General features: G+C 36.8%; 2 protein-coding genes and 1 pseudogene across 3 annotated transcripts; 1 reads left to right on the forward strand and 2 right to left on the reverse strand.

Annotated features, from left to right (window-relative positions):
* Window positions 1–12889: 12889 nt before the first annotated feature.
* LOC113344794 lies at window positions 12890–18340 on the reverse strand (annotated as a pseudogene).
* Window positions 18341–23250: 4910 nt separating this feature from the next.
* On the forward strand, window positions 23251–27342 carry LOC113344822 (protein IQ-DOMAIN 14-like). The gene is made up of 6 exons (XM_026588727.1): window positions 23251–23738; window positions 24488–24588; window positions 24681–25235; window positions 25555–25797; window positions 26065–26187; window positions 26288–27342. Exons 2-6 carry the CDS (start codon window positions 24514–24516, stop codon window positions 27086–27088), a joined length of 1797 nt encoding a protein of 598 aa, XP_026444512.1. The 5' UTR covers window positions 23251–23738; window positions 24488–24513; the 3' UTR covers window positions 27089–27342.
* Window positions 27343–27413: 71 nt separating this feature from the next.
* Window positions 27414–30569, reverse strand: LOC113344823 (cytochrome b5 domain-containing protein RLF-like). Of its 2 annotated transcripts, XR_003357919.1 has the most exons (5): window positions 29949–30568; window positions 29240–29374; window positions 28703–28753; window positions 28166–28312; window positions 27414–27628 (listed from the first exon to the last, which is right to left on the reverse strand). XR_003357919.1 is itself a non-coding variant. In XM_026588728.1 (4 exons), exons 1-4 carry the CDS (start codon window positions 30331–30333, stop codon window positions 28233–28235), a joined length of 651 nt encoding a protein of 216 aa, XP_026444513.1. In that variant the 5' UTR covers window positions 30334–30569; the 3' UTR covers window positions 27969–28232. The 2 variants fall into 2 exon arrangements, 1 of the variants encoding a protein (XP_026444513.1); XM_026588728.1 differs by lacking the exon at window positions 27414–27628 and having other exon boundaries at window positions 27969–28312; window positions 29949–30569.
* Window positions 30570–72089: the final 41520 nt, after the last annotated feature.

Below are 72089 nucleotides of genomic sequence, written 5' to 3' on the forward strand. Positions count from 1 at the left end.
CCTCAGCAAACTCTTCGTTCACTGGACTAGTAACTTCTTCTTGGGCCTCAACCTCGCCCGTCACCGTAGTAGAAGACTGCTTCGGCCTAATCTTTTCTTCTTCAATACCTGAAACCGACACCACAAAAGGAATTATTCTTCCCGTGATGGAAGTTATAAAAACGAAGCGCAGCTAGAATCTGCGTACCTGAGCAGCTGAAATATTCTTCGGTGGGGGTATAGCACCGGAACCATCCTCCTCGTCTCCCTCTACGACATCCAGGGCATAAGGAAAATTCATGCCCGCAAAGTTCAGACGCCAGGGGCAGAAATCTCCATAGCGAACAGGAGGAGATTCGCGCGGCTTACTATTCTCGGTGGGCCGCCATCCGCGGGACCAGGAATCCAACCGTAAGCCCACGGACCAACTATCTCAATAACAGTGGCGTGCCACTCGTAGTCATGATCGCGCTTGATCCTTTCTCGCGCGGGAAGAGTTTCCGACGACTGGACGCCTCCGTGCCAGGAACATACTTCAGCTTGGCATCGCTGACCTCATTTAACAGACGAATCTCGCCTCGAGGAGCAGGGAGATTCCGAAGGCTGACACTCCACGGCTTGCGATTCCTACTATTGACGTAATCACCGAAGGAGTTATTGAAATTCTCAGGAGTACCATTCCTTCTCCAAGGGATTGGGGACGTAGCAAGTCATCGACGTCTCCCCCTTACTCCGCAGATAGCATTCCTTCAGGGCGCGAAGATAATTTCCCGATAGTTGGGATACGGAACGGCTATGAGTATTGGTGGAAGAACCCTCACGACTAGCGAGCACGTCGTAGTAAAAGGAATCACCCGATTTGTACAAAGGCAGCATCAGACCAGCCTCGAAGGCCCCAACCGTCGTTAACAAATGAAATTCATCGAATTCGTACTTGGAGATAAGCTCATACGTAATATCATCCTCGGGGGCATAGAAACGAACCCCGAAGGCTTGAAGCTCATGCTTTTCCTTGAATATTTCAAGATCGATATGCTTGAAGGTTACTTTTTCCTGCTAACAGAGACACTGCGTATCAAGGGAGCAGCCTCATCCTCCTCGCGGGGCCGGACGAACTAACAAACGCTTCAGACGCTTTTCTCTTCACGGGGGGATTCTTTGAAGATTCAACCCTAGGAGCTACGCCCTTTGTATTCTTCCCTTTAAAAGTTGGAGAAGACCGTAGATGATGCTCGGGCACTAACGAACGTAAAGGAGGAACGTCAAAAGCAACAGCGGGGCGGAGCCTGCGTACTCCTAGTATCTTCACGAGGACGCACCATTGAGTGATTAAAGACTCTTCGTGAACCAGACGGAATTATCGAAGGAATCTCTTCCCGAGAGGACGAGGCTTTCGCTCCAGAAGAAACTCGACTCCGACGAACATCATCTTGAGACTCTCGACGCTGAGGAGATCTCGACAACCTAGAATCAGGAGTCTCATAAGTAGGCCGCGGACGGTCAGACATGGCTGCGGAAAGAATAAAATCAAGAACAAGTTACACACGATAACCAAAAATCAAAAAACACATCCATAGCAATACAACCACGATAACATAGCAACCCTAAAATTAGGATACATGCTCAATATTTCACCCTCGAAGTAATGGCTTCCTTAATTTAAGATGAAGAACAGGGGAAAACTAGTATGCAAGCATCAGAAAAAGTTCTTCATCACAAACAAGGAACAACAGTAGCAGAAAATTCACAAATCAACACGGCATAAAACAGTGAAATAAAGAAAAGAAAAACTCACCGGCAAAAACAGCAAGTAGAAGAAACGAACAGGGGAAGATCACAGGTGCAATGAAGAGAGAATTTAAGATCACAGGTGCAATGAAGACTGACAGAATTTAAGATCACAGGTGCAATGAAGACTGACAGAATTTAAGATCACAGGTGCAATGAAGACTGACAAAGAATTTAAGGTCACAGGTTCAATGAAGGCAGGCAGGAAATTTAAAGGAAGAATGAACTGAGAGAGTGTTTAGGAAGAATGAAATTAAATTTCCTCTCTATCCTTAAAATACCCGAAAGAAAAGAGGAAATTAAGGGAGAAATAGGAAAACGTGCCCGTTACATAAGCAGTTAATGCACGAATAAAAGACGTGCCCAAGTATCTAGGAGAAGTTATTAGGAGTGAGAAGAATGTGCGACGATAGTTTTTCTTCAAGGCACCCATTAGCCATTTAAGCCCGAAGAAAAGGGGAAAATTGTGTACACATATATCTCACTATCGGACACGTGTATACAGAAAGGTACGTGGAAAGCATGCAAGCCAAAACATCAAAACATGATGCGTCACGAAGCACCAAATAAACCCCGAGGAGTTGCTTTATCTCATCCCCGGAAGAGGGGCTAAGATCAACGGTGGAGAGAAAGTTAGCTGACACGGACTGACAGGGGCAGAAGACACTTGTCTGACACGAGCAGACCCCTCAACTACCCGCATTAAACACTCTGAGCAGTGCACGTGTCGACCAACCTGTGGAACGAACGAAGATGCCTCCGCGGGATCGAGGGGGAAACGCAGACCTCCGCGTGATGGACGCAAGGACACGAGAAGATAAGGTTCCAACGGTCTTCAGAGATGGGTCCCACGTTCCAACCTTATAAATACCCAATCTCCACAAAGAGGAAGGGGGATGGAAAAAACATCAGGAGAGAAGGAGAGAGAGAGAGAGAGAATAGTAAGGGTAAGTTAATCCCTTAGTGGAGAGAAACATGTAAACCCAAAGTCATTCAACTATTCGTGTAACCGTGAATAATATAGTAGAACAACAAACCCCGTGGATGTAGGCCTTAGTGCTGAACCATGTAAACCTTGGTCTTATTTACATTTCAGCACTTTACATTCATTTAGCTCCGCACGTATTTGCTTATATGTTTTGTTTTCCTTTAATACTTGTATCCCATGCATGATCGCCACGCACGGGGAAGTTGGAGGAGGCCATGATAAACCCGAAGGTTTTGAGCCAATGAATCCACATCAGGGTATCATCATCGTAATCTCTTTAGACGTTAATGATTGATTGTGTGCATTCGGACGCCCACGTAGTTCGTGTGTCCACATGAGAAATATGTACGTGAGGCAATTTGAGATACTCTCTCACAAAGAAATATGATTCGCAGTAACTATTCTTTGGCACATGAGATTCAGTCCTATCTAGAACACTAAGAAAATCCATTACAAAGATACTACTGATGAAAGGCGGTACAATTTACTAACAACTGCCGAAGCGATTTTACTTCCAGGAGATGATTCTGACATACTAAGTGCGCCCGATATTTTGCTCCACCTGGAGGAGAAAAAAGGTTTTCCCGGATCTCCAAGTGCCACCCTTCTTACTTGCCTCTGCATTACATTTTCATTTTTCCATATGGAAAGTTGAGTTGGCATCCTCACATAAATCAACCGGATCCACGAACATGAAAACATAACATTACTTGACTAAAACTGAAAATTAGAAATCTTTAATCCATAAGCTAAAACTGAAAATCAGAGTGGCAATCATAATATTACTCGACATAAAAAGAGAAAAAAAACGAAAAAAAGTTGGTTTTTATAAATCGAAGAGGAGGGGATAAAATACTAACATGCATTAGACCCAAAAACTTATGGACATACAGAGAGTGACAGTGACTATGTATGACAGTGTGAAAGTAGAGATAATTGGTGTATAAACTTTCCCTCGATGATCTGCTTCGCAATGATGAAGAAAAATATCGAAGGTACTCAGAATCTCCACAACATCGAGATTTATGTGCACATTCATTATTTATGCACTGGAATATTTTTAACACATTGAATTCAAAGAGTAAAAGGTATAATTAAATTTAATAAAACAGAGGATCATACAATACAGTAGTAGAATGCATTGCCTTCCCATGACATAAGCAACAACATTAACTAGGTTTTTTAACATAACTTTGTGATTTTTTTTTCTTTTTCTTTTTGAAAAATAACTTTGCTTAACATTTTGACAGGTTTTAGCAGACCAGATCAATGCTTAACTTCATTTTATTTTATTATTACAATTTTTTAAACAATTTAACTAGATTATGTTGATGTTGCTTTCAGTTGTTGTTGAATGATTTATTTGTGACATTTTTATTTTATTTACAATGAGTTATTTGTGTATATACTAAGATACGGAAGTGATCAAATGGGATGCAAAGAAGTATCAACTCTTCTGTTTTAACTTTTCTAGATAAGGTAAAAAGCTTATCTATAATAATACAAAATAGAAGGGGTTTTTTAGCCTTGGACGGTCGGATAACATTTTGAGAGACAAACGCTGCATTCGACTATCCCAATCTCATGCCAGCGAAAGACATCCGACGATCATGGTATTTGCAACCTCTTTCATGATAAACCAAAAGTTACCTCCTTTAATTAATTGATCATATCATAACTCAAAATATTAATCGAATATTAAATACAAATAATAAAAGAGGTTAATGGTTTTATGTATAAAATATTATAATAACATATATATGCATTTGTTGGATTTAGTGGTGTCAAGGTAAGTACGATGAGAAGTGATATACATGTATACGCTATTACTTGAATAACTCGGTTGTTGGATTTTGGGTGATGTATATGGCTAATTTTATTATGTTTGCATGGAAATTATTTTGTCTTGAAACAAAATAGAAAACTTTCTCGGAATTGAACGATTAAAAGTCTAGAAAATTTTTTTACATCAATCTTAGATCAGACTAAAGCAGTGTCGTTACGGCACGAGTTATTTCTAAATTAGATTTGTAACCTCCTTCAACTATGGATATATGCATAGAATCCTTATAATTAGTTTCTCACCAATTAAAAAAAAATTAATGTGCAAATAAAAAATGCTTACCAACTAAATTCTACAGCTATATATATAAACTCATATTTTTTATTCAAAAAAGAAAACGACTAATATTCTTTTAGAACCTATTACCCACCTTTATCAACCTATAAATAAAGAACAAATAATATTACTATTAAAATATTTGCAGTTACAACATGTAAAACCCTTATATCTGCCTTGAAATAAATCAATTGTCCTTCCTCAACCTGCAAAAAATGAAGAACAAAGAACATTATGTTAAAAAACAAAAAATTCATTTTAATTTTACTCAATTTGTTTTTCCTGGAAATAACCAAAAAATAAAAATAATTATATACAATTAAGATCTACCCAAATAATGAATCACCAAAACTTTTCACTTCAGTCATAGCCTAATTTTAATTTTAGAGAAAAAAGAAATGTTATTTTAAAGCTTACAATTGGTCTAGCTAGGACATGTAGACTCACAAGTTTGCATTCTTTACTGCCTTGCAAGTGGGACAACAATCTAGCTCGGAATAACATTCATTTTCAAAGATGACACTGAAATCCAAATTTTTTCATAAACCTCCCTGGCTTTTATGGTGATTTCCTTTTTTCTCTGCATCTGCTAAGTTTATTTATTTTTATCTTCTTGGTCATGATTGTCTTTTCCTCCATAACAACACGATTGAGCATCGTTATCTAAACCTTTAATTATTGACCTATCACTGTCACCAAGTCTTTTTATTATCATGATTCACCTCTAGCTTCTAAACTCCTGATTTGGTGTTGGAAATATTGAATATGAAAAACGTGCATATTGGTGTTATATTTCATCCGGAAATGGCTGCAAATATCGATGAAGTTTCAACACAATATTCTGAGAAGTTTAAGCATAATATTTTGAATACAACACAACAATATCACAGACCACCAATCTTTAGGTATCGAATACAGATTGTAAGTGTAATATCTGAGGATCGAATAAAGGTATTTTAGGAAAATTATAACAATGTACCTGGCGTTTTCTTGCTACTACAATATCCCCTTGTTGAACAAGATTATGCTATTGGGGTAGTATGTGTGCATGAAGCAAGGAATCAGGTAACCGTTTTCTTGCTACTACAATATATGGTATTTTACTTTGGTTACTCATAAATTTCTTTGAATATAGTTTTAGTGTCTCCTTACAGCTACGAATAATATTAACTATGACATTTTTATGTGAAAAAAACAATTTTATGTTTTTAAATCAATTCTCTAATAACTATGCTAATCGTAAAATTCACCTAACCAAACAAAGGTGGAGCCCAGCTGCTGGCTCAACCTGCCCAAGGCTCCTACGGGAATTTAGATATAGTTTTTTAGTCGCTCCTTTTCCTTTTTCTTCTGTGCTTTGAGATGCCTTCAATGGGCATTTGAGTAACAAGACAAATATGAGATAAAAGATACATTTATTTTGTTGATTTACGAAATACGAACATTATAGCATTGAAATGTTGTGGAAAGTCTAATACCGGTAAGTGCAAGAGTAATGTAACCTTTGGTGCGACAAGTGTACATTCAAATTTAATGTGTATCCAATATGTGATCTCTTCAACGATTCAACAATAAAATCGTCAAGCCATTCAGGTGCTGAGTACTTTCGCTTCATTCATTCATTTGTTTTTGTTTTTTTGTTTTGATTTTTTGTTAGACATGATATTTCCGTCACTTATTTCTCTTTGTTCTTCTTTTTGCACCATTTTATTTTCCAAAGTTTCCCTTGCTCTGATTACCCTTCGGTTGATCTCAAAACATGAACCTCCAACTTAGTTTATGTCCATGTTATAGTTATGCTCTTTAAACTAAAAGTGTGTGTGAATGTGCCTCTATTGTGATTATTTATGAAAGTTTCCAATCTTTGATTAAGACTGATTTATTTTTTTAGTGTACTTCTCATATAAAATTTTATCTTTTAAACTAAATAGACTATATATAGGCTACACTATTTTTGAAAAAAATTATAAAAGTAAACGTAGCCATTATTAATTGTTGAATTAACAAGCTTTACGTTAAATAAGCATGAAAAAAAGACGATGAACCAAGACGACATCGGAGTCAAGCCATTAGTTAGCTCAGAATGATACTTACAATTTACTATACGAAATTAACTTGAATTTTTAAGTCCCTTCATGGGTACTCGCCTTTACATTATGCTTTCTTTTTGTATTTCTTTTTACTATATGGTAAATATGGTTGGAAACCTGAAACGAATCATCAAAATTCGTATGCAAGATAATTTACTTAAGTTTAATTAAATTAAATTATTTTATTTTTTATGGGTTTCCTTTTTTATGGATGCCTAAACGAGCATTTTTCTATATTGGGAATTGGAAAACTTTTCCAAGAAGTTTTCGTAGACATGCATTCGAGATCTATCAAGGTTTGATGACCGTCACATGTTTTAATCCTCACCCATATATATTTGTGATGTTGATTGGTAACTCGAATCAGCCAAAAATTTAAGACATCTACTATATCAAGATGCGTCAGATTATCCAGATTGAATACCCCCTGTTTTCAAGTTGAAAAGAGATTATTTTGATGAAATAAATCAAGGAAGAAATTCCTTGGGTTGCTCTATTTCATATGTCTACAAGATTGAATTTCAAAAATATTTATTACCCTATATGATCTTTTCCTTTTCTATTCTTGAATAAGTTTGAAAAATCTGAATTTTGGAACAAATTCAAAAATTTAGTTGTGCTAGTCTTTAGATGAAAAAACTGATTCAGTTCTTTTTCAAACACAAAGAAAATGTACAGTACATGGTTTATATGCTTGTAGGAAACAGATCTCTTGTATGAGAAATAAAAATATATTAAAAATTAACTGAAGGTACAGGTTCATCTTATATTTTTAGATGAAGGTGAATATCCAATTTATTGACAAATGTTGTTTCTTAAACCCAATCTGTTTTGAATGCTTAATTGTCATATCATTGTGGATGTTGTTCCTTTTATTGTCGCATGTTGATAAGTGTTGTGCATCCAATCATACTTATGATGTGTTAAGCAGTAAACCGATAGATTTACGATGTTTAAAAAAAATGGATAAGTGAAAACTAATCTTTGTGATATGTAAAGAGTCAAGAGTAAAAAATGGATAAGTAGAAACTAATCTTTGTGATATTTAAAGAATCAAGAACAAGATATACCAAGTATCGAGAATCGTATCATTTAACAATTAATTGTATTGTTTATAAATAGAAATGGGTCATAGTTTTTGTTTGGGAACCCAACATCGTTTTGAATTTCAGATGGCTAAATGCTACTTTGGCAATGCAAGGTTATAATTATTAGAGGTCTCTGAGGACAACTCAAATCACATTGTTTTTCTCTTCAAATAATTTTTTTTGGATTGATTTTTAAAATTTAAATTATTTTTTTTCGATTCTTAGAATTTTTTCTCTTCAGAATAAGCAAATACTGGAATTCTTAATTTATTCGTTTCAAACGACGCTTGCATGTTCTAATTTATTAGATAAAAAATCCCATTATTATCCACGCAAGTCACATTATACTTTTACTGTAATTAACTTTGAAAGGTGATTCTACATTTAATTAATGGTCACTATTTAGTTATCCTGGAACAACGAATAAAAAACACACCAAGGTAAACAATCTGGAAACAAGTAATAGTGATGCCTTGATAATATAAATCGAACCATATTAGTGAGATCCCTGAATAAGTATATTAACAGTATTTTAAAATATTTTCTGTGTACCAAGTTAGAAACCATGTTGAATACCAAAGATCACGTGAGGCATGACACTAACCATAGGTTGAGCCGGGGCAGTAAGACCAGGTGATACCTAATACAAAGATAAAATTATTGGATGATGATGATATAATATTATATCACCTTCCGCGTTAGTCACTCGATAGCCAAGTCAGTGGCTAGCCGACACTAAAAAAAGTTAATTGATTAAAATAATGTTATAGGGGAACCAAGATTTCGGGGTGCAAAAATTTAGTTTGGGGTTGTAAAAAATTTTAGGGGGTTGTAAATAAGTAAAACTAGACTTGTAAATAGTAATTTTTTTTCTATTACGCATAAATTAGGCTTTGGGCCAGCTGCACAGGAAATACAAGTGCACACCAATGTCCTGCAATGAGATGGCTCCGCCCCGAGTTTATGCTGGAAGGTAATATCGTACTCTATCGCACCTTCAGAATTAGTCACCCGAAATAGTTAGAGGACAACAGGGTATTCGACCTAATGGTATGTTTGTATCACCCTAGGAAAAAAAAAGAAAAGAAAAAAAAGTCCTCCCCGATTTTTCTTATTAGTTAGTAATATGTTATAGTTCTCGAGACGGATCATCCAATACCGAAATAAAAATAAGACAAAAAATTAATGTGGTTCCGCCAACTTGACCTTCCTTCAAAGACAAACCCCAAAGAATGAAGATATATAGGTCATGTAATCAATGCCATATCTTTAGATTAATTCATTGCTGATACCACAATCACATGATCAAGTTTTTGTGAGTGCGAAGTGCCAAGTGGTGAAGTGAGCCACATGGGTTATTGGAAATCAAGATTTTGTCATTTTTATTTTTGTTTGGTTTTTTAACATGTTTTCGGTGATGAACGTTGGTAGGCCTGTCAATGGTTAACCGGTATCCGTTAGCCGAATCCGATTACTCGGTTTCCTTTAGGTTTAGTTCTGTTATATCGGTAACCGGTTATCCATTATTTATAATGTAGCGGATAATTTTATCCTACCGTAACGGTACCGGTTGGGCTATTTCCGTTAGCCTAAGTTCCGATAACCGCTAACGTGCTACTAGTACGTGTAAATTACGCTATACCTAGGTTACTATACTCGACAGAATCACTTCTTCTGTTCTTCAGCTGGTTCAGTAACACAAACGAGAGAAGAAAAAATCACCCCTCACCCTCATATCCTTCCTTTCAAATCGAGCAAAATCATCACCTTCTCTATACAAATCATCTGTAATTACTGATGCTTGGAATGATTTTGAAAGGTTAATTGAAAAGAAGATGGTAAAAGGTAAGGAGATTGGGATACTTATAGCTGAAAGCAAACATTGTAAGAGGAGAATGCCTGCACCCAGTAGCCAAGGAACCAGCAAATTGCATTACCATGCTAAAACCTGCAAAGCAGAAAAGCCTGCAAACAAGAAAGAACAAAGAATGATTACTACAATCAAAACAGGTAATGCACAAACTAAGCTTGCTAATTGGAAATATGATGGTGATCCTAATAGGATTCTTGTTGCCAAGATGATTGTTAAACATGGTTATCCAATCACTATAGTTGAGCATCCATATTTTGTTGAGTTTGTGAAGTCTTTAAATCCTACTGCTAAGCTTTGCACTAGGAATACAGTTAGGGAAGATATCATGAAACTAAGAACTGAGTTCAAACTGCAATTACAAGATCAATTTGAGACAATTACATCTAAGTGTAGTTTAACAACAAATATGTGGTCATGTAAGCATACAAAGAATGGTTATTGCTGTGTGACAATGCATTACATAGATGATGAGTGGAAACTGATTAAGAAAACACTAGCATATACTTTAGTACCATCATCACATTCTGGAGAAGTTCTAGCATCTGTAGTGAAATCAGTATGTCTAGATAGGAAATTAGACACTAAGCTTTTTGCTGTAGCTGCTGACAATGCTAGATCCAACAATGTTATGATGGACCATCTGAGGAAATGGATTGATAGCAAAGATTGTTTAGTTCTTAATGAGGATATGTTCCAAATGAGGTGTAGTAATCATGTATTGCACTTGATTGTAGGGTGTGGAATGAGGGTGGCTGCTCCATTTATAGATGCAGTTAGAGAGTGTGTAAAATATGCAAAACAAGTCAGGCTAGAAAAGAGATATTTAAATGTGCTATTGCCCAAGTTAAGGTTCCTGCTTCAAGGTCTGTGGGTTTAGATGTGGATACCAGGTGTAACTCCACCTTTAAGATGCTAAAGGATGCAATTTTTCTGAGACAAGCTTTTGTTAGGCTAGGTGATTTGGATAATGACTTCAAGATACTACCAACTTCTAAGGAGTGGCAACAAAGAATACATGTATGTGAATGTTTGGAATTGTTTGATGTCATTTCAACCAAATTTGCTGGGATTAAGTATCCCACAACAAATTTGTATTATAATGGGGTGCAAGAAGTTAATAGATGCATTAAGATCTTGGAATCAAGTGAGCATGAGTTAATAGATGCATTATGAAGAGAGTATATGGTGTGGAAAACTATAAAAGTCACTATAACAAATTTGAGCTTGAACTCAATGCTCTTTTCTGTGCTTATGAAACCAACACTACAGCTCCAGATTATTTTGATACTGGAATGCATTCAGCTGGATTTGAGATCTCTTCAGGTACAAGTACAACAACATCATATGAATTTGGTTATGATGATTTTATTATGGAAAACAATATTTTTGAGGTTGAGAAGTCAGAATTGGAGACATACTTAGCAGAACCAGTTCTTCCTAAAGGCACCGCCACTGAAGAAATGAGGTTTGATATCTTAAGATGGTGGAAGAATCATGCTCTTAAGTACCCAATTCTCTCAAGGATTGCAAAAGATGTATTGGCATTTCCAGTGACAAGTGTAGCATCAGAATCTATGTTTAGTATTGGTGGCAGAGTTCTCACATCTCACAGGAGTTCATTAGCTCCAGATCTTGTTGAAGCTTTGCTTTGTTTGGGTGATTGCCTGTCAGATCTTACTCTCAGTGACAGTGATAGTTGTGTTACTGGTAAGTTTCCTTACATCTTAATCTTGTACTTGCTTTTATATTTATTGCCATTGCCTTATTGCACTGACACTGCCATCTTAAATTGCTTCACTGTCTAACACTTTTGATTTTCCTTTCAAAATGCAGAAGTTGAGGACTAAGGAGTAAGGAGGAATGCATTTGCAGATGCAGTTGGCACTTGGCAGTGGAGAACCTGGAGATGGAGGAATGCATTTGCAGATGCAGTTGGCAGTTCCTTTAATCCTTTGTCTTTTCTTTTGCAAAAACATGATTTTTCTTTTGCTAGAACATCTGAACATGTAATTTGGTTTAGAACATGAAAATCTGTATGTTTTTTTGTGTGGCATGGATTTAGAACTTATTTTGTGTAATTGATCTGTGTTTTAAACATGTTTTGTATTGTCCTGTGACATACCAGATGGTACAGGAAATTAATCGTTATCCGATAAGTCTGACGTAACGGTAATGGTTTTGAATTTCATAATTCCGTCGGCACTTAACAGATATCGGTTAACCGCTAATTTTAACGGTAATGGTAGCGGCAGAGCCATTATTTGTTACGTTAAGTGTCGTTGGCAGCCCCGAAGGATAGTTATTTGCTGCTTCCAGTAGTCAAATGGATATAATTATGACTTTCCCGAACTTGTTTGAGATAAATTATGAAGATGCTTTCAGTTTTGCGTACGCATCAGGCGATGGAAAGCAGCGCACCCTGTGTACATATTACAAATATTGTTCCCACCAACTTTGTTTGCAATATCTGTAGAATTAGGTAAATTTTTTTTGGCGAAATCCGCGGTAGTATCGGTTGATCCGCCGATGATTGGACCCAACACAATTAAATTTTTTAAATCGGCAATTTTGACCACACTGTAATTTTGACCACACCCTAGTCGCGCGTGGTACGTACTTGGATTGAACACCAGTTTATGCTTAGCTTGATTCATGTTTTTACATCGACCATATCCAGAGAAAGAAAATAAGAAAAACAAAAATCGAATTTCCAACATGCATGTTAAACAAAAAAACAAAAATCGAATTCCCAACATGCATGTTATGCAAAAAAAAAAAAAAAAAAAAAAAAAAAAAAAAAAAAAAACTCGATATCAACACTAAATATCCATTAATCAGATTAAATTGTCTCAGCTATATATCAAGAAAAATGAATTGTACTCAAACAATTAAAAAGAAACCCTAGATGTATATATAAAAGAAAGCCTAAAAGAACACCCCAGATATATGGCTTCAGCTTTCAAATCATTCGAAAGCCCACTGGTTCTCCGCTCTAACCGCCGCCTCTTCCTCCGGGGTGAAATCATTCTCGATGTTGAACATCTTGCGAATCTCCTCTGGTGTCTTTCCCTTGATCATATCATCAACTGTCTGGCAAGTCAAATCCAACAACTCTTTGATATTCAGATAATTTGCAGCAACAGATCAGATTGTTCGACCTTAACAAACTCAGCATCCCAGGCCTTAAGGTCATCCTTAGCTTTATCATCGGCCTGATCATCACTTTCAGCATGTTTCCTGCATTATTCAATAACTTTAGCCAAAGTCTTGCCTGTTACTATTGGACGTGTACACATTGTGTGCCACGGCAGTGGCAACACAACCACCAGAATGGGTCTTCTCATCACAGTCCGAGTCTTGTGTAGTTGTTCACAACTTCCCTGTATTCTAGTTAGAATCTGTTTTAGCTTAGGAAACATATCTTTGAGAATATCTGTATTCATATATATATATATATATCTCATGTAAAGAAACAAATATTATTAATGCAGAATATACATATCTTCACCAGAGATCTTTGAAATCTAAGATGGTATCCTTGTAGATCCTAGGTTCTTCCCTTCCGCTTCATCTCTGCAGTCTCCAGTGCATCAATATTTTTTTTTTCATCATGTATGCATCTACTCCATCTTCTCCCAACTCTCCAGTGCATGACAACATTTCTTCCCAAAACACTGAACCTCTGCCCAATCCTTCAGCTCTTCCTAGAACTCTAGACCCTTATATCATTCATCCTAGTGATAATCCCGCAACTGTGCTATCCTCTCCTCTTTTACAAGGAGATAACTACGGTTCATGGGTTAGAGGAATCACCAAGTCTCTGAATGCCAAAGGCAAGCTTGGTTTCGTTGATGGCTCCCTTCCTCCTCCAACAGATCCATTGCAGTTTCAATGCTGGAAGAGATGTGATGATCTCGTGGGCAGTTGGCTTCTAAACTCTTGTCAACCAGATATCAGGGCTAGCTGCCTGTATGCTGCCAACTCTCATGCTATCTGGAAAGATCTGCAAATCAGGTTTTGTGTCTCCAATGCCCCTATTCTGTTTCGTTTAAAATCTTCCATTGCTTCAATAAAACAGGAATCAATGCATGTATCTCTTTACTATACCAAAATAAAAACTCTTTGGGATCAATATGACTCCCTGGTTGCTTCTACGGAAGCATGTATCTGTGGTGTTGGCAAGCATATGCTTGAAAGACTCGAAAGAGAACGTGCCATGGAGTTTCTGCAGGGATTACACGACAGGTTTTCCAACCTTCGTAGTCAGATCCTCACTATGGATACCTTCCCAAGTGCACTTCGTATCTTCAATCTTGTTCAGCAGGAGGAGGAACAGCAGCATATCACTCATACTCCTCTGCCAACTGTTGATGCCGCTGCTCTTGCTTCGGCTCGAAATTTTCAGTCCAGCTCTCGTCCGCCATCCAATCAGAACAAGCGTCAGCGTCCCTTTTGCGACTATTGCAACAGGCTAGGCCATGTTCGAGACAAGTGCTACAGGCTCCATGGTTTTCCCCCTTCCAACAGTTCTTCACAACAACCTTTGGCTAATGCAAGTATGCATCTGACTGCTGCTGCTGCAGCTCTGTCACCTGACACATCTGCTGCACCACACGCTCTTCCCTCTCTGTCTGTTGATCAGTATGCTCGCCTTTTGGCCTTAATCAACCCTGCACCAGACTCTGCACAACCTGATGTCCGTGCCAATTTCGCAGGTAACATTCTATCCACCTCTATTGTTGACCCCTGGTTTGTAGACAGTGGTGCAACGCACCACATCTGCAACTCCCTCCATTATTTTACATCTTATGTACCTGTTCAGTCTTCCATTCTCATGCAACTCCCGGATGGCTCATTCTCCGTGGTTACGCATATTGGCGAGGTTGTTTTTTCGCCTACGCTAAAACTGTCGAATGTACATCACATTCCTAATTTCAAGTTCAATCTCATCTCTGTGAGTCAATTAACTCGCCAAACTAATTGCATTGCTTATTTTTTCGAACATGTTTGTTTCTTTCAGGACCGTGTAACGAAAGCAGTGATTGGTCGGGCTGATTTTATCTCTGGCTTATATCATCTCCAAGCCCATCCGCCCAAGTCATTTAATAGAGTCCTATGTAATAAAACAACTGCCGATGTTTGGCACTGCAGACTAGGTCATCCTAGTTTTGATCGTTTTAAATTACTTTGTCGTACTTTTGATTACATTAAATCTAGTTCTACTTCCTTTTGTGATGTCTGTCCATTGGCTAAACAAAGCCGTTTGTCTTTTAATAAAAATTCAGTGTCTTCAAAACGCTGTTTTGAACTCATTCATTGTGATATCTGGGGTCCTTTTATGACACCTTCACTCACTGGTGCAAAGTATTTCTTAACCATAGTCGATGACTATTCCCGTTGTACGCGGGTTTATCTCATGCACCTCAAGAGTGAAACTTTTAAATTTCTCAAATATTTTCTTAATTTTGTTATCACCCAATATTCTCACAAAATAGATACAATATCAACTGGTAAATCCATTCCTTTTCTTTCCATATTGCAAAGAGTACAATCTGATAATGGTTCTGAGTTTTTATCTCAAGACATGCAATCCTGGTTCAAAGCCCATGGCATCCATCACCAACGAAGTTGTGTTTCCACCCCTCAACAAAATGGTGTTGTGGAACGCAAACATCGTCATCTTCTCAGCGTAGCTCGTGCTCTTCGTTTTCAATCTTTTTTACCACTTACTTATTGGGGCGAATGTTTACTCACGGCATGTTACCTTATTAATAAAATGCCAACTCCTATTTTGAAACATAAAACTCCACATGAAGTTCTTCTTGGTACTATTCCTAATTATCGTCATTTACGTGTTTTTGGTTGTCTCTGTTATGCTAGAAACACAAAGATTCATTCTAAATTTGACCCGAGGGCTAAGCCTGGTGTTTTTTTAGGATATCCTCATAACCACAAGGGTTACATCATTTTGGACATTTCCACAAAAACAACTTTTGTATCTAGAGATGTTGTCTTTCATGAGCATTTGTTCCCCTTCAAAGATGCTAAATTCACTTCTGACACTGCGCTTCCACTCTCTACAGATACTGATTTTTTTAATGAAGACTCCACGTCTGTTTCTCCTTCAAATTCTGTCATCGATATTCATTACTCTAATTTACCTTCCTTGCAAGTGGCTGACTCGACTCCTCCCACGCACATTCTGGATAATCATACTCCTCATACGACTGGACCTCCTCTTGAATCTACCTCTCCGGCCGTCTCTTCTCCTGAAGTGATTTCTACTATCGATACTACTTTACGCAGGTCAACTAGAACACATACTCGTTCATCTCACCTGAAAGATTATGTTTGTTCTGTTTCTCAAGGTATGTCTAATTCTCTGTATCCTCTCACAAATTACATTTCTTTTGATAAATTTACTCCGCCACATCGTGCCTTTCTATCTTCGGTTATTTCTAATAATGAACCACGCTCTTTTACGGAAGCCATTAAACATCCAGAATGGCGTGATGCCATCGTCAAAGAGCACACTGCTTTACTTAATAATGATACTTTTACTATGACTGCTCTTCCACCTGGAAAATCTGCTATTGGTTGTAAATGGGTATTCAAAATTAAATATAAGTCGAATGGTGATATTGATCGTCGTAAGGCACGTCTCGTTGCCAAAGGATACACACAACAGGAAGGTATTGACTATCATGACACTTTTGCTCCTGTTGCTAAATTAGTTAATGTTCGTGTTTTATTATCCATTGCTGCCATTTTCAATTGGACTCTCCATCAACTCGATGTCAATAATGCTTTTTTACAAGGGGATCTCCATGAGGAAATATATATGAAACTTTCCCCTGGTTTTCAAACCAAGGGTGAAACTCGTGTTTATAAACTCAATAAATCTCTATACGGTCTTAAGCAAGCGTCTCGTCAATGGTTTGCTAAATTTTCTAATGCTTTACTGGAGGAAGGTTTTATCCAGTCTCGTGCTGATTATTCACTTTTTCTTTTTCATTCTGACGCCATCTCTATTTATCTTTTGGTTTATGTCGACGATATCATTATTAAAGGAAATAATCATTTGGCTATCCAGCAGCTCATACAAAAACTCGAAGCCAAATTTTCACTCAAAAATCTAGGGCGTTTACAATATTTTCTGGGCATTGAAGTTTCTCGTTCTCCAAATGGCATTTTTCTTGGACAACGTAAATATATTCTAGACATTATTCAGGACTCCGGTCTTTTAGGTGCTAAACCTGCGGCCTCTCCCATGGAGCAACATCTAAAATTATTACCAACCTCAGGTAATCCTCTCTCTGATCCAAGTATTTATCGACGCTTAATTGGTCGACTTCTATATCTTCAGGTAACTCGTCCTGATATCACTTATTCTGTGAATTATTTAAGTCAATTCTTGCAACATCCTTGTTCTGGTCACCTGGATGCTGCTTATCGTGTTGTTCGTTACCTAAAAGGCACGGTTGCTCACGGCATTTTTCTTTCTGCTACTAGTTCACTTTCTCTTGCTGGTTACACTGATTCAGATTGGGCAGGTTGTCCAATCACTCGTCGCTCTACTGCAGGTTATTTCATTATGTTGGGTATAGTCCTCTTTCTTGGAAATCCAAGAAGCAACCCACTATTTCGCTTTCTTCTGCTGAGGCAGAATATAGAGCTCTAGCTAGGGTCACTTCTGAGCTACAATGGTTACATTATTTATTTTCTGATCTTCGTGTCAGTATTCCGCAACCCATTCCAGTCTATTGTGACAATCAGGCTGCTATTCACATCTCTGAAAATCCGGTATTTCATGAACGGACTAAACATATTGAAATCGATTGTTATTTTGTTCGCGAAAAAGTCATCTCTGGACTTATCAAACCAACTCACATTCCTTCTGCAGCCCAGTTAGCCGATCTCTTTACTAAACCGCTTGGTGTGGATCATTTTAAACATCTTGTCAGCAAGTTGGGCGTTCGGCCTCATGATCCTCCCGCTCCAACTTGAGGGGGGGTATTGGACGTGTACACATTGTGTGCCACGGCAGTGGCAACACAACCACCAGAATGGGTCTTCTCATCACAGTCCGAGTCTTGTGTAGTTGTTCACAACTTCCCTGTATTCTAGTTAGAATCTGTTTTAGCTTAGGAAACATATCTTTGAGAATATCTGTATTCATATATATATATATCTCATGTAAAGAAACAAATATTATTAATGCAGAATATACATATCTTCACCAGAGATCTTTGAAATCTAAGAGTTACATTGGGTAAAGGTATTCCGTTATCACTTATCAGCACAATCATCATCAATCATATGCTTGCTGGTTTGAGATTGAACAGCAACAGCTTCTTCAACCACAAATTCTTCTCCATCAGAAGCCTTTAGTGTGAACATCTTTGAAGTCGACATGGTAAAAAAAAATACTACGGTGTGGTGAAAGCAAAAGTAAAAAATGTAGGCAGGAAAAACTTAACTGAATAAACCTTTTTTATTACGTATATATAGGCCTAAGTAAACCCCAAACTTGAATCGCAAGAAACCCAAAACCCTAGTAAATGTCGAGATAATCCAACTTAAACGGCGGAATGTATACCTTGCTCCGGAAGGTAACGGCAGAATGTACCTTGCTCCGGACCGGAAACCGACACGCCTTCTTTGGTCCGTGGGCTTTTTGTAGTCTATGGTGTTTGATCAAACACTGTCTTACGGCATGAAGGCCCAACTTTCAAAAGTTTTTTTCCACAGTAGCACAATCTCACGGGCATAAGGGCATTACATTTTTAACCAGACCTGATATATCCTGACAGTAATGAACTGATAACGATATATTCTATTCAGGTAGATCATTCCAATTCATAACCATCGGATAAACGGCCTTACTATTCTAAACAGCCTATTGTATATGCGACAGGAGAGAATCAGATACCGGTGGTAGCAATCCCTACGTCGGAGATTCAAGGCTTCTATATTTTGGTAAAAAGAAGAACTACCAGGGTAACTAGGTTTTGTTTTGGCAAAATTTCACCTAGTCATGCATTAAGTGTTCACAGATTACAGACGATCTTTGTTTGTTTTTTCCAGACATCTGCATCTCAAGCCCATCACTGTTCTTCTTTTTTCTTCCTCTGTAGAGGATATTTTCATTTCTACGAACTGAAAATATGAGTCTTCATAAGGGGAAGATTCTCTAACCGATCTTTGGATGACCTCATGACCAAGTACTGTATTTTCTCTGGGTATTCACTGGAGGAGAAAAGTTAAAAGAACAGGAGACTCGCTATAGTTTGATGTATTTTTCCATTTAAAGGCATCAACCATATAGCAATTCCCCAATGCGCAGTGTCCTCTCTTTTAAGTACACTTGACGCAACTCCACTATATAGCCTGCCTAGTTGACAAAGATTCCCTTAGCCTACTGGTTAACCCGAAGATAAATACAGTCAACAGGATCCTTCAAAACAACAATCTTGTAATCACTACCTTTTTTTAACCAAATTCTAATCAATGACTGTACAGGTAATACCGTTCTAAGTTTAATTTAATTTTATATGCTTCAAAAAGAGAGAAAAAAATGTTATACATGGTGTATTTCTTTTCCTAAAGGATCAATAGCTTCTAACAATTAAAATCCAACTGATGCCCTACTGAGGATGTATGTTTTCCGAATAACATTAAAAATGTACCTTTTGTTTTTGTCCAGAGAATTATTAGACTACAAAATTTTGGATTTATTAAGAATCCATTGGCTTTTGCTTATAAGCTACTCAAAAAATGTTTAAAACATGTCACATGAGACGCAACTAATTTGAGGGATAGTTTTTACTTACTAATCAAGAATGGTGGTTAATCTTATGTTTTCATTCTTCTTTGGTGTCATCATCTGATTCATCTTCTTTGTTACTTATAGTACTTCAGTTGTTTAATACCTACTTAATTATGTTCTCAATATAGGACTCCATGTGTCGTGTTCGTATTTGATTATCAATCACTAACATTATTGGCTACCATATGCTAATTAAGTGGTCATTATCAGGATGTATTTTTAATTTAGGTTATGAATAGTACCCTTAAACTGACATGACAAAATTATATGAATGACATTGGGGAAAATAGCTTTCTACAAATGATTTAGTTTGCTTATATTGGGAGTGAAGTTTTGTTTAGTATTGAGCGAGTGAGGGTTAGTGTAATATAGCTGTTTTAGACTTCTAGATCCTAATACAATTTTAAAAATCTTTTCTGTTTAAAATAGAAAACAATCATTTTAAAAAACTGGAAGGGATTCTAGTGGGCACCAGCACCTTTCTGAACGATGATGCCTAGCCAATAAAGAGTACAATTTGTTATTTCGGAAAATGGGTCATTTGTCCAAATATTTTTAAATCACGGTTCAAATGGACGGGTAAAAAATAATTTGGGTGAAATGGCCAAAAAAAAAAATAACATGATGAAACTGGATTCATCCTAACTTAAATTTAAAAAATAGCAAGGATGAAACTGGATACATCCTGTGTAAATTAAAAATAAGAAAAAATATTTGAAAAAAGGCACGATGAAACTGGTTACATCCTGCCTATTTTTACGTTTTTGTCCATTTAAAAAGTATCAAAATCTAATTATCCATTTCACCCAAAAATTATTGATTTTGATCATTTTAACAAATTTTGTGTTTTTATTTTTATTTTAAAAGGCTTAAAGCCTAAGGTTTTTACAAGAAGAAGTGTACTACCCACCGGCATAGGTAGCTAGGTGAAGAAAACAAGAAACATCTCCTCCCCATCCTCATACTAATGAGTTTCGAACTCAGGTGTTTGGGCCAGATACCAAATATTGTCAAGGATATAGGATTGAATTTGTCATGTACGTACCAAAAATTGTTAGTGCAGGTCAGAAGTTCTAACATCAAATGATAAAAACATTGTCAAAACTGATATTAACAAATTTAAGTATTTTTTTTACCATACTTGATCCATAGTGTGTCAGTAAAAATTGTGTTCACATTGCCTTCTCCACCGTCTAACTAATGTTATTTTTTTTGATGTTTTAAAATCGGTCGTTTATGATTGTTCATTTTTTTTTTTTGTTTTGCTGCATGGAACTGCAGTCTGAACGAAATTAAACCACAATAATTACCCAAATAAATAAAAACAAATCAAAATTTAGAAAATGAAATTCCAAATGGATAAATCAGTAAATGAACTTAACACAACATAAAACTCGGATCCAAAGCCAAAACTAAATATAATTCTTGTATATAGCAAATTTTGTCGAGGATTTGGAGTTGGATTGTCATGCATGTTCGAATATACTCTTAAATTTACTGATTGTGATAAAAATAGAATCAAAACCGATATTAACAAATTAAATAACATCATGTTTATGCTGAGTTCACATTCTTCTTCTTTCTTTTTTTTTGCAATATACTGTACACATGGATTGAAATTTACAAAATAAAAAATACATATATAAAAAAATCCAAACGAATAAATGAATTTGACACAACTAGTAAGTCCATCAGATCCCACATTGCTTCACTTCACAATTCAAACATTCTGATCCAATTAGGTAGTTGTCAGCTGCGCCTGAAACCAAATGCTTCCTCCTAGCTCCCTACTTGATCACTACAGAATCACCAGCCAACCAAAAAAAAATGGTCCGACTTACAGCAGCAATATTGCTGTCATGTGTACCTTCGCTACTTTATATTCATGACTGCGCATTCTATATAGATAGATAATTGCTGTGATTTCCATCGTTGGCTCCATATGAATTAATTTTAAAGGTACCTATAGTTTCTAAAGTCTATTTATATATTTGAAAGCAAAAAGTCTACTGAATATTGAAGTATTATACTGCAAGTAAAACGGCTTTGTACTCTGTACAGTACTTTAGAAATCAGGAAGGAGAAATCGTCATTATGACGCTCTATAATTGGAGGTATAAAGCAATGGACTTTAATTGCCTTGACCTACCTATGCTGGAAGATATAGTATATATATATATATCCAGTCATGCAATTATTTGGTCGTTGGAACGGTCAGAAAATGGGCGTGGAGGTAAAGATCGGAAACGAATGATGAGCGGATCGTAACATTACTGTGAACTACATAGAAATGAAAAGTGAAGTATTCATATCGTCTTTGTGTATGTTCTTCAAGTTTATATAAATGGTGAAAGTATCTCTTTTTACGAGAGAGAAGGCATTTAATTAAGGTTTGTTCTCACATTTTCAATAATTTAAATAAAAAAATTAACGAAATTGTCAGATTGTTATAATCTTACACAGTGATGTTTTATAATTTTGTGCATCCGTGATTTGACTGCATAAGCAATAGGAAATGCTATTATGGGACAACGGGAACTTCGAGCTTATCGAGTCAATTCTCATTTTCAACCCACGAGTGTATGACCAATATGAGCCCGAAGCTTCCTTCATAACTTCTTCTTAGTGGCTATATATACAGTCCTCAAAAATGCTCTATTTCTCCATATTTTCCTAGTTGTAATATCCCAATTTTTTATTTTCTTTTTCGGTTTTTTAGTTTTAAAGGTAACAGTTAAACTGTTATAAAGGCAGTGGCCAACCACATGCTGTTTTCATACATTGTAGTGACTGTCAATGACAAACTTGTGACCTTATTAATTACTCGAAACACTAACTCAGGACGTAATTGAATTGTGTGGCCAACGACATGCTCTTTTCAGATATCCTAGTAGTGACTGCCAGAATTGTGAGCTTAACTCAATGGAAATTGAATTTTGATGGAAGCAGCATCTAATTGTGTCATTAATTACTCAGGAATTGGTGTAGGATTAATCAATATTCATGAACGTAACAGCATCTTATTGCTTTCATTTTAGGGACTGCCAAAATTGTGACTTAAACACTAACTGGGGTAATTGAATTTTGATGGAAGCAGCATCTAATTGTGCCATTAACTCAGGAATTGATGTAACTAGGATTAATGAGTATTCAATTTAAACCATTTGAATATTCATTTTATTGTGCTTTCATTTTCCTCATGGGTAGCACCAGTGGGTGTCCCAACTTATTCCTAACTTTCTTTTTCTTCTTCATTATCTCTTCTTAAAGTCTAAACACAACCACAATAAACTATTAGCAATTAAAAGAAGAAAATCAACCAAAAAGGAAAAGATGGACAAAAACTACTGTTTTTTCTTAAAGTGGGTATTGCTGTCTAACTAAGCTTTCTACTCATCAAGTAAAAAAAGTTTGGTTCTTTGTTTGGTAGGTTGGTTCTCATTTTTGTTGAGTGAGAAAGTAGCCAACCTTCATCATCATATCAACCCAAACAACACCAATGAAAAAAAAAAGAGACAGATAATTATGTATTAACAATTTGACTCTTTCTCTGTCTCTAGAAAAAGGGAGTTTTCAAAGGCAGAAAGAGGGAAGGAAGAAGGGAGATAAAGTAAATCTTTACAAGTAGGAAGAATTAGAATCAGAGTTGGTGAAAAAAAATAGAATCCAATACAACAACTAAAAGGAAAGGGGGTTATATGAAGGAGGAGAAGATAAAAGTTTCTTGGTTCTTGAGGTGATTGCTGATGGGAATCCATGAAGGAGGAAGAGAAGAGAAGAGAAGAACTAGAAGGATTATCACTTGATCACTACTACTAATCTATCTATCTCTCTCTCTTTCTCTCTCTCTCTCTCTCTCTCTCTATCTCTCCTTCTTTCTCTCCTTCTTTCTCTCTACTTCTTTGATCATCAAAGAGAAAAAGCTGCATAAGGTTTTGTTGAGGCTACAAAAAGCTGCTTGGAAGGACAAAAATAGTGGTGAAGGTACTAACTCAAATAATTGATCAAGTTTTGTGAATTAATCCTAATCTCTCTTTGGGTGTCTTCAATTATGCTCTTAATTCTTTTAGAAATTTAAGAATTGTGTATATGGTCCTTAAATTTACTACTTTTTTGTGTTAGTGGGTATCTTATAGAATTGTGATTTAGGCTGTGAATTGCTTGAATTGTGTGAAATTAAGAATTTTGGACTTGTGACTTCTGAGAGATGGAGACAGAGAGACTTTCTAGGAGAATTAGACCTCGAAATTATTGTCAAGGAGAAAGTGATATTCAGCTCATGAAAATACAAAATTGGAGTCAAGAAATTTAGTTTGATGCAAACAAAAATGGAGAGTTCAAGTTTTGTTGAGATATCTTGTTCTACCAACCAACTGTTTTCCTAACCCTCAAGGGTTGGTGAGATAGGTGAGATATGTTGTCCCAACAACTTCCTAATCCTGAACCTTGAAGAATTACAACACCCAACTTCCATGTTGCAAGTTAATTTGAGTCCGTCTTAGTAGAATTTACTCTTAGCTTAGCCTAAGCATAACGGGTTTGAGGTCAACTTCACCGCAGCGATTGAATACTGGAATTTTTCGGTTAGCCCCTGGTCAGAGATGTCACCAGAACATATGAGTACCTGCGAATCGGGTTGTTCAAAAAGCTGAAAAGAGGAATGAATTTGCGAGGAATTTCATATTTTTTTGATTTTATGATTGAACATGAATTGACTGTTTACTCTGTTGCAGGTTAAAACTAGTGATGTGATAAAAGAATGGGCAAGAAAGGAAATTGGTTTTCTGCAATCAAAAAGGTTTTCTCCCCCAACTCCAAAGACAAAGTAGCCAATGTAAGTATACTTTCTTCTGATAATTGATTTCATTCATAACTTGACCCTGCTCCATCCAGAAGTTCTTATAATAGGGTTCGATTATATGACAGGAGTTGGAAAAGAATAATACAGGTAAGAAAAAGAAATGGGGATTGGGGAAGTTAAGAAATGGAGAAACAACTTCTTTTATACCTCTTTACAGAGAACCAAGCAGTATCGAGAAAATACTTGGAGATGCAGAAAAGGAGCGGCAGCTGGCACAACCCATTTTATCATCAACAGATCAACGTAGGGTACCGTCTGTTCCTTCAATAGTTGCTCAACGTTATGAACAAATCAATCAGGGAAACAACAAAAACAATGGCAGCACTAGCAGTAGCATTAGCAACACCAACACCACTACTGTCCCCATCAGCACCAGCAACACTGCCACCCCCAGAAAACCAAATAAGGCTAGCAGTAGCAACAGCACCACCAGCAATAATACTCCTAACACTAAAACCAACAACGGCAGCACCACCACTGCCACTACAAAAACCGACAACAACAGCAGCAGCAGCAGAAGTAACAACACCACCACAACCAAGAATTACAGAATACCACCTACTATAGAACAGCACCACATTGCAGCCACCAAGATACAATCAATCTACAGGGGTTATATGGTTGGTCATTTTGTCTATCAACTTTTTGGTTTTGTCATATTCTCTTGCATCATCAGTTAGAGTCAAACTTTAAGTGAGAACTTATTATCTAGTGCAACCATCATCAGCAACGAATATGACCAAAATATGCTGTACTAAAAAATGATAAGAGAAAATACTACTAAAAATCAAGCAAGTAATATGTACCACTAACAGAAGAGATTTCAGATGCTGTGTTTACAACTTATTATCGACTTTAAAACACTCGCACAACTGGTAGGTAAAACTAGATTAAAAGATAGAAGTCTGACAAGATAATGTGTACTTTCTCGTGAATCAGGCAAGGAGGAGTTTCAGAGCTTTGAAAGGTTTGATGAGACTTCAAGGGGTGGTTAGAGGACAGAGTGTCAAGCGACAAACAATGAACGCCATGAAATACATGCAATTACTTGTAAAAGTTCAAACTCAGATACAATCGAGAAGGATCCACACATTGGAAAATCAAGCCCAACATCGCAGTGATGTACACAATAATGATAAAGAACTTGAGAATAACATGGCCAGATGGATCTTAACTCATACGGTAAGTTTTCTTCCTGGCTGAAAGATCAACCACCTTTATGTGCTAGAACTTGTGTTGTTTCGTTTCGGCTATAACCTGTATTCTCAGACACCACACCAGTAACTTTGTGTTGCTTTTCTTAATCCTGATTTTTGGTTTTATATCCACGTTCTGGATCCGCAGACACCACACCAGTAACTTTTATGTATTAATTTTACTTCTCATATGATGTTTGTAACTAATAGTGAAAGATGATTACTTAACCGTGTGACTGATGTTATTATGTAGGCTGGACAAGAAAACTGGGATGATAGTGTACTAACAAAAGAAGAACTAGATGCAAGACTGCAACGAAAGGTAGATGCTATCATCAAGAGAGAAAGAGCCCTAGCCTATGTTCATTCACATCAGGTAAATCATACATTTTATATTTTATTTATCTATTAGCAATATATTTAACACCTACTAGTAGATACTTAAAAACTTTCTTCTGTCTATGACATCCCAAAAGTCTTTGAAAGCTAGTCCAAAATCAGCTCAATCAGCTTTAATGGAGATTCGGTCGGGTGGCTTTCCATGGTGGTGGAATTGGATAGAAAGACAACTTCCTGAAAATCAATCTGAGATTCAATCCACACAATTGAAAAATAATCGCTTTTCTGAAGTTCAATCTATACAAACCAACGGACAATTTTCTGAATTTCAGTCTCAACAACACAGGACAGATGTGACACCACCTCGTCGATGGAGCCAAGGTACTGGTTCTACCACAGCAAGACCTCAAACGGGTAACTCAAAGCAATCAAGTTTTAGATTAGAAAATCTCGATTCACTAACACCGAGACCAAAAACACCTCTTGGATCTATGGCTAGAACACCAGTTCACCTATCAAGCAGCAGATCACCGCTGTCAAATAAACCAGGTACACCAATGAAACATCCAAAACCTAGATCTGTTATGGGAGGTGATTATCCATTAAGGGACAATGACAGCCTGACAAGTTGCCCACCTTTCTCGGTCCCAAATTATATGACACCAACTGTTTCTGCTCAAGCTAAAGTAAGATCTCATAGTAACCCTAAAGACAGATTACTAGCAACTCCAGACCGCGAGCAAAAGAGACGGCTTTCATTTCCTTTAACTCAAAGCATTGGATCTATGAGATGGGGCAAGAGTCCTTTGTTCTCAAGCAAGGACTCCAGCTCCAGGTCTGTGCTAGGAAAGAATCAGCCTGTGCATTCTGTAGGCAATGTGAGTGTGGATTCTACTGTATCTTTACCTCCTCATCTTGGAAGGAGACCCTTCAAATAACTTGAGTGTAATTTTTCTGTGTGTTTGAAGTTTTTCTTTTTCCATTTTCATATCTTGGTTTCCCTATTTTTTTCTTTTCGTTTTTGGATGTTGGTGGGGTGTTCGTTTGGTATATTAAAGTAAGGCATTGATTGATAGTTCTAGTATGTATGTAATAATAACAATAAACAAAGAAAGTGATGGTTTGTATGTGAGGGGTTTTAGTTTAGGGTTCCTTATTCTATTTAACAATCTGGAACTAGAAGATTTTTTTATGAACGTTTTATTCAGATTTATAATTCACTAATTCAGCAAACACCAAACGGATTCAAGCACAAGCAGACAGTGAGAAGATATGTAACACTTTGTATTAAGATATGATGATTAATTCAGTGCATAATTAGCAATATGAGAAGAGAATAAATAATCAAAGTTCCGAAAGTTCTAAGGAGTTTGAGGAGAGTACATCAAAACTTTAGGGTAGTTCACTGTGTATCCTTCCTTCCACTCTCAAGAAGATCGGACTTCAATATAAAGCTCTCCTGGATGCCTTCTGCAACCCTAAAACACAATAACATGTATAAGAAAATCAAGTTAAAATGTGTTTCTAGCAGTTCTGAATTGAACAATTAAGCAGTGCTCAAACGTTTTGTTAACTTTACAAATATGGACATTTTTGCACTCAACAGAAGTAAACCCATACTAAAGGTTTGAGACTTCTGGTTAGTGTTCGAGACACATTCCAGAAAACCACCAAACGGGCAATGAGTTCCTCAAAGCCTCCCTCCAGGGATTTTTATGTCCTGCTTTCGGAGGCAATTGGTCTTACTCAGATCACAAACCAAACACTGAAGTCAATTACTAAGTATATTATCCAGCTCTATTAAATGACCATGAAGAGTAGAGCAAAAATCACAAGTTTATTGTAATATTCAGGAGCATTACAGATTAACAATCTGCTTACCACACAAGTTGGTAAGAGAAAGCGAAGTAAAAGTATCATATTTATCCATTAATTAGCGAAGTTTAACAAGTGCATCGCTATATTCCAATAAGTTATATCACCAAAATCTGGTATCCAATATTTCAAAAACTTACAATTGGGGATTCGTCGAGTTTATGATGATACAGAAGCAGACAACTACATTCAAGCGCAATCTTCTCTTCATTGCCTTCTTTCATCTAATGTACCAACTAAGCACTTCTCCAGCATAAATTCATAGTTTACCCAAGCATGATATTTATCTAGCAAAATCAAGTTAAGGAACTCATTTTTAATCCACAAAGATCCTTGAAAGAGACAAGGCTCGTTAAGTTTCTGCGTGCATCGCATTTCTAACAATATTACTTGTAAAGTGATAAAACCAAGCAATTAGCGTACTGCGACTATACCGCTAGCTTACCACACCGTGCTGCAGCTCATGTATGCATGGCATGTTAGCTACGAGAGCACAAACAAAAAGGGGCGACACATATCCATCAACTGCAGGGCAGGTGTATATTAACCGCCACATCATGTAGGCAGCAAATGTGTTCAAGTATCATTGTTCGTTCTTGCTTTTTGAAATATGAGTTAGTAACTATAAGCATCAGATCTAAAGATTCAGTAAAGAAAGAGTAACAGTTCAAGGATACTGAATAAAGAGGTGCAATCTCTTCCCGATCCCTTCATTAGCATGTCAACACCTGAGAGACAGGCAGAACCACTCCATCAATGTTACACAAAACAATAAGAGTAAAGGTGAACACTGTAAGCTTAAATGTTTGATTACCTAAGGTCTTTCGTTGACTACAAGCAACCATACTAATGTTGGATGTACTAAATTGGTGACAATCAAATGAACACAACAACAAAAGACCAGATAAAGTCCTCCCCCCATAAGCAACTGGGCAATGCTGATGTAGAAACAGTCCAGCCATAAACTCATACCTATTGTTTACAACAAAATTTCCTATAGCTTTTGGGCCTGATACGCGCTTATGTAAATCCAGTTCATACTGATGAACTAATATTAAATGGACAACTCATGCTGAAATAATTTTCTGGACTACTCCTACAGCAGTAACTTTCCAAGTGCCAAGCATTGCACCGTTCATCTTAACAATGCAAGTTACTAGACAACTACGGCATATGCACAAGAAAATTTGAAAATTGCATATAAGAATACATACCTCCAGGATGAAAGTTCATGTAGGGTGTTATGTTGTACACACGACCTTTCAAAACCGTCCAGATTGAACCTTCTTTTCGATGTTGCTTAACTTCATCCATGGTAATGAGCCTTTTATTAGATGCTCCTTTCAATCCTAAAAATGAATAAGATATGAGAATTGAATAGCAGTCACAATTTGATAGGTATGATCCAAACAGGAAACATACAAGTATATAACATCAAACAAAAATGGGATTTAATCATGAACTTTTCAGCAACATTTAATGAACAAACTAAATTTGCCTAAACACTAAAGCAGCACTTTCTTTTCCACGACATGATAGAATGCAATAATCTATTGACCAAAACCAATCACCACACTATTCTTTTCCTACGCAGTATCATAGACAGTAGAATCCAACCCTTTCTCCCTTTCATAGCTCGTAAAACAAATTCAGAAAAGCAAACAACATTCAGAAAAGCAAACAACGCAAGCATCCTAAATCTTAAGATACTTCCAGAGTAAATTTTCTCAACATTCCTTCAGCATCCACATCTAGATAACTCAAAATACGATGGTTCGAGCAATACCTCACATATAACCAACACAAGCAAATCAAATTCAAGTGTTGTTCTGTAGCTACAATGTTAAATTGTCATCAAATTTTTCACTACATCAATCAGGGCATCACAAACAGACAAACCATGAACTGTAAAGAATTGATTACCTGCAAGATCAGGATGTGTTCTCGTAAGCTTTAACCAGTCCATTTGACTATAACCCTTCTCAAACGGAACTTTCGACCGAACTATAGGCTTTCTAGTTGTAAACACCTCCTCCGCCTCATCCTGAATTGGTTCTTTCATCACTTGTTTTGACACTTCATCCTTAGGTTTACCAGATGATGACATATCAACAACAGTGAATGATAATGAACCAACTTCCTTCTGAACCTTCTTAGATGAATCAGCAGCAGCATCAATATTACTAGAACTGCTTGCCAAATCTTCTTTCAATGTAACACCACTGATATCAGGAACTTCGTTAGGTAGTTGTTCGATTAGGTTTTGATTGACGGGAAAAGTGAAATCATTGTTATTGTCGTCCCCCATTTTAGGTTTTGGGGATGATAAAATTGACCTAAACTTGAACTGAGAATTGGAAATTGTAATTAAAATCTGAAAGAAAGATCTTAGGATTCTCTGAAAATGATAGTGGAAATCACAGTTTGAAAGTACTTACTGATGATGAGGAGGAAGAATTTCGAGACTGCGAAAAATTTCTGTGGAGAGAGAGAGAGAGAGCTTGTCAGGTGGTTCTTCTTTTGTTTTAATCAACAACTACACCACCAAACACCGCTATTTGTTCTTATTTTTATTCCCACAATTTGTAAACATTTACATGACAAATGGTTAGCCTCCTTATCTGGACTGGATTAATCTATTTGGACCAATGACTATCCCATAACCGCGTACACCCATCACTACAAAATAAGTAGCTTCTAGGGACATGCTGTTTTTTCAAAACCGTCCCTAAAGAGGGTTATTTGGGACGCTCATAGAGTACTCGTCCCTATTACTGATCAAATTTTTAAATTAAGGCAATAATATGACCGTCCCTAGAAAAAATGACGACCAAATAGTATTAGTGACGGTGGAACAGGGGACGGTCAGAAAAATGTCACTAATATCTTCTTGGGACGGATTTGGGCCTCTTGGGACGCTTTTTAGCCGTCCCAAGAAGCCTTTTGTTTTGTAGTGCATGGAGAAAGGTCCCACACAACCAAGACTAGTATGACCGGTCCGAAAAGTAAGCATAATGATTATGCGGTACAGTGTTGCAGGTCAAGTCAGTGTTCAGCCATAACGGCGTAATGCAAAGCCATAATAGCGCAATGCAAAGCCATAATGGTGTTACACTGTATAGACCGTCAAGCACTAAGATAGTGGCACCCTGTAGGGACAGTGAAGCTCAAAGGTAGCGCTACACTGTAAAGACATTTGGCCAAGTAATGAAGTTTATTGGGCGACACAATGAAGCTTCATTTAGGGAAAGGCAAGACGAGGCCAAAGTGACAGATGTAACATGCGATGTTGGCATTAAGGCATATCTGTGGAATTTAGTTGGCCCAAACTCAAGGATGATGCAAGAAGGTAGAATAGACCAAGAGTTGGTCTATGGCATTAGTTCAAGGCATGGCCAAAGCTTGAACACATCAAACAAGCTAGTAATGCAAGAGTTGCATTGCTATTGTCAAGCAAAATTGGCTCAGTGAAGCATATGACGTCGTGAGTAACTAGAATGAGTTTAAGGCCATTGGCCTTGATGATTGAAGCACAAGGATGGTCGTACATTAGCTTAGAGAAAGAAGTTGGCAGGGCCAAGACGGTTGAGCATGGGATCAAGGCTAAATTCAGTAAAGCACAATAGTTGTGCAATACAGCTCAAGTGACGGTTAGGAGTTGGTTACGAGCTTCACAAGCATGCCAATGACGCGAGATGAAGTAGAACGGTTATAAAGGGAGTTTATAAGCGTGGGAGAAGGTTCCTAACTGCAAGAGAACATGTATTGGATGATTGGCGTGAGTTGAAAAAGAACTGGCCAGTTAGCACAGTTATAGGCGGTTATGGAACTGCTCCATGGGACAGATGGCTATCCCTTGTGTGTGCAGCGGTTGTGCACGGTTTTGGCCAAGTAAAGTTGTTGTATAAATAGTCCTAAGGCATGAGAAATTCGGTAGGATTACATAGGAGAGTGTGAGACTGAAAATAAGAGAGTTTTTGTACGGCTAAGGCTTGGTTCAAGGTGAACAAGTCTGTGTAAGTCCCTAAGTGGACAAGTTTCGTACTTTTTCCCTTTGATGCAATAAAATGAAGTGATTGTATCATGTTCTAAGTGTTCTTGGTTGGCTGATTGTTGTTGACAAAGTATGGCAATGTGAATGCATTATGGGGTGCATTTGAGAAGTTAAGTGAAGAGAAAAAAGGCTAATGACTTCCGCTGAAAAACTGTTGAGTTGGATGTTTGCATTGGTGCAAACTTATAAGGCTGAAGTGCAAGTGGGTGAAGCTTTATTCACAGAATCAGTGCTGCCGGGTTATCCCTTCGCAAAAATTTATATGGACATTTGAAGGTGTGACAACTAGCAAGGTGTACCTTTTTGGGAGAAGCGGGCCTCACTAATGGTTTTACTGATCGTTTTGATAGGTTAATACAGCGGTCCCTAAATTACTTACAAATTCACCAGTATTTTAACTATTACAAGGATTTTGATCCCAAATGTTGCAGCGTGAAAGAACCATCACACCACTTGATGATTCTCGACAATCATTTCATCATTTAGATAAAAAACGGATTGATGTGGGTCCCGCCACTTTTTCATGGGGGAAAGAAATTCCATAGATGCCTTAAAATAATTAAGACTGGTACTAATATCAGAGAACTAAGGGATTTTTTGACCCTATAAAAATGATCGAAGCTTATACATATATTACCAATTTTCCTCGTATTTTTTCCACGACATAGTTCCCGACTAAACCCTTAGCCTGGAAATGACGAATCCCTAAAAGCCTGCGGTAGGTATCGGTTGAACAGACATGGACCAATGCATTTACGACGTGCCACAAGGGGCCATTTAGGAGCTAATTCTGGAGGTACCTGGAATCTTTGAAGATTGATCAGGAGGGTTGCGATTATAAATAAGAGATGAGAGTCGAAGCTTGTCATATGGTTTCTCTGTCTCCTTTTTTGTTCCTACTATGCTAAGTTAAATGCTCAACAACGCGAATAATGCAAAACCTAGATGATATGTCTCTTGATATAAAAGAAAAGAGAATGCATACGCATTTAAGCTACGAAGATCTCGTTGGGCTGACCGATCGGAGGTATCGAAGAGAGAGAATCTTTTTTATGGCCGTTTTTTTGTAAAATAAAACCTAACGCAAACGTGTAGTTTCATAAAAATACGGGATATTCCCTCATAAATTCCTGTCACAAGTAAAATTCTGTGTGGCTTTTTCTTTGTTACTTGATGATGATACCCTTCCATCTTTTCCTTTTATCGTAGCTTTCTAAAACGCAACAATTTTATAAAATTGAATACATAATCATTATGAAATCAGGAAATGTGATACTTTCAATCCGTGTCAGGAAAAATGATACTTTCACCCTGTATGAGAAAAAGTTATACTTTCACCTAGTTTTAGGAAGCGCAACAATTTTATAAAATTGAATACATAACCATTATGAATAAGGAAATGTGATACTTTCAATCTGTGTCAGAAAAAATGATACTTTAACATTTTCAGTTTGCCATATTTTTAAGCAAAAATGAAACTGTGAAAGTATTTGTTTTTCTGAAACAGAGGTAGTATATGCCTAAAGATATCATTCCAACAAAAAAAAGATGTTTAACGAATTATGGAGCTAACAGTTTATACAATCGTATTTTGGTTCATGCATCCACTAATTTGGTTATGCAATCATTAGAACGATTTATATGTCTCAAAAAAACATTCCAACAAAAAAAAGAATGTATAACGCGATATGTAATCACCGGTGTTTTGTTTTTTTCGGTCAGCCTTCCCTACAGTGCAGCGAAGTTCTAGTCTTATCGGGATCCCAAACCGTTATAAAAGTGTATTTGTTTGGAGGGAATGGAAATTGATTCCACGGGAATGCAGTTCCTATTCTGTTCTCATATTTGTTAAATAGGAGTCTAAAGGGGAAACAGGACTGGGATTCCGCAAAAATATGGGAACTCAAAATCCATGCGATGGTGAGTTTTGGATTTCCCCTTCCCAAAGAGTATAATTCCTTTCCCACGATCCAAACAGGTCATTATGGAAAAAATAACGGAAAAAAAACGAGAACAATCAATATTACTTCGTCAAGTGTACAAAGTCTAGATAAATTACCACTAGTATTAACAAAATCGCAAGCACCAAACCCACATAACATACTATAAAGTTTTATTAGAGATGTTCATAAGTAATAATGCACATCATAACAGAGAGCAAACAAGTTCTTCAACTGAAACCAAGTCGAAACCTACACAAAAGCAACTTCCTAACAGCCAACTGTAGAGCTAATGACAAAATACCACCATCTATTAATAACTGAGAAGATAACCCTACGAACCTTTGTCATTCTCTTCGCTAGGCAGCTGGTGGCGGAGAAATCCTCCCATTCCCTTAAAAGTGAAGCTAAACTGGGAACCCTCCGGGGATTTGAGGGTGATAAACTCAACAGCAGAATTATACTTTGTTGCAAGTGAATTGATGTAAAACTGATTTTTCTGAACTTCGGATTCTTCGTTATCGGAGAGACAACAGAAGTCGTCCTCGTCATTCTCCTCTTCTGCTTCATCCCGGATAGAAATCTCCCAGTAACACTGTTCTCCACAATGTACCCGCGGATATCCAGTTTTTCGCACACCATTAGAGTCTTAACAGCTCCCGATTCCAATGCCTTGAGTGTTTTCACAACACCAAAGACACAATTCCCTGTGCCATACATATACTCGTCAAAGTACTTCTCAATCAAATACTTCTGCTGGATATACTGCGCACCGGAAAGAATTCCCTTGCACATATTAATTGTCTGTTCGAACCCATGGTCACCACCATAAGAAACTTCCACACAGCACAATATTTTGGCCAATAAGGTAGGAGCCAGCATATTAGGCTCTGTCAATGTTGACATAAAACAGGGATGCCCGCCAATCATTAATCCTGATATATTTGGCTGCATGGTGTCTTGATTGATGTAAAAGTGTGTAGCTGAATCAGCTATCTTCTGCACGTAGTTGGTTACCTTCCTCATGTAGTTGGCTGCTACAGTTTGAGTCCCGACTAGATCTGACTCTCTTCCTATCACATGCTCGTTCTCTGGGAGAACAACAGAGAACTCGAAGAATTTCCTTAGTCATTCCACTTAATGTACCAAAAAGTGCCCTCTTATCATCCATCACTATGAACCCATACTTCTTGACATCAGTTTCTTGAGAGCCGGACATTGTAGCAGAAAACACAAGTAAAACGAGTACCCTAAAAAAAACAAAAACAAACTCCGAGCTGTTAATCCAAACGAGAGAGTCTCTCATATATATGGAGATATATGCTTTGCTTTTCCTTTAAGGATTTTGCTTTCGTCAAGCACAATAAAGACAGCTTGCCATCTGTCCCTCGGATCCCATCGGGTGAAACACGGTTTCTATTGGATGACTGACGTGTTACTAGAGACTAAATTTGATGGTGGACCATAATATAGCAGTTGTTATAGGGCCTGTGGCCCATGAATGTGCGGTCCATTAGATGAATAGGTCTTTCCTTTGTTGTATATATGATAACATTATATGTATGTAACAGATTGATGCCTCTTCGTCAATACCATGTTCTTCTTCTTCTCTATCTCTTGCTTTAACCTAATTGTTACTCCAAAACGTTATCATGCCCGATGCTATACCGTAGAGCGATTGATTTTTTTTTAAATGGATGATAAACACAAGCTAACACAGGCTGTTTGAATCAAAAGTTGGGTTTAGATTTACATCAAGGAAATCATGGAATCAATCTTTAAGCTAAGTGTTTATATTCCTTTTTTCTTTTGATTTTGGTAGAATTGATTTAATTTAACGGAGGAGAGGTAGAATTAATTTGATTGAAATTGGCATTAATTTAATTGGAGAAGTGGATTGTACTTGTACTGATTCTTTTTATATTTTTTGATTTGTGCGAAATGAAATCTCTGAAAAGAGGAACAATATGTGTTCATCTTTTCCATCAAAAAAGTCTTTCTGTCTTCTTCTGTTTTAGGAAGCAGGAACGAAACGGCTGGAGTAAAACCTGTCCTGTCCAACAGGAAGGAAACTGGTCCGACCCAACCAACCCAACTCGGTCCGACCCAACCATCCCCAACCTGATCCGACCCAACCAGAACATGTCTCGTTTTATTATATTTTTGACCATGCGCGACCAAGGGCGTTTTGGATTTGTGTATATACGGTGGGAACCAAATTTTGAGGTATGTAACTATAACACGAGTTCTTTTTTTTTTATATATGCTAGTCTTATTTACTCGCTAGGCTTTTTTATTTGTTTTTAAAATATGCCTAATTTTGTTTATTTTTGTCTTAAAATAAGTCAATAACATATAAACGGTCAATTTAAATTATTTTTTTTGATCTCAATCATTAAGAATTTTGGTCTTAATGCTATTTGTTCTCTTGAATATAATATTGGTTATAGTTGAATGATGTTTTTTGCTCAATTGGTTGTACCAACTCAATTCCAATGTATTTATTTGGGGCTTAGAAGTACTTGAGCACCATTATTGGTACTTGATATTTTCCCAAAAATTTGAATGTTCCGTGGAATGTATTGGTAGTCCCCGGCAGCGGCGCCAAAAACTTGGCAGGCCTCGAAAGGTGTGTAAATGAAGCGTGATGAAAACGGGGGCCTACAGTAATACCGCAAGTGCACGGTCGTCAGTTGTAGCTCGTGCAAGTACGGGTCGATCCACAGAGATCGGGTGTGTTTTGGAAGTGTTTTAGCTATTTGGGTTCCTAAATTGCTATTGGGCTATGAAGCCTTTTTGGCTTTAATTGGGCTTAATGGGTTTGTTTCAATAAAATGAACTGAGTTTGGGCTCAGTTAGTCTTTGAAGTGCAAAATGGGCTTTGGCCTTTGATTGAGTTCAAGCTTTTGGGTTAAGCCCTCAATTGATTGAATTGGGCTTTAGCTCTAACCTATCAATACACTAGGCTTTGGCCTTAAACTTAGGCTTGGGCTGAACTGGACCTCAATGAACTAAACCTTGGGCTTTGGTTTCAGTCAAGGATCTGGGCCTTTGGGCCTTTGAGGAACTGAACTTGACTTGGGCTTTGTACTGAGGACTGGGCCTTAGGCTTCACTGAAGTGAATTGGGCTCAGTTGGATGGGATCTGAGCTTGGCTGCAGGAACTGGACTTGGCTTGGCAGGAGAAGAAGTGGCAGCAGCAGCAGCCTGGCAGCAACCTTGGCAGCAACAACAGCAGCAGCAACCTTGGCAGCAACAACAGCAGCAGCAGCTTGGCAGTGGCAGCAGCACAAGTGAGCAGCAACAGCAGGGGTAGCAGGGCAGCAGCAAGAACTGGCAGCTCCAGGTAGCAGTACTGCAGTGAAGAAAATGCACAGCAGGAGAAAAGCAATGCAGCAGCAACAGGGTTGCAGCAGCAGAGAAGAAGCAACAACAGCAGAGGCAGCAGTGTAGCAGAAAAAGGTAGCAATGCAGCAGAATGTACAAGCAATGAAAGGCAGCAGGAATAACAAGGCAGATGCAGTGGGTAACTAAACAGCAACAAAAGGGAATATACAACAGGGCAACAGCAAAGATCAAAACAAGTTAACCAAGGCCTAAGGCCAAGGGCAAGGATGTGGAGAAACTGAAATGGAGCAAGGCTAAGGCAGAATACAGGCAATCACAAATAGAATGGTAAGATAATCAGCTTGCTATAAGCACTGATTTCTTCCATTGCACAATCAACACTGCAACCTAAGCATACAACAAGAATGGAAAGATAATCAGCTTGCTATGAGCACTGATTTCTTCCATTGCACAATCACACCAATGCTTCACAGATACCTAGCCTAGCATTCCATCAATTGTGACAGCAAAACAAACATGACAGGAACATTAACAAACATCAACAGGAGATGAAAATAAAAACATTAACAGAAACATCACACTAAACAGGAATTAACAGAACATGAACATTAACATAAATAACAGGAGCATTAACAGAGCATTAACTATAAATAACAGGAGCATTAACAGAGCAGCAAATTGAACTAAAAAGAAACAACATTAACAGACATGAAATTGAAAAGTAAAACAACTGAAATTGAACTAAAGTTTAACTGAAATTGAACTGAAACATGAAATTAACAGAACTTGAAAGTTCTGGATGCAGGCTAATCCAAACATACATTTTACAACAACACCACAGTCTATTTATACCCCCAAACAATTAGGGTTCTACCCATTTTCACCCAAAATAATAGTAGCTAGGGTTGGTGAATTCTTACCTAATTTGATGTAGCAACATCAAATTGAACGTGACCCATTACCCTCCTTGGTCTGCTGCACCTTTCCCATGCTTCAATTGCAACTTTCCAACTCGTCCTATTTTATTGATTTCTTCCCTAGGTTTTTAGAGAGAAATTAGGGGAGAAAACCATATAATAGGAGGCTAGAACAAGGGGGAAATGAAGGAGAAAGATAGGGGTGATGATGGTGGAGGTGTGGTGGTGGCAGTGGAGGTGAAGAGGGTGGTGGTACGGTTATGTTGAAGACGGTGGTGAAGTTGCAGAGAGGAATGGGGGAGAGTGGCTCGACTGAGTTTGGGGTAGGGGGCGTGTTTGGGTAGGTGGTATAGGTTCGGTTGCTAGAGTGTTGAGCGAATCCATCTAGTCTTGATGTTCTGTGACTCTGAGCTGCGAGATGCGAAGCTGGTAGGTAGATCGGACGGTGATGTGAAGTGAAGCTTGTAGCGACCGTCAGATTTTTTGATACAACGAAGTTAACGGCTCTAGATGGGTTAGGTGTTGTAGTGTAAGGCGGAGATATCAAACTTTGATGCACAGCAAGGGAGCGACCGTTGGATTCAACTACCATCTAATCTGAAGGCTTGGAATTTCAGCGCTGTGGTGCTGGCAGAGACTTCAGATTTTGATGCTCTATGAAGGAGCGACCGTCGGATGCTTCTGAAACTGATCTGATGGCTGAGAAGGAGGCGCTTTTGTGTGTAGAAAATGAGGTTGTGCGCACCATTCTTCGCGGCTTCCTTGCGTAATTTCTCCCGGCTTTTCACTACTTTTCTGCTCTTTTCGCTCCGCGACTCATCCGAACTTTATTTATTACCTAAAAACGCAAAATTAATTAATAAAAATATTTATTCTTGAAAACAATGAAAATACAGAATATGGGATAAAATGTAGAATTAATGCATAAAAGATGAGTTAAATGCCAACAAAAAGGGATAAATATATACAATATTTGGCACTCATCAAATACCCCCAAACCTGAATTTTACTTGTCCTCAAGTAAAACAAAACTAAGGAAATCCTAACTATACCACTGTCGCTGGTCTCTCGAATGCATTTAGCGTATGCACTAAGCCTTTTAAACCACTAAGTGTCCCTAGTGGACGAGTTGAAGTCTCGTGAAGGTTTACCAGAGGTGTGCCTACAAAACCTAAGGACAAAATATAAGCTCAGATTCCATCAAACGTGACATGTGCAAAACAGTTTAGCTCACAACAAAATGGAGATGTCAATCTAGGTATCGAAGGCACAATCCTAGCACTGATAACAAATAAAGACATGTGATAAGAGTGTAAAGTGTATCTACACATGTGTAAAGAAAGATCTGAAGTCATGACTACTAATCACCAAGAGATAGTTTCTCAGGCTAAGAACTGAGGTCGAAATCTAGCTAGCTGTCCGGACTTTACGAGAATTGTGAATGAGTTGGAGGTATTTCACAATTACTCGCGTTGTACATCAATGGCATACACCCTCCTTGCTTACAACACAAAAACAACAAAAGATGACTATTTACATGACTCTTATTTACATTGACAATTCTCTTTTTATTTTTGGAACAAGAGATGATGGAATTGATAAATACTTGATTTTTTTGGTATTTTTCTGATATTTTTTTCTGAATATATACATCGTTTTTTTTTTTTTTTTTTTTTTTTTTTTTTTTTTTTTACAAGATACACTTTTGATACAAGTACAAAAGGAAACAAAAATTACATGACACTTTGCAAGAGGTAGCCCTTTTTGATGCACCCAGTTAAATTCGATGGTTGTTTTTCTTAATGTAACCTCCACCTTCTATCCCAACCAACCAAAGAACAAGCTAGTCCAGTTTCGTTCAGTATTCTAAAGTGATTGGCAATCGTAACTTCCTATCCAACACCTTGAAGATCGAGGTCATACATGTATTGGTAGATCGTGCGCGTGCAAGTTTCTTATCACTATGTGAATTGTGCTAGAATCAGGGTGCCTAAATATCTAGACTAAGACTCCTAATAAAAATACATATTTGCACAAGAGTCAACATTTCAAGGTAAATGAGCTCCATTTTTATGATTTTTTTCAATTTTTCAATTTTTTTGAATTTTTAATTTTTAATTTTTTTTTGGAATTTTTCAATTTTTTCAAAAAGAAGAAGGAGTTCGTTTTTAATTATAGCATATTATCGTGGCATCTACTCTATACCCCCAAACCTAAACTAAACATTGTCCTCAATGTTTCAAAATATGGAAAGAATTAAAATGCAACATGTGGAAAGGGACATGCTGAGTAGAGTAAAAGGAGAGAGAATACCCGATTTCGGCGAAAGCAGAATTAAAACTCCGTTATTCAAGGCAAAAATCCAACATATTTCAGCCGAGATCATATTGGATCAGCAAAATATATACAAAAGGAACAAAAGGTTTTTTTTTTTTTTAAGAAATTTTATCTACTGGATTATATACAAAAAAATTCACCATACACTAACAATCTAAAGAGTTGAGGATCAACCCAAAAGAAAAAGTGTAGAGACAAAGGAAGTTTTAAAACACTAAAATTGGACTTAAATGGGAGTGAGAGTGAAAAACCGAATGAATTACCTCTAAACCTAAATTGTTCAACAGGTTTACTTTTAAGCACAAAATCTAACAATTTTAGGGGTTCAGGATTCAAAAGGTCTAACTCATAATGGACTGTTTTTGGGATGGGCAAACATGCAATTTCCAACTGTGGCTCTTTAAAAGTGTTATATTTTGAAGCAAAATAGTCCAAGAGGACTTGGGAAGCACACAGTTCCAATCCTAGACTAGGAATTTTCAGAAAAATTGGTTTTACAATATGGGTACAAACCAAATCTAGGTTGGGTGGAAGGCCATCAGATTGTGACTTAGGTAGAAGAATAGGCATATCATTATCAATCAAATCAAAATCTTCTAATTCATCTACACATGTCACATCATGCTCATTATCATCAATCACATTGGCAAGATTACAATCAGAATCATCAACAGATTTATTTTCGTGTATCGGCTCATCAGGGGAAACATCACATGGAATACTAGAAGAAATATCATGCATTAAGGTCGGGGCAGAGAAGCCTAATGTATTTGAACCCAAAGGTTTCATAACATTTTTAGTATAGACATGTTCTTCTAACATAACATCATAATCATCATCATCATCATGATAGGCATTTTGCAATATAGGATAATTTTCAGTCCTAAGGTCGGAGCTATTACAAGAATAAAACTCTAATTCATGAGGGTGACTCATATCATGTGGTGTTGTTCCTGTTTTCCTAACGGATTCCCATTGATGGGTTTTCTCTGCAATCTCGGCTAAAAAATTCCATGCATCATCCACAGATTTATCAATAAACTCACCATTACACATAGACTCAACCATGGTTCGAGATTTAAAGTCTAGTCCCTCATAGAGGATGACGACAAGTCTCCACTTCTCAATTCCATGGTGCGGACATTCACTCAACAAATCATTAAAACGTTCAAAATAGTGAAAAACAGTTTCCTCATCCAATTGGACAAAACAATTGATATTTTGACGAATAGCGATGGTCCTATGGTGTGGAAAATTTTTTTGGAAAAATTGATTAGTGAGTTGTTCCCAAGTGGTGATTGATTGTGGTCTCAAACCGTAAAACCATGTTTTAGCCCTTTCCTTTAAAGAAAATGTAAACAAACGCAATTTCAGAGAGTCTTCGGACATATGATCAGGTTGCATAGTCCGACAAATTTGTTCAAACTCTCTTACATGAGTATAGGGGTTCTCAGAATCGAACCCTCGAAATATAGGAAGTATTTGTATCATGCTTGCATTTATTTTAAAAGGGTTATTGGTTTGAGGTAAGACAATACATGATAATGGAATTTGTATTGATGGATACATGTATTCATGGAGAGCACGAGGTTGGTCCATTTTGAAATGACACAAAGCCCACTATTTGGTTTTTAATGGGTTTTAAAAATTTGGTTTTTGATGGGTTTGGATTTTTGAAAAAGAAAATTTGGTTTTAAAAATGGGAGCAAAATAATACTTTTGGTTTAAAATGGGAGAAAGGAAAAAATTTGGTTTAAAATGGGAGAAAAGTAAATTTTTTTTTTTTTTTAAATAAAATTAAGAAAATAAGAAAATAAAATTTGGTTTTTGAAATGGGAGCAAGCCCACTGTGCAAGCCTCTAATGAAATGGAAGGAAGGCTGTGGCCCAAGAAACACTAAGTTTTAATTTTGAAAGTTTGATTTGGCCCAGTTGGTTTAAGGCCCGACGTTTGTTTTAAAACTTTGGTTTCGAGGTCCAGTCTTGAGTGGAAGCAAGTCCACAATCAGTTATAAGCTCAGCTGGGTTTAAACCCAGAGTCCAAAATACAAGTCCAATGGAAGAATTTAAACAAGCCCACACAAAATAAATACAAGCCCACAAATAAATTATTACAAACCCAAAATAGAAAAATAAAAAGCCCAAAAAAATTGGGTTAATTATTACAAGCCCACAATTAAAGAAATTTGGAAGCCCACAGGTTGGGTTCTCTCAATGAATGGGTTTAGGCTTACCTTTTTAGCACAGCCCAGCTGCTCTGATATTGTTGCAAAAACCCAGTTGGGTTTTGGTTCTTTTCCTTGGTGGCGTCCCGGCAGAGGAAAAACAGGTTCAGAACAGCAGGTCCAACAACAAATGAAGTGAAGCAGATGCAGATGCAAATGCTATGCAGTGAAATGCAAAAATAGCTAAGAAAAACACAGATAAAACACAGCACCAATCCCCGGCAACGGCGCCAAAAACTTGGCAGGCCTCGAAAGGTGTGTAAATGAAGCGTGATGAAAACGGGGGCCTACAGTAATACCGCAAGTGCACGTTCGTCAGTTGTAGCTCGTGCAAGTACGGGTCGATCCACAGAGATCGGGTGTGTTTTGGAAGTGTTTTAGCTATTTGGGTTCCTAAATTGCTATTGGACTATGAAGCCTTTTTGGCTTTAATTGGGCTTAAAGGGTTTGTTTCAATAAAATGAACTGAGTTTGGGCTCAGTTAGTCTTTGAAGTGCAAAATGGGCTTTGGCCTTTGATTGAGTTCAAGCTTTTGGGTTAAGCCCTCAATTGATTGAATTGGGCTTTAGCTCTAACCTATCAATACACTAGGCTTTGGCCTTAAACTTAGGCTTGGGCTGAACTGGACCTCAATGAACTAAACCTTGGGCTTTGGTTTCAGTCAAGGATCTGGGCCTTTGGGACTTTGAGGAACTGAACTTGACTTGGGCTTTGTACTGAGGACTGGGCCTTAGGCTTCACTGAAGTGAATTGGGCTCAGTTGGATGGGATCTGAGCTTGGCTGCAGGAACTGGACTTGGCTTGGCAGGAGAAGAAGTGGCAGCAGCAGCAGCCTGGCAGCAACCTTGGCAGCAACAACAGCAGCAGCAACCTTGGCAGCAACAACAGCAGCAGCAGCTTGGCAGTGGCAGCAGCACAAGTGAGCAGCAACAGCAGGGGTAGCAGGGAAGCAGCAAGAACTGGCAGCTCCAGGTAGCAGTACTGCAGTGAAGAAAATGCACAGCAGGAGAAAAGCAATGCAGCAGCAACAGGGTTGCAGCAGCAGAGAAGAAGCAACAACAGCAGAGGCAGCAGTGTAGCAGAAAAAGGTAGCAATGCAGCAGAATGTACAAGCAATGAAAGGCAGCAGGAATAACAAGGCAGATGCAGTGGGTAACTAAACAGCAACAAAAGGGAAGATACAACAGGGCAACAGCAAAGATCAAAACAAGTTAACCAAGGCCTAAGGCCAAGGGCAAGGATGTGGAGAAACTGAAATGGAGCAAGGCTAAGGCAGAATACAGGCAATCACAAATAGAATGGTAAGATAATCAGCTTCCTATAAGCACTGATTTCTTCCATTGCACAATCAACACTGCAACCTAAGCATACAACAAGAATGGCAAGATAATCAGCTTGCTATGAGCACTGATTTCTTCCATTGCACAATCACACCAATGCTTCACAGATACCTAGCCTAGCATTCCATCAATTGTGACAGCAAAACAAACATGACAGGAACATTAACAAACATCAACAGGAGATGAAAATAAAAACATTAACAGAAACATCACACTAAACAGGAATTAACAGAACATGAACATTAACATAAATAACAGGAGCATTAACAGAGCATTAACTATAAATAACAGGAGCATTAACAGAGCAGCAAATTGAACTAAAAAGAAACAACATTAACAGACATGAAATTGAAAAGTAAAACAACTGAAATTGAACTAAAGTTTAACTGAAATTGAACTGAAACATGAAATTAACAGAACTTGAAAGTTCTGGATGCAGGCTAATCCAAACATACATTTTACAACAACACCACAGTCTATTTATACCCCCAAACAATTAGGGTTCTACCCATTTTCACCCAAAATAACAGTAGCTAGGGTTGGTGAATTCTTACCTAATTTGATGTAGCAACATCAAATTGAACGTGACCCATTACCCTCCTTGGTCTGCTGCACCTTTCCCGTGCTTCAATTGCAACTTTCCAACTCGTCCTATTTTATTGATTTCTTCCCTAGGTTTTTAGAGAGAAATTAGGGGAGAAAACCATATAATAGGAGGCTAGAGCAAGGGGGAAATGAAGGAGAAAGATAGGGGTGATGATGGTGGAGGTGTGGTGGTGGCAGTGGAGGTGAAGAGGGTGGTGGTACGGTTATGTTGAAGACGGTGGTGAAGTTGCAGAGAGGAATGGGGGAGAGTGGCTCGACTGAGTTTGGGGTAGGGGGCGTGTTTGGGTAGGTGGTATAGGTTCGGTTGCTAGAGTGTTGAGCGAATCCATCTAGTCTTGATGTTCTGTGACTCTGAGCTGCGAGATGCGAAGCTGGTAGGTAGATCGGACGGTGATGTGAAGTGAAGCTTGAAGAGACCGTCAGATTTTTTGATACAACGAAGTTAACGGCTCTAGATGGGGTTAGGTGTTGTAGTGTAAGGCGGAGATATCAAACTTTGATGCACAGCAAGGGAGCGACCGTTGGATTCAACTACCATCTAATCTGAAGGCTTGGAATTTCAGCGCTGTGGTGCTTGGCAGAGACTTCAGATTTTGATGCTCTATGAAGGAGCGACCGTCGGATGCTCCTGAGAACTGATCTGATGGCTGAGAACGGAGGCGCTTTTGTGTGTAGAAAATGAGGTTGTGCGCACCATTCTTCGCGGCTTCCTTGCGTAATTTCTCCCGGCTTTTCACTACTTTTCTGCTCTTTTCGCTCCGCGACTCATCCGAACTTTATTTATTACCTAAAAACGCAAAATTAATTAATAAAAATATTTATTCTTGAAAACAATGAAAATACAGAATATGGGATAAAATGTAGAATTAATGCATAAAAGATGAGTTAAATTGCCAACAAAAAGGGATAAATATATACAATATTTGGCACTCATCATGTATCCACTTGCTCGACTATTAATCTTTCATTAGTTTCAAAACATACGTTCAAATAAAATCACATGTATTCCAATTTTTGTGGAAGAACTCACAAAATATGATATGAGTCATAAAATTTTCATTTCTCTACTTCATCCATAATACTAACGAACCGGTATATGTTGAAGTATGACAAACAAGAGAATTGTCTTTAGTAATATATTCAACCTAAAGTAAGTGGTTGACATGTGTAGTCAGATTCTCTTGGCCTATTGAGATAAAGAAATTTCTCAAATTAAGCTAAATGTAGCAAAGTTGAAAATGGAAAGAACCCCAAAGTTATGAGGGTTAGACGTACTGACTCATATAAAGCATGTGATAAGGGACATATATATCATGAGACAAAAATATATTTTCTTCCCCAGTAGTAATGACACCAAAGTATAGGTATCAATTGAAAATGGGATCAGCTAAAATGTAATTCTAGCTCCCATCATAATAAAAGAGTTGGAAACGCACCTGGTCATAGGTGTTGGTATATACAATGTAATGTGTATGTGTATCATAATAACAACCAATTTTCACATCAACTTTAATGGCAACAAGAACTTTGCCTGGCCAATTCCCTATCTTATCGAGCGCAGCACTGCTCACTTATTTTTTCAAGATAGAACAAAGACGTCGCAAAATCTATAGATGTACCAAGAGATAACCACACCTTGTTAAATTTCCAAGTAACCCGTGCAAATGGATATCATATGGAACATCAAAATGATGAGAATGTAACTGATTGCATCTTTTATAGTCTTTAATATATTTGGAAGGAAATATATTTTAGAGAAACTAATGAGTCAATCTAGTGCAATGTAATTCACTACAATATTTGGATTATTGAATCCATATTGATTCCGACGATGAAATGTTGGAAACTGACTCATACAGGCTTTGGGCATAACCATAAAGAAACATTGGTTGTGACATGATGATTGTTTTGAAAGAACTCATACAAATATCACTTTATTTTGAGTGAATGAAAATGGGAAAAAGATTGACAGAATGCAAAGTGACAACATATCTCTCAATAAGTGTTTTCTAAATTACTAGATGCACAACCCCCCCTTCCCATTATGCTTTTAGGTAAGAAAGCATATCACTCATTTTTTACAAAGTCTTCAGTAAAACAGGATCGAGACCATCCTAAGATGCAAATGGTAAAATTTACATATTACAAAGAAAACAAGGTGAAATTTAGAAAAATATTCATGCAGAATGCGGACCATTAAAGTGACTGATGGATCTGGTGAATGTTTTGACATTTTGGACTAGTTATAGTTCCCAAGAAATTTGGTTTGAAAACTCCTAGCACATATTACACAATGCAAAGTGCAAAGGCTAACCACCCTTGTTAATCCTAGAGAATTTACATCAAAAGTACTTGATGAATATTGCATGTTTAATAGGATCAATATAGAGCATCTTATACCCAGTGGTCTCGGAGAAGCTACCATCAAAGGTTACAGATGGTGTCTAAGGAATAGGCTATGCGTACCAACCTACCTTTTATTGCTTTGGAGATATGCAATATGACGTGCATCTTTACTTAATTCGTTTTAGAACCCAATATTAGTCAACCTTTTCTGCATACCAGTTGGTAACTGAATTTAAGCCTGACATTTGTGTTCTTATGCATTTTTGGTTGCACTATATATGTGCCATTAAGAGTCCACAACGTACTATGATGGGTCACGGAAATGATTAAGTAATTTTGTTGGATATTTACTCTCTACAATTATACGCATTTTAAAACTTTTGGCAGGAGATCTCTTACCGCTAGATTTGCGGGTTATCACCTTAATGAGACAGTCTTCCAGTCGTTAGGGGAGATAAGAAAAAAGTATTTTCTAAGGGAACGACATGAATTGTCGTGGTGTGTTCCCACTGTGTCTCATATTTATTCTTGTACTCCACAAATGTAAATGTGAAGTGATAAAGAAAATTCGATTTTCAGAATGTACCCTGATGTCGATAGAGTGACAAGATCACACATACCAGCTGCAAATATTCCTGCAAGGTTAGAAATCCTCGGTATGGGGTACACCATAGACTAAGGTGTTGCAACTACACTTGGTGGAAGTGTAGTTGAGGTCGTGGCTCCATAAAGGAAGATGAAGAGACCACTTGGTTCGATCAATCCTCACCTAGAAAGGAAGTAGGTGAGTAAGGCACAACTTATTTATATCATCAGAAATCATCTCATAAGATTGTCTCAGTATATGTCCATGAATCAAATTGGAGGACGCTCCGAAGTTTTAAATGATTCTAGAGAACAATGAAATCCTGACGGATTATGAGAATGCACATGAGTTAATGGAAGGATCATGCGCGCACAATGATGATATAATCCATAAATAGTTGCTCCAGAAGTAGAGCACAATGAGATCGAGCCATGCTTTATTTTGATTAATTTCAAATAAATAGCATATTTGGCCTACACAATCCAGGTAGAACTTAGTTCTTTGGCAAATATACAGGTATTTGGTGTGGTAGTGCTAACCAACCAAGTGTAAAGCCTATTGGACATATATAATTAATTTGTCATAAAGCATATTGAGAAGAAAGTAGTCTTAAAGTACAAAGACTCTCCTTGTGGCGCGAGGTTTCTCACAAAGCCCTGGAATTGTTCTCTTGTAATGAACGTTATAGAGTTCTGCTACCTAGTTAGCTTGGTAATTTCAAAATGAGTTGAAATGCATCATTTGTATGTGGTAGTTATGTATCTTTGAAAGAATCAAGAGATAGAAGATATTTACCAAAGTACTTGATAGACTTTTGTTGCCCAAATCAAATGACTCTAAATCACGGAATGCGTTTACAGTTAGATAGAACGCTCACTTATAGATTCAAGCAATCAGACGGATGTGGTATACCCGTCTAAGTGGCTATTTTATTTGGAGTGGATAGACAAGTAAGTTATTTTTCCTTGCGTATTCATAAGAAATTTCCTGATTTGGAATTTTAGCTATTTATGTTGATGGTACAGACATGATGTGTACTCTTGATGTGATAAGAGACCTTAAAAGCTATTTAAAATCCGAATTTGAGATGAAAATTCTAGGAAAAGCTCGATCGAATACTGAGCTTGTGGTATATTATTCCACCAGTTTGGATATGTCTAAAGTTTTCAGGCAATTTAACAAAGACATGCATCCTGATAATACTCCCATGATTAGTCGAGGTTCAAATGTAAGTAAGTAACCATTTTGTCAAAAAGAAATATGACGAAGATGTGTTGGGAGATGATATTCCCATATCTAAGTAAAATAGACGCATTTTTATACTTAGTATAATAATGTACTCGATTAAATTTTACATCCTCAGGGAACTTGTTATCTAGATATAGCTCCGCTCCAACGCAACGTTATTGGAATGATATAGTGAATGTAATCATGTACTTTAAATTAACCATTGACATAAATTTGTTTTATCCCTACAAAGACATTAAAAGGAATGCTAATGAAAGTCCAATAAAAAAGTTGTTGATTATGAAGGAACAATAATCTCTTCTCCAGCGAAAGTAATCAGAGGGAGATATGGTAGATTATTTTCTAGGTTATTACCGATATTCAGTTTTGAAAAGTACATGACTAAAGGAACAGTCTGGAAAAACTCTGAAAGTAATCAGGGGGAGATGCCGACATCAGGGGGAGGATCCAAGGATATGATGTCGACATAATTTACTTCGAAATTGAAGTTGTGTTGTACTCTTTTTTCCTTCGATCAAGAATAGTTTTTCCCAAAGGGTTTTGTTACTCGACGAGGTTTTTAGCGAGACAATACTAAAAAAATCAAGTATGTTGAACGTTGAAGACATAAAGATCGCGTCGATATTACTAAAAATATTTGAATCAAAAAAATGAAACGCGATAGTCCGTTAAGCAACGTAACTTCCAGAATCAACAACATGGTCTTATAAACATTCATGTCACCAAAGTAAAGTGTGATAAACTCCTTTTGACCTCATTAGACTAATAAAATTGGTCTGACATCAGAGGGAGCATCTAATGGTGTGTTGAAATATTTTCCTTCACCGAGGTTACTTTTTCCCACAGGGTTTTGTTGCTCGGCAAGGTTTTTAATTAGACAACAACAAACACTGGGAATTAACTTCCTAACTAAGGCTATTTTATTTTCCACAAGGATTTTCTGCCTAAGAAGTTGTGAAGCAACTAATCAACTTTAACGAAGCAAAGTGATCATCTGCAACAGATCACCTTTACTTGCATCTGTCACGTTGTACTCTTTCCCCTTCGTCAAGATTTTATCCCACTGGGTTTCCTTGTCAAGGTTTTAAGGAGGCAACATACTTGAGTCCAACTATGTTCTAAGTTTACTTAATATTGTACTCTTTTTATTTAGTTCAGGTTTTGTTCCTCTGGGTTTCCCTGACGAAGTTTTAACGAGGCAATTAACTTAGACTCATCGATCTGTGAAGATCGTATTGCATGTGATGAACTACATGTAAAGTAAGAGACAACATGTGAAGTACTACATGTGAAGAGTTGTACCAAGGTTTTATCCCACTGGGTTTTTCCTTGTCAAAGTTTTAGTAAGGCAATTGATTTCGGCGCAAGTCATCAAGGAGAGAACGACATTTGAAGACCTATATGTGAAGCACTATGTATAAAGCTTTGTTATTGAACCGCACAAGGGGGAGTGTTATAGGACCTGTGGACCATAAATGTGCGGTCCATTAGATGAATAGGTCTTCCCTTTGTTGTATATAAGATAACATTATACGTATGTAACAGATTGATGCCTCTTCATCAATACCATGTTCTTCTCCTTCTCTATCTCTTGCTTTAATCTAATTGTTACTCCAAAAACACTTTTTTTTATTTCGTTCTTTTTTGGGGGTTTTGTACACTATCCGTTTGTATGCAAACAAACTAGCCACACATTGGTGGTGTGATAAACCCCGACCCGGGGTTGTGAACGTCCCTCATAAATTGGAATACTAATCCGGTGAAATGGCCCCATTCTGAATCATGTGGATTAGCCGGACCAAGATCCAACCATGGGTCATTTCTTGGTGAACATAATTTGTCATTATGTTTTCGACTTCTGCATTTTGCCTGTTATAGGTTGTAACAATCTGAACGAACTCATTACATCAGGATCTTTTCCACGTCGAACAAATCAATTCTAAGAACGTCCAAGCAGAAGTCCAAAGATAAAAGAGGTAAAAAATAACCGTCTAACACATAGGCAAACCACAAACAAAAGAGCAAAGTTCAAGGATTTTTTGTTTGATATGCACGTAAACTAATTTTAAGAGATTAGTCAGCCAGTCGATAAATAGAGGCAACTTGTTCATATCTAGCGATGGCGCTAGCGACATTTGCAACCATCACATCAGCGTTAAAACAATAATTTCAGAACCTGATTTTGGAGGTGACAATTAAGGGGTAATATATTTGGATATCAAAAGCATACGTCAATTCCCGAATTTTAGAAGCAAAAAAAAAAATCGCTTTGTGAAAGAAAAAAAAGAAAAAAGCTTTCGTTCTGAAATTATATTGTTAACTTAATTTCTTACTTTTCGAACTATTTAAGTCGAAAATTAACTTCTCAAAATGTATTCAAACAATCTATAACTACTAAGCATGACACGAAGAAGAGCATGGATTGACAATGTGCTTAGACATTGGAAGAAATAAGCCAGATATGAACATTTTTTACATCTTTCAAGATCTTCCCTACAAGGAAAAAGAAAAAAGGGAACCAGACGGCAGGTACTCTTGCAAAGGATGGTAAATTAGAACTCGAGTGACAAAGACGCTCTGACCGGCCACAATTTCCTTTGTCATTACGCACAACTTTTTTCCCCAACAAAATGCCCACTATGGTGGACACCACAATCTATCTGTGGTTGCTTGAAACTCTTTTTGTAAAATCACTTGGATGTTGAAATCCCTAGGTACTCTAATACTAACATCAGAAGACTTGAATCATTTATTGCAAATTTGACTATCAACACAATGGAATTATGCACCCAAGGAGTCACAATTCATGTGATACAGACCTTTCCATCCCTAACACACATCATAAATGAATTAGCTAGGTTTTGATCTACCTCAAACTTTTACATAGAAATTCACTAAACGGTAATGTGCTTATTACTGTCAGTTTCCGGTATACGTAATAAATTTTCACCTAATGCAAATGTGAAACTGTGACGGGTAGGTAAAAATACTGGTTCGGTGTTTAAACCATTACCTCTAAATGTGAATTTTGTGTTCTTAGGTTTTGTTTTCAAGATAGCCAAAAGTATCATCACTCTGAAGAGTGGCTGGCATCCATCCTTGCTCTTTAAACCATTACCTCTAAAAGCGAGTTTTTGTGTTTGTAGTTTTTGTTTTCAGATAGCCAAAAGTATCATGCAATAACTCTGAAGAGTGGGTAGGCATTTCTAGTGTATGATGTGTTGCTTGGTAGTTGGTATTATTAAAAACACACAATAAAACCCAAACCCTCTTATAAATAAAGGTCTGTCAAAACATAATACACACCATCTCACTGATCTAAATCTCCCTTTTATGTTTATTAGCTGTATATTCCAGTATCTTTTGGATACTCCTGTATCTTTTGGATACTCCTGTATATTTTGCATTAAATGTAAATATTTACTTACTTTCTTTAAAGAGATATGTTGCTTATGTTAGGATATGGGAGATAATCTTTTGTAAGTTAACTCCTTTATATAGGAGTTCTCATTGACAATGAAAGACACACGATTCTTGTCTCGTCTGGTTTCATTCCTGGTTTTCTATATACAATCTTCTCTTGTGTTTACCTTCATGGTATCCTGAGTCCGGTTTTAGATATGCCAGACGATCTAATTACATCTTCTTCTTCTAAGAATCATTCTTCTATATATACTTTAGCCTCAAACGATGGACCGGGAACTATCATCACTCATGTAGTTCTTAAAGGATCGAATTATGAAGAATGGGCTAAAGGGTTTCGTATCTCTCTTGGAGCAAAACGAAAACTTAGCTTCATCAATGGTAAAGTCTCCAAACCTTCTGTTGATTCCTCGGATTTGGATGATTGGTGGACTGTCAACTACATGATTATTGCCTGGATCTTTAATACGATTGATCCAACTCTTCGTTCTTCAATCTCTTATCGTGATACTGCTTTCGACTTATGGGAAGATATTAGACTTCGCTTTTCTATAGGGAATGGAATCAAAATATTTCAGCTCAAATCTGATGTTGCTAGTTGCAAACAAAAAGATGGAGAGTCCATTCAAGATTATTACGGGAAGATGAAGAAACTCTGGGATGACATCAATGATTTTGATGCCTTGCCTTCTTGTCAATGCTCTGGCTGCACTTGCGATTTGAATGTGACTCTCATAACTCGGTGTAATAACGATCAGGTACGTGAACTTTTAATGGGTATCGTACCCTATTACGCTAATGTTCGTTCTAGTATTTTGGGCACCGATCCACTTCCGTCTCTACATGCGGTATATTCTCGCCTCATCCAAGAGGAGGATGTCAAATCATATACTGAACAACGGGAGGATACAGCTACTCCAATGGCTTTTCACGCACATAAGCCACAAGGATCAAAAACCGGGGGGCCAAACCTCCATTAAAGTGTACTTATTGTGGTCACAATGGACATCTTGAAGATCGTTGTTGGGAGAAGCATGGTTATCCAGATGGTCGCCAGCCAAGACGTCCACCTGCGACTCAATCCAAAAATAACTCTTCATCTGCCAAGGCGAATGCTGTTGTTAGTGAGATATCAGCAACTACGAATCACGTTCGTCTAACTGGTAAGAATGGTCGTATCTGGATTGTCGACACCGGAGCGTCCAATCATGTTTGTTGCGATGACACCTTGTTTGAGTCTTGTCGTGATATTAGTCCTATTCAAGTTGGTTTGCCTAATGGTGTAAGTATACAGGCAATCAAAATTGGGATCGTAAGGTTTAATGATTCTCTTGTATTTCACAATGTGTTGTATGTTCCAAAATTCACTTGCAATCTCATCTCTGTGTCTCAATTTCTGTCCTCATCACATGTTAACCATGCACAGAAGCATCTGTTAAGTGTTCAATTCACTAACTCTGAATGTGTTATACAGGGCCATACTCTGAGGACGAAGATTGGTATGGGTAAGCTCACTGATGGGCTTTATTGCTTGATAACAGGGGAACCAGCTCGTGTTAATGTTGTGCTGAAGAAAGTTGCTGCAGAATTATGGCACAAACGACTTGGCCATCCGTCTATTCAAGTATTGAAGTCTCTCCCTCAAGTTGGTCGTATCGATAGTGATTTAGATTTTCATGCTTGTGAAGTTTGTCATAGAGCCAAGCAAACTCGTACTTCTTTTCCACTGAGTGATAATAAGGCAGTCGATTTATTTCAGTTAATTCAGTGCGATGTTTGGGGTCCTTATCGTCCAAATCGCGCTTGTAACTCAAGATATTTTTTGACTATTGTAGACGATTTTTCTAGATGTGTTTGGGTGTATTTGATGAAAACTAAAGATGAGGTGCCTATCTTGTTAACAAATTTTTTTGCGATGGTTGAACGTCAGTTTACACAAAAGGTTAAGATTTTGCGCAGTGACAATGGAACTGAGTTCAAAGGCCTTTTTCCTTATTTTCGAAAGAATGGTATTGTTCATCAAACTTCCTGCGTTAAGACACCACATCAAAATGCAAGGGTAGAAAGGAAGCATCGTCATATTCTTAATGTTGCTCGTGCACTACGATTTCAGGCTTGTTTGCCAATCGATTTTTGGGGTGAATGTGTTCTAACTGCTGCATATCTGATTAATAGAACTCTTTCTCGTTTTCTTAAGTTCAAAACACCGCATGATATTCTATATGGCTCGGCTCCTACTCTTAATTCTCTTCGAGTCTTTGGATGCCTTTGTTATGCAAAAAATCTTGGTCCCTGCGATAAATTTGACAGTCGCAGTCGTCGTTGTTTATTTCTCGGCTATCCGTTTGGAAAGAAGGCATGGCATCTATTTGATCTAGACACAAGTCAGTATTTTCAGTCCCGAGATGTGGATTTCATTGAAGACGTTTTTCCATTAGCTGATAAGAATGAGCTTCTGCGACTGCATTCTCTGTATCTTGATGAGACTGTTGGCACTATATCTAGGGATATGTCTGCAAATCCTTTTGAAGCAGATTATACTGTGTTACCAGTTTCTGGTGATTCTTCTTCCGCTGCTACTACTGACGCACTTCCACAGACTAGTTTAGGAAGTTCACAATATGTTCAGGACGTTGCACAAGACTCTGTACACATCACAGACAATGATATTGTACAAGTACTTCATCCGCCAGAATCTGTTGTATGTGATACACGATCTGTTGACGAAGATTCTAATTTGGTGTTACCTGATGCTTCTTCACCTGTTGTACCTATAGCTGGTGCAAATGATGTTCCTACAGTGACTACAGATAGTGAACCTCATCACCATCTAGCTACAGATGAGGCTCTTGGGCGCGGAAAATGTACAAGGTTTGAGAATATACGTCACAGGGATTTTGTAAGTTGGCAGGATGTTTCAAAACAAGCCAACACAACATTGGTTCCCCCTGAAGCTTCGCCTGTACCAATCAAGACCTCAGGTACTCCCTATCCTATAACTCATTTCGTGAATTATGATGCTTTTTCTGCTGCCCATCGTACTTTTGTTGCAGCCATTTCGAAAGATGTTGAACCCAAATATTTTAAGGAGGCTATGGCTGATCCCAGATGGCGTAAAGCAATGGAGGAAGAGATTGCTGCTCTAATCTCCAACGGAACATGGACTATTGAAGATATGCCCCTTAACAAACATGTAATTGGCTGCATGTGGGTCTTCCGAATTAAGCGAAGATCTGATGGCTCCGTTGAGCGCTACAAAGCCAGATTAGTTGTTCTTGGCAATCATCAAAAGGAAGGAATTGACTTCACAGACACTTTTTCTCCTACAGTAAAAATGGTTACTGTACGAACTCTTCTTGCGATTACTGTAATCAACAACTGGGAGTTAGTTCAGATGGATGTCCACAATGCGTTTCTTCATGGCGATTTATATGAAGAAGTATTTATGCGACTTCCTCCTGGGTTCGGTAATGGATTTTCTGGAAAAGTCTGTCGACTTCGTAAGTCTTTGTATGGTTTACGACAGGCTCCCCGGTGTTGGTATGCAAAGCTGGCAACCGCTTTGCGTACTTATGGTTTCTCTACAAGTGCCTCAGATCACTCGTTATTTCTCTATCGCAGAAGAAATATTATTATGTATATTCTAGTATATGTGGATGATCTTGTTATTACTGGCAACAACAAGGCTGCCATTTGCGAGTTTCAAGCATATCTCAGTAGATGCTTTCATATGAAGAATTTGGGAAAATTAAAATATTTTCTTGGTATTGAGGTAGCTAGAAGCTCTAAAGGCATTTTCCTTTGCCAACGTAAATATGTGCTAGACATCTTGACAGAAACAGGTCTTCTCGGATCCAAACCAGCTAGTGTTCCAATGAAGGAGAATCATAGGCTAGCTCTTGCTTCAGACACGCTTATGCCTGATCCTGCTCGTTATCGACGATTGGTGGGGAGACTAATTTATTTGAATATTACACGACCTGATATATGTTACTCTGTTCATACTTTGTCTCAGTTTATGCAACATCCAACTCAATCTCATTGGGATGCTGCACTTCGAGTTGTGCGTTATTTGAAATCTAGCCCTGGGCAAGGTATTTTACTTCGAGCTGATTCCAAATTAGTTCTTGAGGCCTATTATGATGCAGATTGGGCTAGTTGTCCAATAAGTCGCCGTTCTCTCACGGCCCATTTTATTTTTCTCGGCGGTTCTCCTATATCCTGGAAAACGAAGAAACAAACCACAGTGTCTCGTTCTTCAGCCGAAGCAGAATATCGTGCTTTGGCCTCCATAACTTGTGAGATTATATGGTTAAAAGGATTGCTCCGAAATTTTGGGATCGGACATCTAAAACCAGTTTTAATTCATTGTGATAATCAAGCTGCCTTACACATTGCTAATAATCCCGTCTTTCATGAGCGTACAAAGCATATTGAGATAGACTGTCATTTTGTGCGTGATGAAATTCTTCGAGGTACTATCGTTCCATCCTATATTCATACTACATCTCAGCTAGCTGATATTCTGACTAAAGCTTTGGGACATCAGCAGTTTCAAAATCTTCTTCTCAAGATGGGCATTTCGACTCTCCATGCTCCAACTTGAGGGAGGGTATTAGCTGTATATTCCAGTATCTTTTGGATACTCCTGTATCTTTTGGATACTCCTGTATATTTTGCATTAGATGTAAATATTTACTTACTTTCTTTAAAGAGATATGTTGCTTATGTTAGGATATGGGAGATAATCTTTTGTAAGTTAACTCCTTTATATAGGAGTTCTCATTGACAATGAAAGACACACGATTCTTGTCTCGTCTGGTTTCATTCTTGGTTTTCTATATACAATCTTCTCTTGTGTTTACCTTCAATGTTAGTTCTTCCTAAATCATATAAACTTTGATAGTGAAGAGATCGGAAGAAGAAGAACGATGAAGAAGAAGGCAGCAGCAGTTCTTTTCTTATGCCTGATCTTTTCGTGTTTGGTCATCACGATTTCAGGTGTGTTTATGTACTATAATTCTTCTGCATCTAATCCTATTTCTTTTTCCAGTTTATTAGTAATAAGTTGGTATCACATTTGAAACGGATACTTCTAGGGTTAGGGTTTTGTTCAAAAAGAAAGAAAAAAAACATACAAAAACCTTTTATAGATGGAAACAAACAAAATCGCTAACTGTCTACATATGTATCAAACAACCGGTTTCGGAGGAGGCGGTGGTGGTGGTGGTGGTGGACGTAGTGGCGGTGGTGGTTATGACGGTGGTAGCAGCAGTCGCGGAGGCGGTGGTAGCAGCGGTGGTTACTTTAGTCGTGGTAGTGGTGGTAGCAGCGGTGGAAGTGGAAAGGTACCGGTGGTGGTGGTCGTGATTCCTATTCTCCTGGAGTTGGCTATTATAGTGGTTCTAATAACCCTACTACTGGTAGACACTGCAACACAAACAACAGCCGCTGTAATGCTGCAGGAAGCATCACGATCAATCGGCATAAGGGTAGTGCATTCCCGTTATTTGTCACCCTCAGTGCAATTGTCCTAGTTATGTAATTCAGAACAGATCTTTTTGGGTTTTCATTTTAGCTATCTGAGTTATCAGTGTCTGCACGTTTATATGGCATTAATAGTGTTTAGGTACTCAACATAATGATGGTCAGATCATTGATCGTACCATTAGTTGTTATTACAGCATTATTTAGTTAATTGTTCAGCATGGATTAAATTGAAGTACTTGTTTATTGAATATGCTGCTGGTATTATTTCTAAAGATCATGGTCATTTCATAGTGTCTATTTGTGCTTCAATAAACGTTAATTTTCTTGATTTTCTTAAGATAACAATTATTCCAAAATTTCTTCCCTGTCAACATAGCTTTCTGGTATCAGCAAGCTCTCGTGGTGCGTGTTTAATGAGCTTGTTAGGAGACTTATAATTATGTTTAATTTGTAATGCTCAATTGAGAAATCTCCCTAAGTATTTATCATACAAGTTAAACGTCATATTAGGACATTGATTGATTACCATGTACAAACTGCAAGTCCTTTGTTGAATTTTTTTTTTTTTTTTTTGGTGAGCTCTATGGACGATGAAACAAGCAATGGGAATGATATGATCAATACTAATTCGTCTGTTCTTCGTTTTTCGTTCCTCACCATATTCTCATGTTGCACATGAACATATTTTCTCTATGGCCTCTTGGCCCTCTTCATGAGTTCCCATAAATTTTTTCCATGCTACTAGAAGCAAAGGCCAAAGAGATTACAAGACCGACGAACTATTACGTTGTCTGCCGAAACAGGACCAAGTCACACTAACAAAAGAACGATTTTTTGGGGACCATGGTTTTTTTGGGGGATCATGGTCCTATTAGACCACCTACCCTATAGTTATAAGGGGTGTCCTAAAACATTGAAATGACTAACCTACCCTTAACCTAATTTAATTTAAAATCAACCCAATAACCACCTATATATATAACCACCACCTCCTCTCACCACCACCTCCCACCATCGCCGATTACCACCACCACCACCTCCGATTATCACCACCACCAACCACCGATTATCACCACCACCACCGCCGATTGCCACCACCACCACCGCCCACCACCGCCCACCATCGCCGATTACCACCGCCACCACCTCCGATTATCACCACCACCAACCACCGATTACCACCACCACCTCCGATTACCACCACCACCAACCACCACCACTACTATATATATATATATATAGCTTAATTTAAAACATTAACAAAGATATTCTCACAAACCCATTACTTGTCATTCGTTTTTGGTTGAATAAATGAGAAGTAATCATTAAAATGAGTTGAAAATGGAAGTTGCAGAGAGGTTTAATGGAGGGTTTTTTTTCAGAGAAAAGTTTGGTTATCAAGAATTATTTTTTTCTTAACCGAACTCTGAGTTCGGTTGATTCGCAAAAAAATACTTTTAACCGAACTCCTTGTATTAGAACAACACAAGTCCATAAGTTCGGTTCCTATACAAAATAAGGATATCACCAAACTTTAGTTTACGAAAATAATGAGAAGTCCACAAGTTCGGTTCTTTCGCAAAAATGTTAAGTTTTCTTTGTAACCGAACTCTACCTTTGAAACTTCGTAACCGAACTCTACCTAATTCGCCAAGAAATAAATTTCGTAGTAACCGAACGTTTGCCTAATTGCATATATGCATATATAAGCCCAGTTCGGTTGATTCGCAAGATATGTTGAAGTTTGCGAACTAACCGAACTTCTAACACTAGGTTACTTTTAACCTGCAGTTCGGTTGGGAACTTGGTTGCGTTGAAGTTTGCGAACTAACAGAACACACAAGATGTACCCAAATAAATTGTTAAGTTCAAAGTTCGGTTACCTACCATTTTATCCTAGGTAACCGAACATTACACTGTACGACCAAAACCTCCATTAACGAGCGAGTTCGGTAACCTGCGTGTTTGGAAAACATAACCGAACTACACTTTCAGGTGTGTTCGGTTACATGTTCTTGACATATGGTAACCGAACTGGCCCAAATCTACATAAAAATTTCATTTTTTTTGAAAGTTTGGAGCAATTCAACCAATATTATCTAAGTTTGAAGCCTACCTGGGTACCCAAATACCCTTCCTCCGGTTGTGGTTGGTAAAATCCATCATTTTTCATGTTTTCCTTCTTCATCTTCTCTAACTTTACTCTCTCAATAATTCTACTTCTTTAAAAAAAAACCGTTTGATTTCTTAATCTCACTAATTATCTTTAACTTAATCATCTCACTAATCATTACACTAACTATTATTAACACTAACTAATCATCACCCAAAATTAATCAGGAGGGTAATTTAGGTATTAATATAAATATCTAGATAAGGGGTGACCTATATTTACTTCTAATGTCTTTACCCAAAATAAAACCATGGTCCCCCCAAAAAAATCATGGTCCCCAAAAAATCGTTCTAACAAAAACCATAGTTGGGCTTTATGGGCCTATATACATCCAGAAAAATTCCTAGGCCCGTGGAGTTTGTCCGTTTTTTGGGCACCATCCTTTTTTGATGGGGGACCATTATGTGATAAGAATACCTATCCTATAGTTATAAAGGGTGCCCTAAAAAGTGGAAATGACTAACATACACTTAACCTAATTTAATTTAGTGGGAATGTTAAAAATACCCTCCATTTTTGTTGATCTTGCACAAATATCCTCGAGGGGTAAAAAATATTTTTTTTGGAGTCAACTTGAGAAAGTTTGCTTCCACTTTTTGGAAGTAACTTGTATCAAGTTGCGTCCATTTCTGGAAACAACTTGTGCTAGTTGCGTCCACTTCTGAAAGCAACTTGTGCTAGTTGCTTCCACTTTTCAGAAGGTAGGGGTATTTTTAAAAATTGAATAAGGGTATATTTTAAGGGGAGAATTTTGAGGGGTATTTAAATAATGTTCCCTTTAGTTTATAACTAACCTAATAATCACACATATACACACGTCTGTATATATATAACAAAACCATTAACAAAACAAAATCAAAAACAAAATAAAAACTATAACAAACCCATTAAATTTAATTTTTTCACAAACCCATTACTTGTGATTCGTTGTCATGTTGATTCAAAGAAATTTCCACAAACACATTACTTGTGATTCATTTTTTGTTTGATAATGAGTAGTAATCATCAAAATGAGTTGAAAATGGAAGTTGCAGAGAGAAGTTCGGATAGGAATTATGTGAAAAACTTTGTCGAACTACCCGAACTTAGATTTAATGGAGTTTTTTCTTTCAGAGAAAAGTTCGGTTACGTCGTTTCTTTTTTCCCTAGCCGAACTTTTAGTTCGGTTACGTCGCAAATTTTTTTCCTAGCCGAACTTTTAGTTCGGTTACGTCGCAATTTTTTCTCCTAACCGAACTTTTCTCTGAAAACCTACATATTGAGTTGGTTACGTCGCAAACTTTTTTCATAGCCGAACTTTTAGTTTGGTTACGTCGCAATATTTTTCTCCTAACCGAACTTTTCTCTGAAAGAAAAAACTCCTTTAAAACCGAGTTCGGTTACCTGTGTTTTCAGAAACATTAGCTGAACTACACTTGCAGATGAGTTCGGCTACATGTTCTTCAGATGTCGTAAACGAAATTTATTGCCATGGCCGAAATCAATTTATAGAATTTTCATTTTTTCAAAACTTTTGGCGAATTCAAGCAACATTAACTAAATTTGAAGTATATCTATGTACCCAAAACCCTCATTTCGAAATCAACCAACTTAAAAATAAAAAAGACCTTTTCTTCTTCTCAAAAATTATTTTTCTAAGATACCCAACTAATTAATCTAATCTCATTAATCGCTAATTAATTTAATTTAATTATTTAACTAATTATTGCATTAACTAATCATTACACCAACTAATTTAACTAAGAAGGGTAAAGTTGGTATTAATAAAAATACTTAGATAAATGGTGACTTAGGATTATTTCTAATATCCACCAAAAATAAAATCATGGTCCCCACCAAAAATATGGTGGTGCCCAAAAAGTGGTTCTTGTAAATGAAATTATGAAGGATTGACTTTTATACCCAATGTCTACAAATGTTCTCCCAAACAACCCATATTCTGTTTAAGGGGAAATAGAAGGGAAATGTTGATTATAATTTCATTAACTTCACAGTCAAACAAGATAAGTCTAAAAAAAATTGTTAGAGGGAGAGCAAAACCTGATCTGAGGAGCTCAAAAATCGTAGCTCACTCGCTTGTTGGGAACGATTCAAATTATTTTTCTTATTCATACCAAACTACCCCCATTGATATTAATTATAGAACTCGCGCACATTCCTCAAACTCTACCACCACTCTCTAACAATCCAACTCCATCACCACCCCATCTGTGAGAGATAGATGCCGATGCTAACTACGACTATAGTTTACAAAAATATTAATCATTGGTGATAATGGAAAATAAATTGCGTATATCTTTCACCCCTAACAAGACGATGAATGAATGATTTTAGGGTTAGTACCTTCGCGATCATCTAAATAGTTGACCAGATATGAATAATTTCCATGATTCAAGTTCAATACCTAAATGAGATGCGATCCATTTATGAATCCCTAAAAAAATGGTGCGCAGGGCCAGTCTTGGTGGGAAAGCAGGGAAAGCCCCACTTTGGGGCAACAATCCAAGAGAGGCAACAAAATGGGAGTTTTTTTTCTTTTCCTTTTCTTTTTGTCTTATTTTTGGATGAATACGAGAAGTATTTTTCTCACCAATGTTTAGGTTTTGTAAGGATTTCTGTATGACATAATTTTTGATCAATTTATCTCTCACGATAAGAAAATCGACTTCAGTTGGTCTTGCTAGGATTTTTGATATAGTTTTCTTTTGATTCAATGCATGCCTACATGTTCACATAACGCATCTGTCCAAGATTTAACATTTAAACCTCGACTTCCTGCCCTAAAAACGCAAACATACCATACAAACTATTCGTATAGTCATGTGTTTAGGCCTTCTTTCTTCGCCTTCCTATGTGCATATCCAGGCACTATACATGTGTTTCCCTTTTCTTTCTCCTCCTTCCTATGTGCATATACGGGCACTATACATGTGTTTCCCTTTTGAATACAATATTCATAGACGATAGATCATTGATGATTAAATCTTGATTAACATGTTATATTTTCAGTATGGAGTATGGATATGAAATTCAAGCAGCTTATAAATAACCTTATACATATGTGCTTTTGATCATAGTTGTTTTAAGATAAGGGGGGCAATATTCCTTGGTTTTTCTTTAGGGAAAATAATTTTCAGGACCGGCCCTGCTGGTGCGACCAACATCAGGAAAGATTAATTATACAAATGAGGAATAGATTTGAGAATCGGTGATTGCAGTTGCGATCAAATATATGGAGATTCATCTGTTGGTTCAATTGAATAGACCTTTGATTAGTTTTATTGAATAACTACCAGGGTGTTGGTCTTCGAGGGAGTTGAGAGAGTTGGATGTAGTTGGTTTTTCCCGTTAGTTGTGGGGGAGTTCGAAGGAGTCTCTCAAAATCCCCGTTAGTCTTGGGAGAGTCTATAAAAGTCTCTCAAACTCCCTAGAAAACCCCGTTAGTCGTGGGGGATTTTGAATGAAACTCTTAAAGTCCCTGTTAGTGGTAAAAATTAGAATGCTAGGGAGTTGGTTTTTTTTGGGAATTCTAGGGAGTTTATAGTGTATTTTTGCTCACTCCAAATCTCTCAAAAGAGTAGAGATTTTGGGAGAGTCTCTCAAACTCCCTACACTAAAAACACCAAACTCTCACAAACTCCTTATGCTCTCTTACACTCCCTCAAAATCCCCAAGATTCAAAATATATTAAACTCCCCCCAACTCACTTGTGGACTAACCCCCTGTACATTCATATTGCTTGAGTCATTTATACTATTTCATTTTGATTGTTGGATAGTAGATGGTGATAGGAAGGGATAGTGGTGGTAATGAGAAGTCAACGGTTATTATTATAATGGGGGTAGTTCAGTCTGAGTTTGAGAAATAAGTTTAATCGGTATCAATAAGCGAGTTGATTACGAGTTTTTCTCTCCTCGGATAAATTTTTGCTCTCCCTCTAACAAAAATCAAGTCTAAATAGCCATAATCTGACTAACCAACACCTAGCACGTGTTACCAGACTACGACGCAATACATAAATGCAGTAACAAATAACATAATAGCCCTTAACCAAAATTAGTAAAATGCCAATGGCATAATATGATAGCCCGTAAAGAAGAGGTTATTCCTTAACAGGGTCATGAGTCTGGATATCAAAAGCGTGAATCCTAGAAATCAGAAGCAAAAAGATTTTTCTTCCAGAAAAATATGTTTTTGTTAATTTTTAGAAGTCATTATGAAATTGTGTTCTCCAAATAATTTCTTGGCTTTTCGAAAATTAATTTCTCTAGATGTATCCAAATACTCTCCACCCTATCAGCAAGAGATTTGGTAAACAGCATGTCAACTATAAAATCGGAGAATACAAGGCATTATTTAACAATTTCCTTCTCATCAACAAATTTTAAGTATGACTATTTCTAAAACTGAACTTCTATGCATTTTCCGATCCACATGAAAATTATCAACCTAGAAAATAATAACGTAAACTTAACTAAGGGTATCAAAGCACAACCAAAAAGAATACATCATGTCTAAGAACAAGGTGCATGATTTTCCCACCTTCACTTTCATTGCACTGCATATTATACATATGTATATGTGGGTATCCAAACACCATATAAAATTACAAAAGGGAATAGTTGTCCCATCAGTTTTACATTTGTGTTTTTGCATGATAATAATAACAAGGCAGTGATTAAATACAACCCTTATAAATTTAATTATATCCTTTTCTTGAAAAAAAAAAGTATTTGTAGATCTACATAATGTAGGTGAACAAAACCTACCTCGTCATTATCATCCTAATTTTTCAATTCACTACCATGATTTGAATGTTCATGGAATAATGGGTCGACGGTTAATCTCGCAGTCGATTAGATATAAATAAAATGAGATTAAACTTTGAAAATTTGAAATCATCATAGGATGAAAGAAAATGATTATTCAAATAAGAAAGAACATCGATCTTAATTCTCTTTTTATTATAAGTGCACAAAACATAGAAATAAAGTAACATTCATTTGGATTAGTTTGCATTGTTACACTCGAATAAAGATTACAAATGACCCAAAGGTTCTTCTTTGATAAATTAGGGATTGTACATGTTAGCTTTAAAGAAAATTTTATCATCGACTAGATGCTTCAGGGAAAAAAATAATGGGATAATGACGAGCATATGAAGAAAGCCGGCCATAAACACAAGTTTAACTGGGAGTTTTATCATCCACAACACGAAGGTTATTAAAAAAAAATTGTTTTATAGTTGGGGGTTGTATATGTTCAAAACTAAGGTTGCATTTAGTCACTGCCTTATTACAACCATCATTCCAAAAAGAACACAACATATGATTTCCAACGTACCTATGAGTTTCATATCTCTGTCAAATAAAAAAAAAAGTTAGGAAATCATATCTCTTAAATGACTTTCAATATTTTCACAAGTGTTTTAAAAAAAAAAAAAGATTACGACTTTGCAACATCACTTCTGTAGTATAATAGATTTGGGAGCATCATATATGTTACTAATTTAAAATGATAGTATATTATCAATAAATTAATAATTTATTATTTTATAGATTAATTATAAAATTAATAACTCATAGTTTTTTTTAAGTTAATTTTTTTGTCTTTGTTTTTTGTTTTTCGTTAACATATGAGTTATATACTCAAATATGAGATCTGAAAATCTAAATAGATATTATCTTCCAAACATAAGAGTTTGTATCGTCAAATTTGAAATCTGAAATCCATAGGATGGACAATATCATCAAACAATGGAACTTCAAAATTGAATTACATCAAAACTTTTAATAGCCTTAAAGGATAACATTAAAAGTTCTAATAGACTTAAAAACTTAAATGGAATTCTAATTAATCACCAAACATCCTAGTTCCGATCATGGTTTTCAAGGTTTTGGATTTTCCTTGAAAGAGCATCTATTTTGACTTTAATACTCTTTGATTTTCCTTAGACTAAAGCAAATTGCTCAAGGGAGTCATTCTTTTGATCTTATCCTTGTCATTCTCATCAACAAAAAAATTATACAATTGTGAATATTCATTTTCGCTGAACCCAATAACTGCTCCAAGACTTTCTTGTTATTATTATATATTACTTCTATTTGAAAAATCTTTGCCAATAAAAGGCGAATTTCGATCTATAAAATTATTCAAAACACAGAAACGATGGTTTTCCATTCCTTCTGCTTCTATCGGTCTGCATATCTTCTAATCCCCCGAACAAAAACCCTAAATGTTGGTACGCACATATCTGCTTCATCTTCACATAGATCCGTTGATACCGCGTTAAAAAAGTTGTTATCACGATAAAAATATTAATTGTTAATAAAATAAGAAATAAACATGTATATCTCTTTAATTCCAATTTCTATTTTATTTGTAAATAAATAAATTATTTGATCACGTGAAAATCATGATTTGATGATTTCACAAAGATAAAATATTTGTTTGTATTTTACATACATTTTTTATGTGTGTGTGGTGGGGAGTGGGGGTGGGGGTTAATTTTTTTACATTTTCTCTTTCTAATTTTTGTTCCAAGACTTATTTTCTTGTTCAGTCGACAGATTAGATGTCTAAATTTAGTCTTGGGCTTTTTGAGTAATCAATTTCACACTCTTTTCTCTCTTTTTAGAAATGACATTCACATACTTTTTTCCACCAGTAGTTATTCTTGTAACGTCAAAACCCTAGCACATACAATCGACCGATTATTATAACCACAGTTTTCAACTACATGAACTACGGTACCAAATATATTACTCTAGCAATGTTATCTCAGATAAGTATTCGTCATCTTTTCATCACCAGATACTATTAATTATATGATATTTATAACCTATAAATACTTAAGGAGTTTGAAATGTGTAAAAATATCATATTGTTGAAATTATCATTTTAGTACTAAAGGCTCAAAACATGCCACAAAATTATATTATTTTAGAAACTATTGATTTAGAAAAGTTATACTGTACTTTGTAAGTTGAATCTTCATAAAAAAACATTTTTATTTTAAAGAAATTATTTTATTTTTTCTGTTGTTATTATTTGTGACATTGTTATAATGTTAAAGATATATTTTTATAAAAGTAATTATAGACTATGAATGTCGTATGGAACATTAGCGTCCAAATTATATAACTCGTAATGTCTTTCACATTTGAAAAATTAATTAACTAATAATAGATATTATACTATTAAAATTTTAGCATTAACTATGTACACTCTTTGTCTATCAAATCTCTCTCTTTTGATCTTTTCAAAGTTAGAATTCTAAGTTGAAGAGAAGGTTGAATCCTCTGGATAGAAGGTTGAGGAAATAACAGTAAAAATAGGAATGAACATAAAAGAGGAATAAATGTTTGAACCAACCCCTTGATGTTGATCTTTTTCTTCTAAAACATGTACTAGTTCTTTTAATCAATAAAATAACTTGTTTTGTTTTGTTTTTTTTGTTGTATATGACATGTTTATGTGACTATATTTTCAAAATCAACTTATAAAGTTAAAAGAAAAAAATTGTTGTTGGTGAAAAAGGTTAATATATTAATAAGAAACTTCAATAAAATAAAAACTATCAATGTCGAAATTCCAATCGAAAAGAACATTGTAAGTCATGGCATCTTTAAAATATTCAGAATCAGAACATCATAACATAATGGTGGATTTAATAACAAGAAAAAGCTCATATATAGTTTTAGCTCTGCCTCCAAAATTTTATCGATTAATTATTTCCTTTCATAACAATATAAACTGAAAAGAAAAAAATAACGGCTCTATAGCACGAGTTTTAATAATCAAAAAATAAAGTACCATAAGCATTGTAAGGACCCTCTAGCTCATCAACGTTGTTAGACTAGTCAATAGACATCTTAGCCGATAATGACTCGATTAGTTTAACACGAACGTTAATTAATAGAAATTAATCTAACAACGATCTAGATACGAGACTAGTATCATTGGATAGATCTCGAAAAGTTACGCAGAGTAGACTACTCGAACGTGTCATTCGGATATCGGACGAAGAAGATATCATCAGATTTGTTTGAAGGGCAAAATAGTCTTTTTGCCATTGGACCGACTGGGGCTGCCCTTATCCTATTACTGGGTGTTCCTGTAGAATTCTCTTTGGTCTTATCTAACCAAATCGATCAGATAAACTTACTTTTCTCTTTTTCTTTCTTTCTTATTCGTCATTCTTCTTCTTTCTTGTTCTCTTCTATCTTATGTTCCTTCTTCTGCGATTTAATTCGAGAGGAATTGTTTACCAAGTTGTTTATATTAGATGAATATACGGATGGTGTTGTCAGGAATTATGAAGTAGAAGAGTTAGGGATATCCAGAGTGTTGAAATGGATCGGTTAGATGCAGATTAGGGTTTTGAATCCATTTTGAGTTATGATTGGAGTCGGATAAGATTTCTAAGTTGATGATTAATGAGGAACATAAGGGGTTGTTGTTGAATCAAGGTTCTGAAGTTGTTTTGATGATGAATCGAAGAAGTTAGAATTAGTGTTTCATGAGAAGAATTCTGGAAGAATTTAAAGATGAATTAGAAGATGAAATTGATGTTTTAAGAAGGAGGTTTCGAGATAGGTTTTTAACGGCTTGAGTTAATTAGGGTTCGGATGAAGAGTAATTAAGAATTGAAGAAGTTAGGATTCTGAAGCTGAGATCGATTGAAGCTCTTGATTGGAACTGTTGAAGAACCGGGATTTGATTCTCGTACCAAGAAGGTGATTGAAGCTCTTGGTTGAAGATCGATTCAGAAAACTTATCTTGAGGTAATTGATTTTCAATAACTTAGTAAAGTTATTATGTTCTGTTTTGAATTTGTGAGATTGTTCATGATAGAAGAGGTAAAAGAGTTTACTGTATATGAGGAGTTGAGTTACCTTGTAGTGGTTATGTGGTTGTTGCTGAGTTGCAGACATGTGTTGAATGTTGAATTGTGTTACAGTTGTAAATAGTTGAGTTATGTGGGTGCTAATGGAACTAAGGTTTGAGTTTGGGATGGAGTGGAACTGCATGCATATGTAGTTTAGATTTATGTTGATGTTCAGGGATGGGTTCATGTGTAGATAACTCACGAGTTGGTCTATAAGAGTTGACATGGATGTGAATTACAGGGAGAAGTAAAATGGAAGCAACGGTGAAGTGTTTGTGTATATGGTAGTATTGAACTTGAGATGAAATATTCAAGAGATGGTGGATATTGAAATGGCTTTGCAGATGATTGTGTTTGTTAAGAAAGAGAAGTGGAGATGTTGTTGAACTAGTAGAACGATTGTTAAGCTGCAGGGAAGAGTTGAACCAGTAATGGTATGGGTTTGATCAGATTATGGATGGGAATGAAGGTTCTGGGATAAAAATATTGTTGTGGCTAATGAAGCTGATGGAGAAGGGTTTGAGTTATGTCAGTAGAATAATGGGTTTACTTATTGTTGTGAAAGTTTGGTGGTGATGTTGTCAAGATATGGGAGATGGATTATGAGTTTTGTACTTGATCTAAACTGAAGTTGTTGATTGATGCAGTGAATATTTGTAGATATTGCAGATGGACAGTGTTGTTTGAGTTGAAGCTTATATGTAGGAATTACAGGATTTGTGAATTGTTATAGGTAAAGTGAATTGGGAGAAAAGAGTAGTTGTATTGTTATTTAGAAGTGGCCTTAATGGAAGCCTGCAACTGCAAATCAAGGTAATCTTAATTACAATTGTATTGAACTGTAACATTCTGTTAGTGCTAGATCATTGCTCGGTCGAACTCGCATGCGTTGCTATCTCAAGCATGTTTTTCAATGTTAGTGATCAAAACTATAAGTCTTGCTTTCTAGTCTATTATAGCTAAGGTCTCGGACTAGGATAGAAAGTGTAGTTGAGGTCAAGAACTCCATGGAAATCATCATACAAGACGAAGGACTACTCAAGGAACCGGTGGATCTTCATCGACTAAAAGGTATGCGGAGACTTGAACTTATCTATCACTCAAAAGTCTATTTATCTCCTTTCTTGAGACAAAAGTCATTTTTCTATATAGACTTAGATTATACACATTTGCTATCTCGATCCGAGTTTATCTCGCCTATCTATTTCTCAAAATATGTGTTGGTAATATTTCGCTTTAACCAAGTTCATCTTTACCTAGTGACGAAAGTCATGACAAGTTTCAATCGCTTTGGAAATTGCTTACTTTGACGAAAAATAGTTTGTGAATAACAACTATAGAATATCAACGTCCTCTAAGAATGTTCCAATGATTGAAATGAGAGTTTAGATTATATAACCATTAGAGGATATAAACATTGTTGTGGAAACACATATATGTATAAGTCCTTATTCCTTGAACCGAAGTTTGCGAACTTTTTTGATCCAGAGAACCGGCATGGTGGCGTGAGCCAAGTCCGCGAACTGGAGGAAGTTCTCGTCCTAGAAATTCTGCTGGAGTTTGTGAACTCCGTCCGGGAACTTAAGTCCGCGAACCCAGTCCGAGAACTTGAGTAGGTTATATCTAAAAATGATGTTTGTGAACTTATTCTTATATAAACTAAGGAATGCAAATTGCAAACCGTGGCTATATAGTTCATTAACCGATTCGACTAAATCAAATCGTTTTTTCTTCGATTGTGTCTTGTGTAGTTACATAAGATTTCCTTGCAATTGAACAACTCTCTAACTAGTTCATTTGAGTCACTTGAACTAGTTATTGTGAAGAAGAATATGGTTGATATGAAAGTGATCATATGGATAACCATTTGGTTGACTATTGTTGAACCAACAAATGTACTAGTTTGGGTACGGTTACACAAGTCTAGAAACGTGCATTTCATTTGTGTGTAACAATCTAGTTTTCGATCTAACAGTTGAAAGATATTAGCTTGAATCTAAATCAAGTTTTCATCTAACGGTGAATATTGAATGATTTGTTACCAAACTAACATTGATTGCAAACCCTGATTTGAAAGACTATATAAGGGAGAACTCTAGCAACTGGGAAACCTAATCGCCACACCTTCTGTGCGATACTAGTTGTGCTAAGCCAGAGTCGATTCTCCTTTAACCTTTGGTTTCTTCTTCTAAACCAGGTTAACTACTTAAAGGCTTCATTGGGATTGTGAAGCCAAACCAATAGTACTTTCTCGTAGTTGTGTGATCTGATCTTGTTGTTTCTATCGTACGAGTACAATTGTAATAATTGGCTTGAGATTGATATCTCCGATAGGCAAGATATAAAGTAATCACAAACACTTCGTCTCATCGTTTGTGATTCCACAATATCTTTTTTCGCTGCGTCGATTAAGATTATTGTGAGGTGATTGATAATACTAGTCTTTTCTTCGGGAATATAAGTCTGATTTATCAATTGGTTCATGTTCACCTTGATTTATCAAAAAACGGAACAAAACTCGTAGGTATATTCGTGGGAGACGGATTTATCTATTACCGTAGACTTTTCTGTGTGATACATATTTTTTTATATTTGGGTCGTAGCAACTCTTAGTTGTGGGTGATATCAGCTAAGGGAATCAAGTGCGTAGTATCCTGCTGGGATCAGAGACGTATGAGCATAATTGTACCTTGGATCAGTGTGATATTGATTGGGGTTCAACTACAGTCCAGACCGAAGTTAATTTGGAGTAGGCTAGTGTCTGTAGCGGCTTAATACAGTGTGTGTTAAATGTGCACTAGGTCCCCGAGTTTTTCTGCATTTGCGGTTTCCTCGTTAACAAAATTCTGGTGTATGTGTGATTTCTTTTCCGTATTATATTTTGTTATATAATTGAAATATCACAGGTTGTGCGTTGTTCAATCAATTAGAATATCCGACCTTTTGGTTGTTGATTTAAATTGATTGACACTTGGATATTGGTATTTGGTACCATCCAATTTATATCTCTAGTATTTGATAAAGACTCGCAGATTTCTATTTGCTTGAGTATATATCAAATCGAGAGATTGAGATATAAACTCTTTGATATACTTTTTATCTAGATTGAGTCTGACTGTCTAGTTGATTCTCTAGAAAGTAT

This window comes from Papaver somniferum, unplaced genomic scaffold (assembly GCF_003573695.1).
Source record: "Papaver somniferum cultivar HN1 unplaced genomic scaffold, ASM357369v1 unplaced-scaffold_8, whole genome shotgun sequence".
Taxonomy (NCBI): Eukaryota; Viridiplantae; Streptophyta; class Magnoliopsida; order Ranunculales; family Papaveraceae; genus Papaver; species Papaver somniferum.

What these genes read in the sequence shown, in the direction of transcription:
- LOC113344822 (XM_026588727.1), top strand. Translation starts at nt 24,514, where the DNA reads ATGGGCAAGAAAGGAAATTGGTTTTCTGCAATCAAAAAGGTTTTCTCC. An exon ending in CCAAAGACAAAGTAGCCAAT is followed by an intron (nt 24,589 to 24,680) that starts GTAAGTATACTT and finishes ATTATATGACAG; the next exon opens with GAGTTGGAAAAGAATAATAC. An exon ending in CCTATGTTCATTCACATCAG is followed by an intron (nt 26,188 to 26,287) that starts GTAAATCATACA and finishes ACATCCCAAAAG; the next exon opens with TCTTTGAAAGCTAGTCCAAA.
- LOC113344823 (XM_026588728.1), bottom strand. Translation starts at nt 30,333, where the DNA reads ATGGGGGACGACAATAACAATGATTTCACTTTTCCCGTCAATCAAAAC. An exon ending in CATGAACTTTCATCCTGGAG is followed by an intron (nt 28,754 to 29,239) that starts GTATGTATTCTT and finishes CCTGTCTCTCAG; the next exon opens with GTGTTGACATGCTAATGAAG. An exon ending in AGATTGCACCTCTTTATTCA is followed by an intron (nt 28,313 to 28,702) that starts GTATCCTTGAAC and finishes TGATTTTGCTAG; the next exon opens with ATAAATATCATGCTTGGGTA.